Raw genomic sequence first — 72,089 nt, forward strand, 5'->3', positions numbered from 1 at the left:
ACTGTAGCTTGCACCTAGATAAGTAAAGAAAAATAGACAAAATGGCGTCCATTGGCGAAGTGGTGTACCATTCGGGTATTAGTTTCCTGCTTTTCAATGGGCATAACAGCGTCACTATCCGTTCTTAGTTGCTGAACGTAGGTGGTGACAACACAACACACTTCATCATATGACACATTGGTTATATTGCGGTTAGTAATAAATACGCAAAGCCTTTTATGAAAATTTGAGAGGAGGGAAGATTACAATAAACTTTCTAGTTTAATTAGCTTGTCATGCTGAGATGGCTCTAGTTCTTCTTCTCTAGCGGTCTGATTATTCAAGCTGAAATCCTCACATCAGGTCCTTACGGTTAGTTTCAACTAAATAAATCTCAATACTGTTGTTGCAGCATTATTTTACGTGTATATCTTCTGTCACATTTTAGTATATCATACAGTATTTTGATTTTTCGCATTGACAAAGCCCAAATTACCTTGTTTGCACAAAAACATAAAAATACGTCCGATCACAACTCAGGCTTGCTTATGACTCTCAAATTCTACATAAATAACAATAATGCAAAGGGTTTACAATTTTTCTTAACGAATTAATTTCTACTAGTTTCCATTACATTGTCTTTTATTGTTGCATAAATGAATCCAAAAATAAATATAGTAAACTGTACAGGTTTGCATAATTAATAATAGAATTTATAAGTGTTCTATTAATTCGTAACTTCAGACATTTCGAAAAAAAAAAATTACCTGTACATTCAGAACTAGGACTTATCGATTATAATATCGAAACAAAATATTTTATAAACTAATTCCTATTCATAAATTTTAGCTTGAAATATAACATTTTATATATAAAATTATATGAATGTTTTCAGAAAAGCAACTCATATAATACTGACTGTCCAAACTTCGGAAAATGGTACTGGTATCGTCAACTACTGTTGAGAAAAGGTTTTGCTAGAGGAGGGTGACCCGTTAAAACCTCCAGTGTGGTCAGACAAGTCTGTATGGCGAAGAACGCAGTGGCAGACCACCTTCCTGTAAAGAACCACCAATTCCAAGAGAAGTTGAAGCCTTGGTGTACAATACCGTAGTATCACAAACAAGGCGATGGTAGAACACGATTTGTACCTGAAAAGCGTCGCCAGCCCGCTGTGTTCTACGATTGCTCACATCCTGTTAGAAAGCCCACCGAATTGACCTGTGCACTCGTCACCTGTGCCAGTCATGTTGTAATGAAATGGCAGAGGCCACTGCATTAATCGTTAATCACTGTGATGACACATGGCGTTTTCTGTTTCGTTTTATATATCTGTCATTGTTCGTGATGCTATGCGAAAATAAACAGAGAAATCTATTAGTTAACTTGTTGATTATATAAGTAGCATCAATGCCCGACTGTTACAGGTGCCCATTCTCCAAGCTAACTACAAGTTTTCTCTCAGAACCATGATACATTAGTACTTAAATGTAGATCTTGAAAGAATGACGAGAAAGTAGTAGTGGGAGAAAATAATACTCGGATTTATCATTGACGTTAGCAATCGTCAAACCGTAAATAGATTACATGTTATATGACTTGCGGTCGTCTTTTTTCCACGCGTTATACACTGAGGTGGATATTAGGAGGTGTCTCACGTCACCTCAGTGACATGAGAAACCTCGTAAGATCTTATCGAACCAACTCTTTCCCTATCTATAGTTCAATTCTTTTATCTTGGCGGCTCGCGCATGCCCGCCCAGACGCGGGAGATTGCTGCGTTGCCAGTTGTACGCGCCAAGAGAAGCAGCGCCCTAGTATAGTTCGCAAGCTTACGTTTAGGGGGGAGCGCGCAGTTTCAAGAAGTAAAGCCACCACTGCCGCATTAACCCTTTCGCTGCTACAGAGACGTGCTCCCCGCATTCCGCGCTGTGCGCGATTTTGTCACGGCACTGCTCGCCTGTGCTGACACATGGTGTTCCAACTGCTTTGACACACTTATCATTCGATTCCACAAAAACTATTTGGCCCAAAAATTAGATTTTTACACATTTTCTTGATTGATACCTTCCCCCCATAAATGACTTAATTTTGTTTCGATATTCAACGCAGTTATTATGGAGCATTAAAAATAGTAAACCATTGCACGAAATTTTGAAGAGTTTCCAGAGGTAAAAGTCCATAGAGTATACTTTCCGTATGGTCGATTTTAGTTGTCACATTGTTGAGAATGAAATGTGGACAAGATACCTAAATTTCATATAAAATTTGATTGATTGACATTCTTTAAAATAAAGCCAAACGCGCCCGGTGTAAATAAAACTTTTATTACAGTCGCGAAAGACAGAATATTTCTCAATATTACATACGACACCTATGTGGTACTTAAATTAAATGAGATATAGTTATACAGTAAATTGTATATGAAATTTAGTTATCTTGTCCACATTTCATTCTCAACATTGTGGCAACTAAAATCGACCATACGGAAAGTATACGCTATGGACTTTAACCTCTGCAAACTCTTCAATGGTTTACTACATTTAATGCTGCACAATAACTGGGTTGAGCATCGAAACAAAATTAAGTCATTTATGGGGGGAAGGTATCAGTCAAGAAGGTGTGTAAAAATCTAATTTTTGGGCCAAATAGTTTTTGTGAAATCGAATAAGTATGTCAAAGCAGTGGGAACACCATGTGTCTGCACAGGCGAGCAGTGCAGTGATGACAAAATCGCGCACAGCGCGGAATGCGGGGAGCACGTGTCTGCAGCAGCGAAAGGGTTAATGATGAGACGAAGCACTAGAAATTTCAAAAAATTGCATTCAAACGAATAAAATTCGTGAGGTAAGACACTTCGATATTGTTTTCAAATAAAGAAAATATTAAGCCCCGCACAAGGTTTGAACTCTTCACCTTTCACTTCCTAATCCAACACATTAACCGTTACGCTACCGCAGCCCGTCCTACAATGCAGCTCCATGAGGAGTCTAAGACGTCACGCAAAATACTGACAAATACTGTTGGTATGACTATGAATTACTCACACCTTGTAGAAGTACAATAGGAAATAAACAATTATCGCTGTTCTTTATTGCGAAAAAGCGGTTCGTGAGATTGATACAAACACCTTTCCTTGCTATCGCCGGAATTAGGAGTCTTATTGCTTGTTTGGTTTAATTAATTAATAGAATATGAAGCAATTGGTATAATGAATGCTTTTTCCAAACTTTCTATAAAAGAAAGTCTGCTACCAAACACTGCTTTTGTTCTATTACTTTATTTATGACTGAACATTTCTAAAACTGAAGACACTCGTCTGTGCTCTGCTCTGCAGTCGAGATCTGGCAACGTCGTTCTCTGTTCATTGGCCGACTGTGTTTTGTGACGTCAGATGCGCAGAACGAACCTAAACTCGGCCGCCAACATAAATGACACGCACTTTAGTGCAGCAGCTCGATGGGGCGTGGACTCAACGACTCGTTGGAAGTCCTGTGCAGAAATAATGAGCCTTGCTGCATCTATAGCCGTCGATAGGTGTGAAAGTGTTGCCGGTGCAGTATTTTGTGCACGAACTAACATCTGAATACAAATTAGCGTACGGCATTGTGGGCAGGGAGTCCACCATCCGGGGTAGTTCGGCCGCCGAGGGCAAGTACTTATTTGCATTCGACGCCTCATTGGTCGACTTGCGCGGTGGGGATGGGCACGAAATGATGATGAGGACAACACAAAACCCAGTTCCTGAGCCGAGAAAATTGCCTGCATCAGCCGGAAATCGAACCTGGGCCCGTTAGCGTGGCATTCCGCTGCTCTAACCACTCAGCTAACGGAGGCGATCTGAATTATGTCTCCTAAATGATGTGATTCATGTCTAGAGATCTGGGTGGCCAATTTATTCGCTCGAATTGTCCATAATGTTCTTCAAACCAATTGCGATCAGTTGTAGCCCGAAGACATATTTTGGGACATGAAGTCTGTGGATAACTGCAAATGGTCTCCAAGTAGCCAAAAGTAACAATATACAGTCAATTATCGGTTCAGTTGGACCAGTCCCTTCCATGTAAACACAGACTACGCCGTTATGGAACGACCACTAGCTTGCGCAGTGCCTCGTTGACAACTTGGGTCCACGTCTACGTAGGGTCTTTACCACATTCGAACCCTAGCAACGGCTGTTAACAACTCAAATCAGGATTCACCTGACAAGGCCACGGTTTTACAGTTGTCTATGGTCCAACCGTTATAATCACGAACCCGGGAGAGGCGCTGCAGTCGATGTCGTGCTGCTGCCAAAAGAAACTTGGATCAGTCGTCTGCTTCTATAGCTCATCAACGTCAAGTCTTAACGGATACGTTCGTCGTACGTTCCACATTGATTTCTGCGATTATATCAAGCAGTGTTGCTTGTGCATTAACACCTACAGCGCTACGCAAACGACGCTGTACTCGGTCGTTAAGTGAAGGCCGTCACCCACTGCGATGTCCAAGGAGAGAACTGAGGCCTGAAATTTTGTATTTTCGGCATACTCTTGATATTGTGGATCTTGGAGTATTGCACTTACTATTTCCGAAGTGGAATGTCCTATGCGTCTAGCTGCAACTACGCTCACACGTTCAATGGATTTTAATCCACGTCGAGTGAAAATAAACATGTTCGAAATCATTTCACATGAATCACCCGTGTACAAATGAAAGCTCCGCCAATGCATTGCCCTTTTATATCTCGTATACGCCACACTACCGCCAACCGCATACGTGCGTATAACTATCCCATGACCCTTTCTTCTATTTCAGTTCAGTTTATAGCGACTGGTCAAGATACGGAATGTGGTCAGATATTCTTTATACTGAACTGGTACTCGTCGGGAAGACTACACTGTGCCACTCTTGTGTCCACTGTTGACGTTGACAGCAGCACTTGCAACGTGCATGTGTGTGTGTGTGTGTGTGTGTGTGTGTGTGTGTGTGTGTGTGGTCGCGTGGAGGGAAGCCTTAACAATTGTCATCACCATGCAGACATACAGTGGTGCTATAGATGGTGTCGCACTGTGCCTTTCTGTATTTCGTACTCCAATGAAGCGCCTCTCCTGACTGCAGGAACGTGACGTCTCTGCATGAACGGTCAAGTAATAGCTTACACTGGTGTAAGTATCTTTCGTATGATGACTCGCTGTCAACTAAGACAGCTGTATGGAACGTGAACTATACATAGGAAGAACTGCCACAGTATAGAACTGAAGGAAATGCGCAATGAGACGATGTGGAAAAGACACTTTTACTCAAAGATCATAATTATACTGAAGACACCTAGTATCTCGATAAACCTCTAGACATTACAAAAGGCGGGGCATGGTTCGTAGTACGACGTGTGACCACAACGGGCGGTAGATGAATTCTCTGCAACGTGCTCCAATGCTTGTCACAGGGTTTGCAAGCGAGCAATGCTAGAACACGGATTTAGGAAAGTGGAAAATGCTGAAGGTTTATTGGAGAGTTACTTTTAAAAATATTTGTTTGACATCAGTATCCCAAACAAGAATCAACCTTGCTGCACAGTTATACTGTGTTCTATCTATTACTCAGTTCTTAGTTAAAAGAATACTTCAGCAAATTTTGTGTACACAAACCAATTCGCTTTCACTTCTATGTAGAACACCAGTTAATGAAAATAACAACTTCATAAAATTAAAACATTATATGTCGTTAACCATTTTACTTGTCTTTTGCAAATCACTATGAGTGTCAAACAACTGCTCTCCAAACACACTAGTTTTACAATAAGGCGAATATTAATAAGGTTTTCTTGTCATTAGCGAGCGTATGCACCCATTTAAAACCCATACACACTGTACTCTCATTATATAACCTAAACCTGATAATTAAAAGCGATTCACTTCTTAAGCTGCCGGCCGGAGTGGCCTTGGGGTTCTATGCGCAACAGTCTGGAACCGAGCGACCGCTACGGTCGCAGGTTCGAATCCTGCCTCGGGCATGGATGTGTGTGATGTCCTTACGTTAGTTAGGTTTAATTAGTTCTAAGTTCTAGGCGACTGATGACCTCAGAAGTTAAGTCGCATAGTGCTCAGAGGCATTTAAACCATTTTCTGAAGCTCTAGCAACACCTTTGTGTGGACTGTTACTCGAAACTTCATATAACGTTACCGTTTCTCTCTGACTTGACGTGAACGAGACAGCAAAACTGAACATACTTTATCAAATTACCAGTCATCATCTTACACTACTGACCATTAAAACTGCTACACCACGAAGATGACGTGCTACAGACGCGAAATTTAACCGATGCTGTGACATGCAAATGATTAGCTTTTCAGAGCATTCACACAAGGCTGGCGCCGGTGGCGACACCTACAACGTGTTGACATTAGGAAAGTTTCCAACCGATTTCTTATACACAAACAGCAGTTGTCCGGCGTTGCCTGGTGAAACGTTGTTGTGATTCCTCGTGTAAGGAGGAGAAATGCATACCATCACGTTTCCGACTTTGATAAAGGTCAGATTCTAGCCTATCGCGATTGCGGTTTATCGTATCGCGACATTGCTGCTAGCCTTGGTCGAGATCCAATGACTGTTGGCAGAAAACGGAGTCGGCGGGTTCAGGAGGGTAATACGGAACGCCGTGCTGGATCCCAACAGCCTCGTATCACTAGCCGTCGAGATGACATGCATCTTATCCGCATGGCTGTAACGGATCGTGCAGCCACGTCTCGATCCCTGAGTCAACAGATGGGGACGTTTGCAAGGCAACAACCATCTGCACGAACAGTTCGACGTCTTTTGCAGCAGCATGGACTATCAGCTTGGAGACCATGGCTGCGGTTACCCTTGACGCTGCATCGCAGACAGGACCACCCGCGATGGTGTACTCAATGACGAACCAGGGTGCACGAATGGCAAAACGTCATTCACGTCATTTTATCGAATGAATCCAAGTTCTGTTTACAGCATCATGATGGTCGCATCCGTGTTTGGCGACATCGCGGTGAACGCACATTGGAAGCGTGTATTCGTCATCGCCATACTGGCGTATAACCCGGCGTGATGGTATGGGATGCCATTGGTTACACGTCTCGGTCACCTCTTGTTCGCATTGACGGCGCTTTAAACAGTGGACGTTGCATTTCAGATGTGTTACGACCCGTGGCTCTACACTTCATGCGATCCCTGCGAAAACCTACACTTCAGCAGGATAATGCACGACCGCATTATGTAGGTTCTGTACGGGTCTTTCTGGATACAGAAAATGTTCGACTGCTGCCCTAGCCAGCACATTCTCCAGATCTCTCACCAATTGAAAACGTGTGGTCAATGGTGACCGAGCAACTGGCTCGTCACAATACGCCAGTCACTACTCTTGATGAACTGTGGTATCGTGTTGAAGCTGCATGGATAGCTGTACCTGTACACGCCACTCAATGGTCAGGCGCATCAAGGCCGTTATTACCGCCAGAGGTGGTTGTTCTGGGTACTGATTTCTCAGGATCTATGCACCCAAATTGCGTGAAAATGTAATCACATGTCAGTTCTAGTATAATATATTTGTCCAATGAATACCCGTTTATCATATGCATTCCTTCTTGGTATAGCAATTTTAATGGCCAGTAGTGTATTTCCTAAGTGGAAAGTCCTATACGTGTAGCTGCCACTACCCTTACACGCTCAAAGTATTTTAATTCACGTCGAGTGGTAGTAAATACGTTCGAAATCATTTCACATGAATCACGTGAATACAAATGAAAGCTCCGCCAAGGCATTGCAACTTATATATCTTGTGTACGCGGTACTACCGCCAACCACATGTGTACGTATCAGTATCCCATGACCTTTTCTTTCTTTTTTTTTCACTTCAGGGACTGCTCAAGGTAAGGAACGCGGTCAGATATTCTCTTTACTGAACTGGTACTCGTCGGGAAAGACTACGCTGTGCCACTGCTGTGTCCAGTGTTGACGTTGACAGCACCACTTCCAAAGTGTGTGTGTGTGTGTGTGTGTGTGTGTGTGTGTGTGTGTGCTTGCATTTGTGTGTCTGTCTATTTGTGTGTTGTCGCGTCAAGGGAAGCGCTAACAATTATCACCATGCAGACATTCCGTGGTGCTATAGACAGTGTCGCTCTGTCCATTTCTATATTTGCTACTCCAAAGAAGCGCCTCTCCTGACTGCAGAAACGTGACGTCGCTGCATGACCGGTCAAGTAATAGCTTACACTGGTGTAAGTATCTTTCGTATGATGACTCACTGTCAACTAAGACACCTGTGTGGAACGTGAAGCAGTCATAGGGAGAACTGCCACAGTATAGTAGTGAAGTAAATGCGCACTGAGACGAAGTAAAATAACACTTTTACACAAAGATCATAATTATACTGAAGTCATCTAGATTCTCTTACAAAAGGCGGAGCATGGTTCGTAGTACGACGTGTGACCACCACGGGCGGTAGATGCATTCTCTGCAACGTGCTCCAATGCTTGCCACACGTTTGGCAAGTGAGCAATGACAGGACACGGATTTAGGAAAGTGGAAAGTGCTGGAGGTTTATTGAAGGCAAGAGTTACGTTCAAAAACATTTATTTGACATCAGTAGCCGAAACAAGAATCATACATTGCTGCACGGGTTATACCGTGTTCTATCGTATTACTCAGTTCTTAGGAAAAAGACTGCTTCAGGAAATTTTGTGTACACAAACCAATTCTCTTTTCACGTTTATGTAGAACACCAGTTGATTAAAATCACAACTTCATAAAATTAAAACTATATATGTCGTTAACCGTCTTACCTCGCTTTTACAATTCTCTATGAGTTTCGAACAACTACTCTCCAAACACACTAGTTTTACAATAAAGCAGAATATTTATAAGTCTTTTCTTGTCATTAGCGGGCGTATGTACCCATTTCAAAAACCACATACACTATACACTCAGTATTTAACTTAAACCTGATAATTAAAAGCAAGTTACTTCTTAAGCACTACCCACAGCTTTGAGTGGACTGTTACTCGAAACTTCACATAACGTTACTCTTTCTCTCTGACTTTACGTGAACGAGACAGCAAAACTGAACATAGTTTATAGAATTACCAGTCATCAGCTACTGTAGGGCAAGAATCCTACCTCCTTGACAGTCATTCTACCTTAACTGAATAGAACTCTAATACACTTTATGTTCACGAGCACAGCCACATGGCAGAAACTTCGCTTCACTGGTTATGAAATCTACCGATTCCCCAGATTCACTCACCATCTCTCTCAGCACGTAGTTAAGCATCAGCTGTTTCCTCCGCCCTGTCTGTTGCCTTGCCAATCCTCGCATGGTGATACGGGATAGTCATGCAGCAAGTAACGGATAAAACTCCCGTCCCCTCGCTGGCCGCCAGTTTGTGAGTCCACCACTCTCTTCGCTGCCCTTTGTCAGTGGCCAGCAATACCGTACGGCTCGGCTCTGCTGGTGGCCACAGTTTCTTGCAGACAGCCACGCCACGCTCGCACTCGCCACTCTGTCGGCATTTCAGCTCCCTCTGCTCCCCCACCCGTCCTTTGAACACTCAGATATCGATTTATAGACCAGTTGCTTAGCTAGTGTCTCCGAAAAACGATCTAAAATCTACGGCTCGATCCAATCCAGCAAGGTCGATATTTTGACACGAATCAGTAATGAGTTCTTGCATTCCTCCACCAGAGTGACTAGCAACTTGTGGATGATGACAGGGACATGTGGGCGTGCTGCAGTATGTCTTCCCAATGTATCCCTCACACCCTTGACAGGATATAATCGGGAGCAGGGGCAGCTCAGTCCAGTCACCTAATATCCTTTCGCTCCAACAAGAGCTCTTCCAAGGACGCTGATCGATGCTGTCGCGTACTGTCATCCATAGAAATGAAGTCAGGGCCGAATCCACCACTTACTCATGAAGAAGGATGTGACAATAACGTTGACCGGTGAGTGTACACTCATGCAATATAATGGCTCCCACTTACTAACTCTGGATCACCGAAACGATCATGGTCGACAGTGTTTATGTGGACATTAAATGCTCTCATCTCTCGCCATGTGAGGGTATGTCCAGCACTGTCTAATAGCATCGTTCTTGTGTCTAATTCTTGTCGGGTTTCCAGCCGGTTCAACTGTCATCTGAGCACAACATTTCAGCGGTCCACCTGGTCGCCATGATCAGGTGAGAAAAGCTACGCTGCTCTTGCCGATAACTGACTCGACTCGCAAGCGACTGCACCTTTATGTGCATCGGAGGTACAACAGCGCATGCGCTAGATGCAGTGCGCATGCGCTCAGTCGTTACTGCTGCCCACTGGCGCAAAGAGAGTTGCAGCGTCTCCATTGGTGAATACTGTTGAAAGCGATATATCGTTATAAATGATTATTCACAGCCAGCAGATTCAGATGCCTTTGTTTCTTCATGTCTCATAAAACAGGATTCCACGTTCTACTTAGCGGGTATCCATTATCGCGATTAATGATATTATCCGCTAGTCTGATTTCAACGGGTTCTTTTAAGGGGCTCCGGAACGCCCTATACTTGCAATGTTAAAATAACGCTTATAAATTACATCTTTCCTCACAAAGTATTTGAGGTAGGAAGTTGAACTTTTTACAGATTATTTATTGAAATATGGGCTACAACTTAACACAGGGATTTTACAAAATTTTAGTTCAGTTATTAAAGATGATTTTTTTTCAATTGTGATGAAAATTCACAACATTTTTTTGCAATTTTTTATTTATATATTCAAAAATATAGTTTTTTGGAAAACGGCTGTGTTAAATTATGCAGAAGGTACTGTGTAACATTTACTGAAAGTTTGAAACAAATATGTTTGGAAGATCCTTAGAAAACATGTAATTTGTATGAGAAAATAAAAGTTTTGGGAATCGAGCGACAAAGATTGGATTAACTTTTTAGTGCATTCCAGGTCCATAGGATGGATTATCTTCATCCTCTGCAAACTCCTCCTCCAGCTTCCTCTTGTTCCTCCTCCTGTTTACTCTTGCTTGTATCTCTAGACTCTTTACAGCCCTGTCTGCAGCCCGAAGGCGTTCCTTGTCTAAAGCAAGCATCGCTCGTACCATGTTACAACCTATCTTCATTCCCATATTTCTAAATACCTTGCACCTTACAATGTTGCCATCATTGAAAGTCGCAACAGCATCATACACACCAAAGTGAAGTGTTTCTATTCCAACAAATACAGTCTTGGGTATTCTCGACCATATAACACTATTTACACTTTCATTGGGGTTTTGAGTTTTTCCGTGAATACACTTTTTCAACAGTTCAGGTGCTGCTAAGTCTCTGAAAATAGGTTTTATCACCTCCATTATTGCATGAGGCAGACTATGCTTATGAGTGTACACTTCACCAGTCAGCAATCCTTTGTTATATTTACACCAACTGTCCTCTTCTTTGGGACACAAGCTATGTTGGGGATTTTCATCGTCTTTATTGTTTACAGTAATAACACATACCTTTGGCTTTCCAACATTTCTCCTTTTCTTAAAAGCCTTCAGAGGATTTCTAATAACTTTACTTTTACTCATTATTATACTTCAACAAAACAGAGACTCAAGAAACAGAATTAATTACGAATATTTTCGAGATAACGACAGAGTAAATAAACATGAAACAATCGACAATCACACCAGCGATATATATTGAACCATCACAGGTTAGCCACAACACATACTTCATCTAATATCACTAAAATGTACCTGATGAACACGGACGTTAATAATAACACCATTTGACAGCAGTTTAACAACGCCACAGTGGGTCACGCCCATGTAGAACACATTTCAAAAAAAATTTAAAAATAGTTGTAGTCTTCGGAATTGAATAAATTATATATCTATTAAAAGGTAATAGTCTGCAGATTCAGAAAACGCAAAAAAGTAAAAATTGAACTTTTCATGATTTTGAGCCTTTCCGGAGCCCCTTAAAACACAATCCCAGTACCGAGAAGCATTTGCAACTACTTGCGTCTCATTTTATAACATCCTGTGACCCTCTCTAAGGCAATGGTCAGCCACCGCAGATTTATCTGGTTGTAGTAATCGCGTATGGCGATGTTCAATACACCTGTCGTTGACGATACGAATAGTTTGGCCAAAATTTTCCCGCACTCACATGGTATTTTGTAAACGCCAGGCGTCCTCAAACCTAAATCACGTTTGATACAGACAATACAGACAAGAAGTGCTCGAATCTTAGCTGGCGGACGAAAAACACATCTGATCTCATATTTCTTCAAAAGTCTACCTCTCTCGGCGGACACACTCCCAGCATACGGAAGAAAAGCCACAGACCTAAAGGTGCCTTCAGAAGGTTCAGGTAGAGGTGGAAACTCAAAAGCACGTCGAATTTGTCGGTCCGTATAGCCGTTATTATTGAACACGTCCTTAAGATGTTGCAGCTCCTGCGGTAAATTTTCAGCTTCCGAGACAGACAGGTGGACCACTGAAATATTGTGCTCAGAAGACAGTTTGATCCGGCTGGAAACCCGACAAGAATTTGATATAGTAATACACCGGGAATGTCTACATAGTCAGCATCGTTTTTGTGTTCGAAGTGTTATGGGATGGAGAGGAGTAATGTTGAATGGGCGTGCTGACCTGCAAATTTTTTAACAAGATAAACTCAGCGATCAACGTTGTTGTTGTGACACAATCATCCCTCCCCATGTGCTTCTTTTCAGGATTAGATTCAGCCCTTACTTCATTTTTGTAAATGACAATGCCCTACAGCATCGAGCTGCACATGCGAAGAAGCTATTGGAACGAAAGGATGTTCGGCGAATGGAATGGCGTATTTGTTCCCCCGACTTAAATCGCATCGAGCATGTGTGAGATGTGTTTGGAGACTACTGCAGCACGTCCAAATGCACCAACGACCATCCAGCAATTGCCAACCGCATTGGAGAGGAACGGGACGCCCTACACGTGAACTCATTAGCAATCTTTTGCCCTGTATGGGATCACATTGTAGAACATGCTATGCCGTCTGTGGAGATCACACTACTAAGAACCATGTTCCGTCGTTTGTGAAATATACGGGAGGAACAAAAATCGCAGGGACTTCAGTGTATATATTGACTCTGAATAAAAATTTAATTTCCGTTCGTCTCATTGAGTACTTCTTTCAGTTACCTTCTGTTCTATTCTGTGGCAGCTCTCTCTACGTATGGTCGAAGTTCCATGACTATAACACGTCATGCGAAAGTTACTTTCGTCCTTAAGTTTTGTCCATCAGCGTACGTCTGTCCTCTCGAATGGTCGTCGCGCGGTGACATTGAAATCGTTCCTCCCCTTGAGTAAGTTCCTGCTGAACCGATCGATTCCATATTCATATGACAGTTGTGGAACTCCAACCACAGCAATTACTAACCGCTGAAAGTGAAACGTCCCCTTAGAAAAATTATTGAATTACTGTGCTGATAATCCTCTTACATTATTTGATTTTCAAACAGATCAGCAAAAGTGAACGTACTCAGACATTACACTCTTTACCTATTCTGATCAACACTAAACTGACACACAATATTTTAAGCGCAACGCAATCTTTCAATAATCCCTACAAAAGAATGGCCCTGACTAACATTGACCTATACGTTTCACAAATCACTTACCTCACAAAAATCTTCGTTACTCGAACTACTGCAATATAGCGAGCGCCACTACTGCCATCTAAATAAAAGATTCAAACTACTGAAGGCACTAACTACTGATAGGCATAGTTAGCAAATGAAACATTTTGTTAAGGAACAGACAATGTATTTATCTTATTAGTGTTCAAAAATAATATATATAGCAGTTCATGACATCCATTCTTACAAATGTACTGTTTTTGAGGGACACACGTCCAGATCATCCGCTCTCGAAAATCCGTCATCTCTCTCCTCACATCCACCACTGCTGGCGGCTCACCTCCAACTGCGCAATGCTACGCGCTGTTAACAGCCAACAGCCCAACTACAATAGCGAATGTTACTACAATGCCACCCAGCCACACACTGCACACAGCACAGCCATTGATTTTCATACAGAGCGCTACATGGCGTTACCAATATAAAAACCTAAACAGCCTACTTACATATCCCCCATGCTCCCCACAAAAAATTTTACAAATTGTTTTGGGCAGTGGCCAATACAGATTTGAAAAATTTTTTCCTAATTACAATAACAAAGAAATCAAATGCACACACTTATTGATACAATGTTGGTCAAAAGCTAAAATTTTCTCACATTCCATAAAGACAGCCCTGATCATCCATCATAGTAAAATTGCAGTTTTTTTCTCAAAGTCTGAGTAGTAAAAGAAAATGCACACGGAAGTAGTGGATTTCCATGCAGTCTTGAAGAAGTAGTGTAGTCCTTCCAACGGAAAGACAGTGCTGACTCTTGACATGCAGACAGGTAATGGGCCACAACAGAGAAAACCTACAGCAGAGTCAGTCGACGTTTTGAAGAATATTGGTAGGTAGGTCATCACAGAGCAGACCCACTGTTGTCCTGGTAGAGATTATGGTATTGGTGGATCATCAAAGATGTAGACTCACTTCAGTCCTTGTAGAGATGGCCAGCAGCCATCTGTTGTGACTGTTCGGGTGCACAATCGCCATTGAAGTGTCTTGCGGATAATATAGCAAGTCCATGAACCACCACTTGTGCAATCACAAAACTTTTTGGAATGTCCTTAGAACCAGCAATGCTCTTAACCAGTCTATTGCTGAACTATCAACACACTTGCAAGCACTAACAGTCCTTTTTTTCACATATTGTGCATATACTATGACCAACAGAAAAGTGTGCAGTGAAATGTAACTTAATTTGAAGAACTGGTGTCTATACAAATATAAATTTACAACGTAAGAATACAATTACAAGGTACAAAGTACATCATTAAAGAACATAATAGTACAGATAACATTTGTAGTAATACAGGCTTTACAAAAGAATCGAAATAACATATACATCAGTGTTACAGGAATTATGACATAAGTACATACATAAAAGATCAGAACAACTTTTGAAACATCAACTTCACATGTGAGCAACAAAACAGAACAGATAAATAATGTGTAAGTATCTTTACAAAGTAAATAACATAGTATTAGAAAAATTCTACAACATAACTCTCATCAGCTAAATACATAAAGACAGGAAAAACACACATACACAAGTGTGCACAAATACATAGCAGAATAACACAAGAGGAAAGGGCAGGGTTTGTTTTCAGTGTAACATTTGGGACTGCAGTCCAACCCAAAACTTCATTCCATAGATCTTTCGTCTTATTTCAAAATTTGTTTCCACCAAAAAAATCCTATCCAAGCATGCTTTCTGTATTTATATGTTCACATATATCTTACCTCATTATTTATTTTCCATTATCTTACCTCATCATTTATTTCCAAGAAAATCCTACCTAAACCTGTTGCCCCTAAACCCTACTTTTTTGTTCATATCCTCTTTCAAAATACTTTTTTGGCCAAACCATTTTCTTATAGCTTCTCAATGTATGTCTTCCAATTCATCGCAACTCGTTCTCTTGTGTAGCCTACCACATCTTAAGCTAAATTAAATCTACTGAGCTCAGATGCATAAACTAAGGGACGAGGCAGTGCAGCAGCACAAAACAATTAATACAAACAGCAATGACAAAAAAATGCAAATTGGCAAAGCAAGCAGCAGTATATCTAAATTAGCAGAGCAAATGCAACATTACAACTAATATGAGCCAATGTGCAGCAACAAGAAAAATAAATCAATAGTAAAACTGGCTTAACAGAGTAATTCAGAGTGAAATTCAGGAGCACTATGCCTGGCAAACAGCAGCAGCAAATGCAGTAACTTATATCTAAACATGACAAACCCACAAGCAGAAAAAATAGTACACTAAAGACAACAATGCAGATAAGGGAAATGTATATTCACATCTTAATGTCTATGTAATTAAAGTGGTGCACCACAAAAACTTATTCTACAAAAAATTACCAAGTACTTGAAAAGAAAATTGTGTATGCAGTTAATGTTAGTAGTCCCTTCTTATGGTTCTTTCCTTTCCAAGTGCTCCTTTTTCGAAGAATGTGGATCACAAAATTATTATTTACTAGATATGTTGACTGAAAGTTTTCACATTAGCAAATGCATTTAATTTTATTTTATAAAACCAATACTGTAACACACCTGGAAACCAGATATCAAATGAAATAAGCAACTATGTAAAGCAAAGCTTAAAAACATCATTCAATAGCCATGTGGCATTTCATAAGTCAGTAGAAAAAATCTCTCATCCAGAAAGACAGTAGTCATAATCAGGTGTGTAGACATAAACTATTTCTTGTCATTTCATTAGGCATTTCAGTAAATATCAGAAAGTACGATATATTTCCAAGTAATGAGCGTGTCGTATTTGCGATGCTTTCTACAAAGGAATGTCGATAGCGAGGTTAATGATCTCCTTTTTTCTCCACCTGTGCCTCTGAAAGGCACACACTAATGGCTTTTTTCCAGGCGACTATCGCGCAGCTGTGTGCTTATAGTGCATTACGTCAAGGTTACCTGGCTTTCTTACCGAAATATTTACATCAGTTTCCGCTACAGTGACAGTATGATACAAATAAAATTTCACAAGTCGAAATATTTGCGTTACAAATCTGTAGAAACAAAATCCTATAAATATAACAGTGTCCAAAAAATTTTCGCCGGCATTTACACACATTTCATAACTCTTAAAGTACGATTCTTGATTTCCAACATCCTTTTTCACAAGTCAGAGTCCCTAACCACTACTCATTATTCCTTACCTTATTACACATATACATATTCGTCGACACTTCTTCAATATTTCATCATAATAAATACATAGCATAATGAAATTCCTCATAGAGCATCAGCTTATTGATGATAAACATACCTCAACAGCATAATACACGTTGTCATCGTAATAATAACATCATAACACCTCAGTCAAATCTCAAAAACGTCGTAGCTTTCTGCAATAATGTCAAAACCTAAAAAAAAAATTCTCTGCTCATTTCAATAGTGTCATCTACCTCCAACGTACTTTAAAATCATGATCCCATACCAAATATATCATTCAAAGCTCTCATAGTATCACAATGGTTCCGAAAATAATGTGAACAGTTCACAAACTACAGACAAAATACAATTTCATAAGTGTGAAGTTATCCAACTGTGGAATTGCGTAAACATGTGTCACTGACGTAGTAAAAAAAAAGTTTTGTTTCTCTGTTAAATAATTAGATAGCTGTGTAATTTATGTCTTAGATAAACATGGTACCGATGTGTAAAGTTGTACAAGCAAATACCATATTAGCTAGGGCTCCTTGTGCTTGCCAAACACATGGTACACAAAGAAAGGGTGTGCCCCCCTGAGGATTAATGTAATTATACCCTCAGGTGTTACAGATTACAGCAATGGAATGAAATGTATCACAGAAAACTTTCTTTGTAATTCAAAAATCTTTAAAAATAAATGTTTTAAGTACATAATTAATTACTCAAATGCGTGTCCTGTAGCGCTAAATGTGCGTCTTGCTGTAAGACAATTCTGTGGAAGTGTCGTAGTTATCGTCCTCTGTAAGCAAAGTTCTGCTGAAGTCAATGTACTCACCTCATCATAAACAAAAGTGAAATGCTTTGCGTATAGATATTATGCTTATTGCCATGATGAAGAAAGTACTGTACTGTAACATATTGTTGTGCTATGGAGTAGGCTGTCTGATTGTAGCTCTAGCACAAAAGTTACTACTAAAACATGTTTTACTTTCCAGAATAATACATAAAAACTGTGCAGATATAAAACAGATACACCGCAAAAGGAACAATGTAAATTGTGTCACACATTAGTAGCGTCGTGATATAATCATGTAGCTGTCGAAGAAACCAAATACTAAGTCATCTTTAATCTCACAGAAAGTACTTCAAATAAAGAATGTCTTTTCAACTAAACCAAAATGTTGCATTAAAATCTAATTAGCAGTATATGTTCTTAATATGTAAGCCTTATAGTCGTTACGTAATCGTGCAATTAACAAGCAACAATATACACACACAATAACACTGTGTCCTCTGTTCACTATAACAATGCATTCGTAATTTCTGTTTAAATAAGTTCTCTTGGTTCTTGACTGGATATTTAACTTCAAACATTGTTGCATGTTAACAGATTCTAAGTCTGACAAAGCATACTAGTGATGTGAGGTGAAAAATTGTATAGCAAAGACTAAGTTAAAAAATCAGATTATCTCTCAATAAACGGTTTTACATGTGAAATATGGTGTAAACCTTTACTCTTCCTAGTACGCAGAGTTTCAACTTCAACGCAATTATCATGTGGTATACGTCGGTAAGGAGTGCTAAAATTTTTATCAAGGTTAGCGTCTATGTTATTTTTCTCTGACCCAGCTGGCGCACGTGGGTGCCTGCGGTGCGAGTCATTGTCTGTCTCTTTGTTGGCGCGCGTCGTTATTGGGATTAGGAGACCTAACTTCTACAAATTCACCTTAACGAGAAGGCCCTGCCCTGTTTGAATCTCGCCAGTTCTGATGCAATTCAGGTCTGTTGCTACGATTATATCGTCTGTCGTCATGTCGGTAATTTCTGTAATTAATTTCTTTTCGGTCACGTGGTGGAGAACTTCTCCCTGAGTCATAACTGCGCGGTGGACCGTTATGTCTGAAGTTATTATGTCTCCCTTGATAAATATTGTTTTGGTTCCCATATTGTCTGTTTCTACGGTTGTCTCTGTCACATTCATTACTACGGAAATGCGATCTTTCTCTGTAATTGTTATTACTCTGCCAATGGTTGTCATATGAGTGGTGTCTGTTTTGGTCACGATTTACGTTGTAAGAATAGCCTTGTTGTGTCCATATATTATTTCTGTCATCGCGGATGTGACCTGTAATTGCTGTGTTCCTGTTTTCGCGTCCTGCTACTGTCAGTGTCAATTTCCAATTGTTGTAAGAGTCCCTGAAAAGCTTCAATGTCGTCTTTGTAACGTCCTACCAAAATAATGTGTTGTAAATGTTCAGGCAATTTGATTAAGCAAATGCGGATGAGTTCTGAGGGGCTGTATGAGTTTGAAAGATACTGATTCTTATGTAACATGTCTTCGAAATAGTTGACAAGACTAGAAAATTCCGATTATTCGAAACGTTTCATGATTATGATGCTATGTTTTACTCGGTATTGTGTGGCTTGAAACCAATATGCTGAGAGGAAGGCATGGTAAAATTCTCCTTCACTGTGGCAATCGTGAATGACCGATCGCATGCTTACAGCTGGTTCATTCTCTAAGTAGCCACACATAAATTCTAATCTGTGCTCTAATGACCAGTTGGGAGGAAAACAATGAGAGAATTGATGGAGCCACGCTTGTGGATGAATGTCGTTGGCAGAATTCTTAAACGTTTTGAATTTACGTGTAGTAATGAACATCTTATAGTGAAAATCATCGTGTCGGCGGGTAGCATATCGGTCATTGTTACGTCGTGTCGGCGGTTCCATCTCAAAATTCGGTGTACCTTTCCAATTTCTTTCATAATTTCCTAAGTGCCCTGTGTTATTATTTAGTGGCTATTGGAGCCCGAGTGTCCTCTGAAATATTTAATTCTTGTATTACCTGTGTCAACTGATCTTCTATTTCCCGGATTTCTCTTTGGTGTTGCATATTAATTTGATTCTGATTTGGTTTGAATTTTCTAATTTGTTCATTCTCTTCTGTGTCAGTGAAGGCTACAGGTCTTGTGTCATTCAGATCATCATCCACCTTTGTGGATATCTTAGTGAATTGATCCGAAAGTTCGGCTACTTTTTCCGATAGTGAACTTATTTCCTCAGTGTGTTTTTCTGAACCAAGTTTCAGTGTCCATTTGTGTTGAAATTGTACCTACTGTGTCCTTTACGTTTTCCTGAGTTTTTGCAAGTTGCGTAACCGATTCGGTAGATGCAACTGAGTCAATCTTAGCTTGCAAGGCCTCATGATTTTCATGAACAATAGTTTGCAGTTCTTTTATGGCTGCTTCGTGAGTCTGTAATGTATTTTCGTGACGCGATAAAATAGATTGTAAATGCTCAAAAATTTGTGATTTTACGTCATTACAGACTTTTTGACATTTCGATTCGATTTTATGTAACTCAGTAGTTAAATCTTCACGTGTTTGTTGAAGCGTGGTGTCTAACCTTTGAAGATTTTGTTCCATTGTGTCTAACTTCCGAAGATTTTGTTCCATTATGTCTAACTTTTGAAGCTTTTGCTGTGTTTGTCCCATTTGCTGTATTAATTGTAATAACAATGCACTGGTGTCTGAAACATGTTCCTCAGTGCTTTTCGGCAGTGAATTTACACCGGCAACATTCACATTTTTACAAGCAGAAAATGTGTCTTGACTTATTTGAGAAAACGGTGTGGACCCAAAACCTGAATCTACAGTATTTGCGAGATTGTGTCCTGTCATTTCGGATTCCTAAGGCGAGCTGTTGCCGACCAATCGATCGATAATGCTTCCCTGTTCACTAATTGTTTCACTGTCTATGCCATTATTTGCCGCCCGCTCCAATTCCCTATGCACAATTACCAAATTACCACTTTGAATGTCTGTTAATTCATTACACAGTGGTGCTGATAAGCTATGCCCGTCGTCACTATTATTTCTCAGTTTACTTTGGAGCCTAGTGTTACGTTTTTCACACGCCATTATTGTCATAATATTTCACACGATAACACAGAAAAGCACAATTTGAAGAGCAAAATAAGATAACACATTAACATAGCACTGAAAATAATATTTAGTTAATTGCAAGCGCAGCTGTGAAATACTTGGTGGAAATCTACATGCATGCTACAACTGTTTTACTGTACAATGAAAAACTGCAACTACAAAGGAAATTCTCTGTATGATTACGCACTAGCAATAAACAATAGCTACACTAATTACACAAACTATAAGAAAAAAATGAGAAGATTCCAGTGAGGTATCCTGGCAGGGTCGCCATATGAAACGTCCCCTTAGAAAAATTATTGAAATGATAAACCTCTTACATTATTTGATTTTCAAACAGCTGAGCAAAACTGAACGTACTCAGACAATACTTTCTTTACCTATTCTGATCAACACTAAACTGACATACAATATTTTTAGCGCAACGCAATCTGACTTCCAATAATCCCTACAAAAGAATGGCCCTGGCTAACATTAACCTATACCTATCACAAATCACTTACCTCACAAAAATCTTCGTTACTCGAACTACTGCAATATAGCGAGCGCCACTACTGCCATCTAAATAAAAGATTCAAACTACTGAAGGCACTAACTACTGATAGGCATAGTTAGCAAATGAAAGATTTTGTTAGAGAACAAACACTGTATTTACCTTAATAGTGTTCAAAAGTTATAATATATATATAGCAGTTCATAACATCCATTCTTACAAATGTACTGTTTCTGATGGACACACGTCCAGATCAACCGCTCTAAAAAATCCGCCATCTCTCTCCTCACGTCCACCACTGCTGGCGGCTCACCTCCAACTGCGCAACGCTACGCGCTGTTAGCAGCCAACAGCCTAACACTACAATAGGTTCGCAGCCCGTGGTCGTGCGGTAGCGTTCTCGCTTCCCGCGCCCGGGTTCCCGCGTTCGATTCCCGTCGGGGTCAGGGATTTTCTCTGCCTCGTGATCACTGGGTGTTGTGTGATGTCCTTAGGTTAGTTAGGTTTAAGTAGTTCTAAGTTCTAGGGGACTGATGACCATAGATGTTAAGTCCCATAGTGCTCAGAGCCATTTTTTTTAACACTAGAGTAGCGAATGTTACAACAATGCTACCCAGCCACAGACTGCACCCAGCACAGCCAGTGATTTTCATATAGAGCGCTACATGGCGTTACCAATATAAAAACCTAAACAGCCTACTTACAAACGATACACTACTGTCTCGAAAGGAAACCATCCTGCCACTGTCGGATTCCGACACATGCCGGCAAACGACTCTCCTAACACGATCTTCTAACGAGCAACCAACATTCAAACGTGGTTTCTATCTCAGCAGTCCGCAGCGTTATCTTTACATTGACAATGTATATGCCATTACTACAACTTATTTCGTCTGGCGTTAAAACAGTAATAATTTGAGTTGATGAGAAAATGTTCTGTTTCGCTATGTCAGGTCATAGTTCTCTTGATACGTCTTCAATGTTCGACGTTTCGACCCATCAACCGGGACGTTCTTCAGGTTCCTGCTGGTGTCCCTGAACGGCTTGAAAGCTGACAAAATTTTATCACATATGGAAACGTCCATGAAATCATGCCTACTCACAATATTTTGAATGACCAAACAAATGGCACATTTCCCGCAAATTTAACGATTTCGTAATACCGCTATTCCGGTATTTCTGATTTTATAGTCAGCATGTAGATCAATCTATTCCAGAAAGGTAATAGGCAGTAGAGGTCCCAGGGAAGTGACCTATCCTGCAAGGCCTTTGACCTCAGCCCTCGTGATCCGATATCCGGGACTGCAGTTCACTTGCCTCCATAATGAGATCAAGTATAAGATGACGGCTTCTGTCGGGGAGGGGGGGAGGGGGGGGAGATTCGCGCGCTCCGTCACCAAGACGTTTCTGTGAACTCCGTCGCTTCTCTTGTGAGTCCCTCAGTCCCATCGTTTCCGTTTTGCATGAATACGGAGGAACGAATCGTCTCCAAATTGCCCTTATTGTAAATCTTCCGTGAAGCTCATTCGGGAATATTTTCCAGCAGTGTGACTCTATACATCCTTGGCGGATTTCTGAATTCAAGGGGCACATGCAGAGCAAGACCAAATATCGCCACGTCACCTTTCCTTTCTGACAGTTATTTCAACGGATTTGACTCAATCCGAAATAACTTATAATTAGCGCTAAATGCATATTCCATGAGCACGAATATGTTATAGTGTGTGACATGCAAAGCAAACATTCCCATTCTCATGCTTTCTAACTCCGTTATCTTTAATCGTATCGTATTCCCTCCTCTCTTACATTACATCTGGCTCGCATGCTTGTCTACCAACCAAGCATACTTGTCTTACAAGGCTGAATGAGATATTTCAGTAACAGAAATCGATGATATTAAACAAGGTGTTACAGTGACGATTGTTTTTTGTTCAAGTGACACAACGCACATCTACATTCATATTTCCTCTCATGTATACATTTTTTGGCTTCGTACATACTGATAGTCTCTACGACTAGAACGTTTCCATTCAAAAAATTAACAGTTTTTCCACAGGCTGTGTCTAGTCGAATGCCATCATTTTCTAAAGTAGCCAGTAATCGACTGTTTTAAGCCTGTTCTTAGAAACCCCCCCCCCCCCCCCACCGCGATCGGTTAAACCGACACCGTGACTGTAAGCCTAATTGATCTGATATATGGCAGTCCATTCCGATTAACAGACGAAAATTGATATGGCAATGTGTATGTACTCCCATATCTGCTGTCTCCTCTCTAGCTCAGCTTTAAATCAAACAACACGTGCCAGTGTTCATGAATTTTGGAGCAAGAAATAAAGGTAGGATACATTTCTTTGAATGAAATGATAACTAAATGAAGACCCGAAGCTGTCGACAGGGTTGATATACATCAACGGGGACAATTGAAAATGCGTGCCTCCACCGGGACTCAGCCCGGGATTCCTGCTTACATGGCAGACGCTCTATTCATCTGAGCCACCGAGGGCACAGCAGGGATTTATCCCTTGGACGCTCCCCGTGAGACCCACATTCCCAACTTAATGTCCACACACTTCATTCGTAGTGCCCCTGCCTATTACACTCATTACTCGCGGCAGACAATCTTACCGAGTCCCGCAAGAATTCAGGCAATGCGTGCGCATCCAGCACAGAAGAAGAAGGTCAGTGTCCGAAAGAGCAAAATGTGTTCAAATGTGTGTGAAATCTTATGGGACTTAACTGCTAAGGTCATCAGTCTGTAAGCTTACACACTACTTAACCTAGATTATCCTGCGGACAAACACACACACCCATGCCCGAGGGAGCACTCGAACCTCCGCCGGGACCAGCCGCACAGTCAATGACTGCAGTGCCCTAGACCGCTCGGCTAATCCCGCGTGCCCGAAAGAACAGATACCATCTTCATATAGTTAAGGGTAACCGGCCATTGACCTTCTTCTTCTATGTTGGATGCGCACGCATTGCCCGAACTTTTAAGGGGCTCGGTAAGATTGTCTGCCATGAGTAATGAGTGTATGGGCAGGGGCACTACGAATGTAGTGTGTGGATTGAGTTGGGAATGTGGGTCTCACGGCGAGCGTGCAAGGGATAATTCCCTGCAGTCGCACTTCCCTCTGTGCGCTTGGCGACTCAGATGGATAGAGCGTCCGCCATGTAAGCAGGAGATCCCGGGTTCGAGACCCAGTCGGAGCACCCATTTTCAATTGTCCCAGTTGATGTGCATCAACGCCTGTTGACAGCTTAGGGTCTGTCCGAAGGAACAAATACCATCTTCATACATTTCTTGAGGCTGAAACGGTAGAAGATTCTACTATTTCTGACAATAGTGGGATCGAAAGTAAACATTTCAAAATAATACGGCCACCAGTCCACTATGTACATTTCAACAGCATGGCTAATTAGTTACACCATCAATGGCTCTCTTAATTAATAAAGGCACGCGATCTTCCGATAATGTAAATGCACCACGTGTACAAGGCGAAAACAGCCATGTGCGATCAAGAAATAGGTTCATCTGATCAACAAAACACAGTTCACAGTAAAATTTGAAACTACTTTGTACTGAAATTACTGTGATTCAAAGAAGGCATACTCGAACATTCAAACTTATCACGAGACAGCAGCGCTTACCTGTTCCTGTTTTCTCTGCCTCAGCTGACCAAAACTATTGAGATAATTTTTCTAAACAATACATGGAGCAATTTTTCACCCAGAATGGTGGTTCAGCACCGAAATCCTACTGGCTCAGCTAGAAATATTCACACCTAAACGAAAAGTTAATATCACTTTGGAGCACGTAGGATTTTTTTTTTCCTCTGTTTCACTTCACGTCGTAGCAGGGTTAATTTTTATGATTTCTTCAATCGAGACAGATCCAGCTGATTAAGACATATGAAGGATAAAACCAAAAGCAACACGAAATATTTTATTATTCATTTTTATTTTTCATGAAGTTTACCGGAACTGCATCATCTACAAAATAGTGTCCAGTAGGCCTAATCTATTTTTAGCGCGTCCCAATTTATAATGTGAATGATGCCTCCATTAGTTTTGGTTTCGTTTTTCTCTATTATAAAACGCTTCCTTTTTAAGTCATTTTTCCTTTCAAGCAATAAAGGAAATCCACACAAGACTAAATGAGATGAGCTGGGTAAGTGCGAACCCAGTGTCTTTATGTTTGCCCAAAAACTGCCAAACACACAACGCTCTGTTCATGCAGCATTATGGTGATGGATGGGAAACCAGGCAGCCATCATGATAGACGTGGTTTTCTTGTGCAATGCGTCATGCTATCAATATATCATTTAAAATAGTAAACCTCTCATAACACATGATAAACGAAGGAAAGAAGACATAAAAAGCAGGTTAGCGCAGGCAAAGAAGGCATTCCTGGAAAAAGATGTCTACTACTACCAAAGGTAGCCTTTAATTTGAGCCATAACTTTCTGAGAATGTACATTTGGTGCACATCATTTTATGGCAGTGAATCATGAGCTATGGGTATGGCGGGAAATAACAAAATATAAGCTTTTGAGATGTGGTACAGAAGGATATTGAAAATTAAATTGTCAGAATGAGGGTGTTTTATACAGTATCGTCGATGAGAGGAACATGTTGAACACATTCACAAGAGGAAGGCGCAGGGTGACAGGACGTATGTAAAGACATCAAGGAATAACATCCGTAGTACCAGAGAGAGCTGTAGATGCTGAAAGCTGTAGGGGTAGTCAGATACTGAAAGGTATACAAAAAATGAGGACGTCAGTCATTTACCTGCTCAAATTTTGCTTCACTTCTCTAAATAGCAGTGCCCACGGAGCAGATTTTTCCAAACGGGAATATGAACTGAATCTTTATGCTTTGTACTATGTCAAAAATTGCAAAGTTGCGGAATATATAAAATATTTGTAAGATTTATGTGTTTATTGATTTAGCTTCTCAAACTCTTAGACGGATCGTCTACAGTTCTGAGACAATAATAAACATATTTAGAATTTTTCAACTAATAATAATAATAATAATAATAATAATAATAATAGAATCCAGTTAAATACACAAAATTAAAACATTAAAAATCATGAGGTTTCTTATCACTCAACTGCTTTATCTACTCCTTGATGTAGTTCTTTCAGGCGCCTGGTGAAAGCATGTAAGAGACAGTCCTTCATGGTGTGTAGGACCGGCTGCCCCACCTAGTTTTAGTTTCAACTTTGAGAGCCGCTTCCTCCCTACCTGTAGATAGTAGCAGCTGTTATAACAATATTTGTTTATGGGTCACCTAAATTTTATAATTTTTTTGCTTTAAAATATTTGAGTATTGGTAGTATATTTTCTGTATATGTAAAGTGTGCTATACTGGAAGTTGAAGTTCTCTGCAATGTACTTGAGTAATATATGTAAAATGCTATGTAAATTGTTTATTACGTTAAATAATTTTCTGATGACGTTTTGTATTTAAAACTGTTCATGTTGATCTAAATTTGACAATTGTGAGAAATGGTCACGCTTAGGAGCAATGTAAGAAATGGGTTTTATGTAGAAGCCAGTGTGCTTTTCTTTGAAAGGAAAGTGGTTTTGGGGAGTGGAAATGATGGCAAAGGGCGAATTGACGCGCTACCTAGAACAAGGACGGGAAGTAAGTCACACAGCCTGTAGCGATTGAGGCGACATCTTTGTAGAGCAAGAGGAGCTTTGCCTGCAAATTTGCACAAAATTGCCTCGGATGAAGACTGCAAACGGCATAGATGCTAGTTGTAGGGATACTGTATGTAAAACTGAAGAAAGCCAAGAAGAGAAATTGAGCCCATACAATGAGATACTGGCAGGCCGTACTGTGGGTTGTACAGCCGGTATAATTGTTGCCCACACCCAAGCCTACAGCCACCAGATAAGATATTTTGCTATTCTGCTTCTTACAGCGTTAACCATTAATTAAAAATGTTTTTTAAACATCATTCTTGAACTTTAAAGAAACTGGTTCACCCTGTTATTTCATCCTAATCATACACATATATAGGGTTCCATCATGGTGTTTGATTAATCCGAGTATCCTGTTTCACAGAGTTATGTAGTACCAAGTTAAAATAAAGAGGCAGCACTTGAATTTCTTTTGCACCACTTGAATTTCTTTTGTGTAAATAATGAGAAAGTTTTCTTAACTATTGCAAAGTGTTATAGTAAAAGTTTGCTTACGTAAAATTCAGTCAGAGTGAAGCAAAGGTACTAGAGTGTGTTAATTAACTATACAGAGTTAGAAGAATAACTTTTGAAAGTAAATTCCAGTAAGAAAGAAGTTTTCTAGAAGTGAAATGTTCAGTATAAAAAGTGTGTGCCGTAGTATATAAGTATATTAGTTTGTTTATTATCGAAAGTGCTTTCCTAAAGGTCCCCCTGGCCTAAATTTTTGGCTTCCTTGAAGTTATCTACTGGGCTTTTTCTCTTTTAAAAACGTAAAGTATACGGGTGTAGTAGTCAAAAACAAATTCCAGTGTCTGCGCCAACGTTGTTCACGTGGAGGAATATTTATTTGAAGAAGCAACTTAAACAGTAGCAAGAAAGTAGGCCAAATTCCTACTTCTGCATTTCCAATACTGCACCGTTTCATTGCCTGGATAGCCTGGCGACCGTCAGTACATGTTTTAAACCACTAAATGAAGTTGGAACTGAGTTGTTCTAGCTTCAATATAATACAATTCATACTGCATTTCTTTCTAACCGCTGTGTAACATCTTAGGAAAAGAATTGAATAGTCTGATTTACTTATCCATTAGGCACAACACACGGTCAAATTCTTAAAAAGGGTAACTCTATTAATTAGCTTTTCCTGTCAACAGGACTGCCCTTCCATACTGTGCTTTATTTGGAAACTAAACTAAATTTAGTAAGGGAGTTATACGTGACAACCTAGAGACAGGTTTTTCTGTTATTTAGGTAAAAGCATACTAAATTACAACAGTAGTTTGGGGTTATATCCCAGAAGTGGCTGAGTTGAGCTCCCATCAGGTGACGTGAAAAAGACTGAAATCCGGGATTTTGACAATCGGGCTCTCGACTCGCAAAAAGTCCTACTGGTATAAAGACGATCACCCAGATCTACAGGCAGTCACGGGATAGACAGAACTGGCTACCAAGCCGATGGTTGCCCTCCAGTTGTGTTGACGAGACTTCAGTCATCTTGTAGAACCTCGCTGAAAGGTATAGCGCACGGGAAGAGTGACTCCTCTGTGTCCTCGTCCGTTACCGAGCGACAGTTTGTTATCGTTTCACATGACTCTGCTTAGGACTGGAGCCAGTGATCAGGTGTGGGCTTGAAGCGTTCCAGATGCAAAGCGTATGGTTTGCCAGACCTTAAGGTTCGCTCAGTGAGTGAGGAAACTGTTGAGTCACACAGCAAATCTGGTGAACAAACTAAAAACAGTGCTGTTGGTGTCATGGTGTTTGCATCGGCTCCCCATGAGGTAAAGTACCAGTTAGCTTTTCCAACAAATTATTGTAGCTCTTTAAAAGGGATGCCTGGTTGTGTGAAATAGGATTTTTCTGCGATTCTTAATACATCAAAGCAGGAGGGAAAGGTTATGATTCCATGACGATAACTTTTCGTCACAAACGTTGATAGTCAGGATGACGGATGAGGAAGACTGCCTTCATAGAATGATGTGAAGGAATAAATGTATATTTACAAGCTTCAAAGAGCAAGCATCCTCTTCCACCACAGAAAATTGACTTTCATTTCGTGTCTATCAACGATTAGATGCTTCCTTTACTTGAAGGAATGATATTCAACTTGTCTTTCATACGTGGAATAGTCGGACTGGATCTTGGATAATAACGCCCTGACGTCTGAGTTTAATTCAGCACAACATTAGAATGGCAACAACGGCAGATCCGTGACGACCATACGAAAACCAAATTCTATTTTTATGAACTTATTTCTTCTCCTTACGGACTCCATGACAGGTTCTTTGTAATTTCATTCTTTTCATCTGCGATTTTGTTGAGGTTGTATGGCAATAAAAGAAGGAAATTCCAACATCAGTTTATTACAGCAAACCTCAGTATATTGATTAAAAACGGGACATGATTAGCCTACCACAATTTAACATTATATCTGCATGAACACATACTTAAGCAGTCAAGTCTCTCAATAAGTAATCGATTGAGAAAAGGGGGAAAGTGCCGCAGTCTCACCATTACAAAGATAAAATCATTTTAGTGCTTACAAAGAAATGGAGAGGATTAATGCACTGCCGACATTGAAGGTAGATAAACCGGGAGATAACTCACAGGGAAGGAAGAATGGTAAAGGATGGTCCCTCCCGCATGTTAGGTATATCATTGGAGCTGTCATCAGACGATCTGTAACTTACTACAGTGCACATGATGAGTTCCTCAGTCATGAATAATTATTGTTGTGTTAAGCAGTACTGAAACCAAACACTCGCCAAATGATTTTAAAATCATTAACAAAGCAACAAGATTGTGTCTTGCAAGAAAATTGACGATTACAAAAATATTTACATAACTCTCGGAATACCTGATCATTCAACTCACTAAAGGAGAAACAAATGTATGAAAAGCGGACGAATTTACTTTACGTGGTTAACAAATGCCTGTACATGCTTGAAATCTAACTAACATCAAATCTCGAGTGCCGAGTCCAAAACAACTTAACAACCAATGAAATACACACACAAAAGGAAAAAAATGGGGGTAATAACAGATAGGAGAATAAGAAAAGGCTGATGCTTGTTTACTGGGTTCCTGACTTAACACATGCATCGCGACTTAGTCAATATTGCGAGATCCACAGTGTCCACTGTTAACACATGCTTACCCATCTACGACAGGAACACAACGCCGCTACCGAAATCTGCATCTCTCTCTTGTTCAACGTAAAGACTCGACTTTCCGAAGGCGGAAAGTAGCGCTTGCCATTCTGGTCAATGACGATGCGCAAACCTACCGTGTGAACTACGTACCGTTCTGGCAAGTAGCACGAATGCAGCAAGATGACTCGAAATTCGCCAAAAAATAGGCAGGAGGATCTCTTTGCGTCATCAGATATGGAGGAAAGGCAAGGTTTCAACGCTTGGTACTGCTACTTGTGAGAATAAGTAAAGGGACTTCTTGGACACATACAAGGCATTCAAACGAACAAACCACGCTTTCAAGCTAAACAGTCTGTACAGGAAAAGGACTCCGTTATTGCTACTTGAGAGAAACTGAAGATTTTAAGAAAATAAAATAGAAAAACCTTTCTCCGATCATCTTTCACGATTTAGTGTGTTTTTGGGTGTAGATAACTAAGGAACAATAGGGCATGACATTGCTAGATGAAAAATAATAAAGATACCATTGCAGGAATCCGAAAAACGCGCATATTTCAACTTTTACAACTATCATCCGAAGATGATGTTGGTAGCTAAGCGGTTCATTCAACGAGACGACTAGTTACTTTGGATTCCTGTTGTCGTTTAATACATTGTCTCTTAGTGGACATTAGTTTGCGTATTTGCCGGCAATAAGGAATGCTGCAACCCCTGTCTTTAATGGTTTTAGTTTTGGTTTCTCGTTTCTAAAAATGACTCACTGATGGAGAAAGTAGATAAAATCCAAACAAAAGCAGCGCATTTCGTTCCGGTTTCTTTTAGTAAACACGAAAGCGTCACGGAGGTTATCAACAAAATTCATTGGCAGACACTGCAAGAGAGGCTTTCTCCTTCATGGCGTGGCTTACTGTGGAAGCCATGAGTGCGTGCATTCATAGAACAGTCACCAAATATACTGCTCCCTCCTACTTACATCTGATGAAAAGACCATGAACCTACACTGGACCTCTATGAGTGCGTGCATCCGTGAGTACCTGCACTTTAATTATAAAAACCCGGAACATCAAGCGGAAGTAAATGCAGATTAACCATCTAAAACAATAAAACAATCACAAATGAACACAACTGAGGCTGCTGGTGCAGAAAATCTGAGTCAAGTTTCGATCAAATGTCTAAGAGGAAAATTTCTGCGTGTAGTAAAGTAGAAGGGCCAAACGACGTAAACAAAGAGACTTCAGCAACTTTCAGTGGTGACCTAGGAGAAAGCGAGTCTGAAGATATACCATTGTCTTACTAGGAAGCGATGTCCCCCGCCGAACACCAATTGTCTGCGGACAGTCATAAGGGAGGAAATTAAGTACAGAAAAGGCAGATTGCAGTATCACGCAGAACCAAACAGAAAGTCAGGAGGAGTCGAGGGGAGGCTATTCCCAGTCAAAATTCCAGAAATCAAAAGCGGCAATTCACAAAAACAAAAGGCGCTAATAAACTATTAAAATTTTAAAATTTTACTTTAAATATCAACATAATTTCCTCCAAGCTAAAACTGACTGCCTCCAAGGATTCTTACGGCGGCTGAAATCGACTGATGTAAAATGGTACAATGAAGCAGAATTTCATTTTATTTTATTAATTTTTTTTTCTTGTAACAAGAAACACTTACTCCACATTATGTAGATCTCTAAGGGATTGGATTAGACAACATATCTGCAACCACATCTGCATTCTTTACAAAGAAACATAAATTTCAGTTCTAAAATAAAGAAAGACGTAAATTACTTCAGAAGGATAAATTCAAAAGTGACTGTACTATATTATTGCTCTTTTCAGTTCCATGGACTCCTTTTTTCCTTAACTTTTATTTTACGAGTGAAAAGAAATTTAATTTAAACAAGAAAGAAAAGTAGGTGATTCTTCAAACGGAATAGTAATCTCACTTAATTTCTTTCATAGTTCCGGAGAGGAAATGAAAAAAAATGAAAAGGATGAAGCTGTTGAAGTAGATGAGCGTAGACAAAGGTCGCGTCTTTGATCCTCGCTCCGTTTAAGAAATTGTATCTGTCACCAACCTTTCTTTCACCTGTGGCAATATTTGATTATGTGATAAGTTCCGAGGAGCACCGCGTATGGGAGTTAACATAAAACTATTGGTTCCCTAGGAACTGACTCCGTAAACCAAGTCACAGGGAGGAAATGGCATACTGCCCCTAACAGAATCATGCCCAGTAAATCCCTGTGTTTTAAAACCAGTCTTAGGATTGGTGAGAGGTTTACCGGAGCAGGTATCAGATAACAGACATTTCTTACAATGACTACGGTCGTCCTGATGCTCCACATTTGGTCAACTTATTCAAAAGAGGGTGCAGTTGTACATAGAGGGAGAGAAGGTTTCACTACCGCCACTTCATCAACAGAACAAGTAGCCCGCAGCTGTGGTAGCACATTTTGTAGCAAAAATCCCGCCAACAGTTGTGTTTCAACCAATTTTATTGTGGCACTACGGGGCCTGTGGCTTGCAGCCTCACCAACTGTATAGCTGAACTACAAGAGACAGACAGTCATAATGAGTGAACCCCTAGACATCAAATTAAATCAGAGCCATAAGCACCTACTTATGAGAGTAAATAAAACGCAAATGTATTTACGAACATTAAAACATGGGACGCAATCTGCTGCACATGCTGAAGTTCCAACCTTCGCAATTACAATCGTAACGTCCATAGGGCGGATAGTCATTGAATAAAAAGTTGGCTGAGGGAAACTTCTGCATATCTAAATGGCAAAAAGTAATCAATGGTAGTGGTTCACCCTTATACATTTAAGTAATACCAGGGCCAAAAACACATACTTATGAGGGTGGATAAAAATACAAATGTACCGACTTGAACGTCCCCTTAGAAAAATTTATGAATTACTGTGCTGATAAACCTCTTACGTTATTTGATTTTCAAACAGCTGAACAAAACTGAACGTACTCAGACATTTCGCTCTTTACTTATTCTTATCTACACTAAACAGACACACAATATTTTTAGCGCAACGCAGTCTGACTTTCAATAATCCCTACAAAAGGATGGCCCTGACTAACAATGACCTATACGTTTCATGAATCACTTACCTCACAAAAATCTTCGTTACTCGAACTACTGCAATACAGCGAGCGCCAATACAGCCAGCTAAATAAAAGATTCTCACTACGGAAGGCACTAACTACTGATCGGCATATTTAGCAAATGAAAGATTTTGATACTGAACAATCAATATAATTACCTTAACAGCGTTCAAAAGTTATAATATATATATCAGTTCATGATATCCAGTATTACAAATTTCCTTTTTCTGATGGACACACGTCCAGATCGTCCGCTCTTGAAATTTTGCCATTCTCTCCCCACATTCACCACTGCTGCCGGCTCTCCTCCGACTGCGCAACGCTACGCGCTATTCACATCCAACTGCCCAACACTACAATAGCGAATATTCCAACAACGCAAACTAGCCACAGACTTCACACAGCACAGTCACTGATTTTCATATAGAGCGCTACGTGACGTTACCGACATAAAAACCTAAACATCCTACTTACACTGCTTACAAACAGTAAAACAAGGTGGAGAATGTATCAGGCCCAAACCCTCACACTTCAAAAACATAATTTTCTTAGAGCGGATAGTCAATGTGAAAAAAATTTAAGAATTTTACGTAGCGAGAAGAAGATTCAGACCCTTAATATTTAAAAAGAGTTGGAGGTTATGCCTATCATGATACCGTATCCGCAACTAACGATGAACAATCAAATCAATCTAGGGCATGTGGGCTTCTTGTTTAACTTCGACAGTATTGCGGGAGCTTAGTGGTCCCTCATTCTGTTTTAATACAGTTTGTATGTCACATTTGTCTATTCCTAGACATTTTTTCCTTACTGCGTATCTAGTTGAGCCACCACTCTATGTGCAATGATGTTTGCTTTTGAGTCTGGGTCTAAGCTCCAGACTTTCCATAATGTGTACCTTGTTTTGTTATCCTTGATTTGCTAGAACTGATGCAACAAAGCAAATGCTTTGATAGTACGTTCAGAGGATGGGAAAGTAGTTTTGGTTTCTTCCGCCCCAGGAGAAGGCGACTCATGCTTGGGACACGTTCACCTCCTCGCCCCTCGCATGCAGTGCGACCGGTGGTTGCTTCGGCTCACGTGGGTGGCTCTGTGTTCTGCTGACCTGCTGGGAAGCCTTCTGCTTCTTGCGTCTACGATATGTTGCTTTTGTTCCAGCTTCTCTGTTTGGTTACATACAGGCGCGAACTTGTTACTTGGCAATGTATGTTTTCCGTCGGCCAACATTTTTCCACAGTGATTATTCGCTCAATGGACGTCATTAACTAAGAAGTTTGGCCCTTCTACATTCTTCATCATGATGTGTACCGTGTTTTAATGTTTTTAAGTACACTTGTGTTTTGTCTTTCCTCATAATTAGCTGCCTATGGCCCTGACATTATTTAGATACGTGGAGGGTCTACATCTACATCTACATTTATACTCCGCAAGCCACCCAACGGTGTGTGGCGGAGGGCACTTTACGTGCCACTGTCATTACCTCCCTTTCCTGTTCCAGTCGCGTATGGTTCGCGGGAAGAACGACTGTCTGAAAGCCTCCATGCGCGCTCTAATCTCTCTAATTTTACATTCGTGGTCTCCTCGGGAGGTATAAGTAGGGGGAAGCAATATATTCGATACCTCATCCAGAAACGCACCCTCTCGAAACCTGGCGAGCAAGCTACACCGCGATGCAGAGCGCCTCTCTTGCAGAGTCTGCCACTTGAGTTTATTAAACATCTCCGTAACGCTATCACGGTTACCAAATAACCCTGTGATGAAACGCGCCGCTCTTCTTGGATCTTCTCTATCTCCTCCGTCAACCCGATCTGGTACGGATCCCACACTGATGAGCAATACTCAAGTATAGGTCGAACGAGTGTTTTGTAAGCCACCTCCTTTGTTGATGGACTACATTTTCTAAGCACTCTCCCAGTGAATCTCAACCTGGTACCCGCCTTACCAACAATTAATTTTATATGATCATTCCACTTCAAATCGTTCCGCACGCATATTCCCAGATATTTTACAGAAGTAACTGCTACCAGTGTTTGTTCCGCTATCATATAATCATACAATAAAGGATACTTCTTTCTATGTATTCGCAATACATTACATTTGTCTATGTTAAGGGACAGTTGCCACTCCCTGCACCAAGTGCCTATCCGCTGCAGATCTTCCTGCACTTCGCTACAATTTTCTAATACTGCAACTTCTCTGTATACTACAGCATAATCCGCGAAAAGCCGCATGGAACTTCCGACACTATCTACTAGATCATTTATATATATTGTGAAAAGCGATGGTCCCATAACACTCCCCTGTGGCACGCCAGAGGTTATTTTAACGTCTGTAGACGTGTCTCCATTGATAACAACATGCTGTGTTCTGTTTGCTAAAAACTCTTCAATCCAGCCACACAGCTGGTCTGATATTCCGTAGGCTCTTACTTTATCAGGCGACAGTGCAGAACTGTATCGAACGCCTTCAGGAAGTCAAGAAAAATAGCATCTACCTGGGAGCCTGTATCTAATATTTTCTGGGTCTCATGAACAAATAAAGCGAGTTGGGTCTCACACAATCGCTGTTTCCGGAATCCATGTTGATTCCTACATAGTAGATACTGGGTTTCCAAAAACGACATGATACTCGAGCAAAAAACATGTTCTAAAATTCTACAACAGATCGAAGTCAGAGATATAGGTCTATAGTTTTGCGCATCAATCTCTGTCACTGGTATTTCTTGTTATTTAGATATGCAGGTGTTTTTACTCGCTCAAATTAGTACACGTTGACTATCTGACGCACGGACGTTATAGCTTTAACTAAGATGACGGGCCCTTCTAGATTCTTAACCATGTTGTGTATGATGTTTTATTGTTTGTAAGTACATTTGTGTTTTTATCTATTCTCATAGAGACTGTGGTATGAGGTGTAGGGGTTCAGTCATTATCGTTGTGTATGTTTTGTTCAGAAATGCATCTGAAGATGTGGCTACAAGCCACGAAAGCGCCAGTGCCTTAATGAAACTGGCTTAAATACAGCGGTCTGTGGAGTTTTTCCTACAAAAAGAATATGAAGTATCGCTACTTTCGTTTCCCTTACTCTTGTGTGTCTGATGATAAAGTCCCCTTTCTAGAAAACTAATAGAGGGGTAGCTTATTGGCATCTTGACACTTTACAGTATAGCGAGCATCTCTAGGGGATGTTTAGCAATTATGTCGGAGTCTCAGTGGTCCTGTCTGACAACGTTGCTGCTCGAAATTCGCTCTCAGAAACCGAATAGCGTTGCATAATTGAAGTGTGGGCACTCAGACACAGTTAGCAATAAGTAGGAACACGCCGTCGAAAACGTTAAATTGGCAGAGTGTGTACTCGGCCAATTATGGTGGGTGCTCTGCCTACCAGAGAGGCGCAGAACTTGAGAAGCCCACGGACGGCCTCCCTCTGCCCGCCCCCTTCCCCCCCCCCCCCCCTCTAGCTCTTGCTCTTGGTTTCACTCCGTCCCCGCCTCTGTGGCAAACGTAGCAGAACAACAAGTTGAGCTGGCGCTGAACTGCCGCCAAGTCGCCGTTGTTCGACCCGCGAGAAGCGTTTGCGCACCCCACCCCCTCTCACAGAAACCCCCCTCCCCCACCGCCAACCCCACCCACACCATTGCAAGACGTCGCTCTCTCTGCCTCCACTGCTGCGTCCAGAGAAAACCGAGAGACTCGTGAATACTTCAAGAGATGCCTCAAGATGATTGGAAAAATTTTTGGAGGCTTTTTTCCTTTATTTAGCTAAATGACTAAAAGTAATAAGTGTTATATTAGTGTCACTTAAGAGTCCCCATAAACATATTTTGATAAAAATATCTGTTTTATATGTTTATGTAATACTTTTTATAGAACTCTTTCAAAAAGTGGACGTACCTCGAAAGAGTTATGACAATGAATGGATGAACATGTACATACAAACAAATGATTATACTTTCAGAAAAATTCGATGATTTATTCAAGAGAAAGAGATACGTAACTGGGCAAGCCCACATCTGACCCTTAGGCAAGTAGTTTTACGGCTTAGCATTGATTGACAGAGTTGTTGGGTGTCCTCCTGAGAAATATAGTGCCAAATTCTGTCCCATTGGCGCGTCAGATCGTCAGAATCCCGAGATGGTTGGAGGGTCATGCCCGTAGAGCTTCAACGGCTGTCGTTTGGGGAGATATCCGGCAGTGTTTCTGGCCAAGGCAGAGTATGGCTAGCATGATGACAAGCAGTAGAAACTCGTCGTTTGCACACAGGCGTTATCTTGCTGAAATGTAAGCCCAAGATAGCTTGCGATGGAGAGCAACAAAACAAGGCGCAGAATATCGTCCACTTACCACTGTGCTGTAAGGATGCCGCGGTTGACAATCAGAGGGATCCTGCTGTGAAAAGCACACTAAGTCATCACTTCTGGCTGTCTAGCCGTGGATCGAATGGCTGGCGACATTCAGGTTGGTACCCAACCAATGTCCAGGACGTCTCCAGACATGTCTTCGCTGCTCATCGGGGCTTATTTGAAAGCATAATGAACCATGGACCTTGCCGTTGGTGGGGAGGCTTGCGTGCCTCAAGGATACAGATGGCCATACCATAGGTGCAACCACAACGGAGGGGTATCTGTTGAGAGGCCAGACAAACATGTGGTTCCTGAAGAGGGGCAGCAGCCTTTTCAGTAGTTGCAGGGGCAACAGTCTGGATGATTGACTGATCTGGCCTTGTAACATTAACCAAAACGGCCTTGCTGTGCTGGTACTGCGAACGGCTGAAAGCAAGGGGAAACTACAGCCGTAATTTTTCCCGAGGACATGCAGCTTTACTGTATGATTAAACGATGATGGCGTCCTCTTGGGTAAAATATTCCGGAGGTAAAATAGTCCCCCATTCGGATCTCCGGGCGGGGACTACTCAGAAGGACATCGTTATCAGGAGAAAGAAAACTGGCGTTCTACGGATCGGAGCGTGGAATGTAAGATCCCTTAATCGGGCAGGTAGGTTAGAAAATTTAAAAAGGGAAATGGATACGTTAGTTAGATATAGTGGAAATTAGTGAAGTTCGGTGGCAGGAGGTTCAAATGGTTCAAATGGCTCTGAGCACTATGGGACTCAACTTCTGAGGTCATTAGTCCCCTAGAACTTAGAACTACTTAAACCTAACTAACCTAAGGACATCACAAACATCCATGCCCGAGGCAGGATTCGAACCTGCGACCGTAGCAGTCTTGCGGTTCCAGACTGCAGCGCCTTTAACCGCACGGCCACTTCAGCCGGCGGTGGCAGGAGGAACAAGACTTTTGGTCAGGTGATTACAGGGTTATAAATACAAAATCAAATAGGGGTAATGCAGGAGTAGGTTTAATAATGCATAAAAAAATAGGAGTGCGGGTTAGCTACTACAAACAGCATAGTGAACGCATTATTGTGGCCAAGATGGACACAAAGCCCATGCCTACTACAGTAGTACAAGTTTATATGACAACTAGCTCTCCAGATGATGAAGAAATAGATGAAATGTATGACGAGATAAAAGAAATTATTCAGGTAGTGAAGGGAGACGAAAATTTAATAGTCATGGGTGACTGGAATTCGTCAGTAGGAAAAGGGAGAGAAGGAAACATAGTAGGTGAATATGGATTGGGAGGCAGAAGTGAAAGAGGAAGCCGCCTTGTAGAATTTTGCACAGAGCATAACTCAATCATAGCTAACACTTGGTTCAAGAATCATAAAAGAAGGTTGTATACCTAGAAGAATACTGGAGATACTAAAAGGTATCAGATAGATTATATAATGGTAAGACAGAGATTTAGGAACCAGGTTTTAAATTGTAAGACATTTCCAGTGGCAGATGTGGACTCTGACCACAATCTATTGGTTATGAACTGCAGATTGAAACTGAAGAAACTGCAAAAAGGTGGGAATTTAAGGCGATGGGACCTGGATAAACTGAAAGAACCAGAGGTTGTAGAGAGTTTCAGGGAGAGCATAATGGAACAATTAACAGGAATGGGGGAAAGAAATACAGTAGAAGAAGAATGGGTTTCTCTGAGGGATGAAGTAGTGCAGGCAGCAGACGATCAAGTAGGTAAAACGACGAGGGATAATAGAAATCCTTGGGTAACAGAAGAAATATTGAATTTAATTGATGAAAGGAGAAAATATAAAAATGCAGTAAATGAAGCAGGCAAAAAGGAATACAAACGTCTCAAAAATGAGATTGACAGGAAGTGCAAAATGGCTAAGCAGGGATGGCTAGAGGACAAATGTAAGGATATAGAGGCTTGTCTCACTAGGGGTAAGATAGATACTGCCTACAGGAAAATTAAAGAGACCTTTGGAGAGAAGAGAACCACTTGTATGAATATCAAGAGCTCAGATGGCAACCCAGTTCTAAGCAAAGAAGGGAAGGCAGAAAGGTGGAAGGAGTATATAGAGCCTTTATACAAGGGCGATGTACTTGAGGACAATGTTACGGAAATGGAAGAGGATGTAGATGAAGACGAAATGGGAGATATTATACTGCGTGAAGAGTTTGACAGAGCACTGAAAGACCTGAGTCGAAACAAGGTCCCGGGAGTAGACAACATTCCATTAGAACTACTGATGGCCTTGGGAGAGCCAGTCACGACAAAACTCTACCATCTGGTGAGCAAGATGTATGAGACAGGCGAAATACCCTCAGACTTCAAGAAGAATATAATAATTCCAGTCCCAAAGAAAGCAGGTGTTGACAGATGTGAAAATTACCGAACTATCAGTTTAATAAGTCACAGCTGCAAAATACTAACGCGAATTCTTTACAGACGAATGGAAAAACTGGTAGAATCGGACCTCGGGGAAGATCAGTTTGGATTCCGTAGAAATGTTGGAACACGTGAGGCAATACTAACCTTACGACTTATCTTAGAAGAAAGATTACGAAAAGGCAAACCTACGTTTCTAGCATTTGTAGACTTAGAGAAAGCTTTTGACAATGTTAACTGGAATACTCTCTTTCAAATTCTGAAGGTGGCAGGGGTAAAATACAGGGAGCAAAAGGCTATTTACAATTTATACAGAAACCAGATGGCAGTTATAAGAGTCGAGGGGCATGAAAGGGAAGCAGTGGTTGGGAAAGTAGTGAGACAGGGTTGTAGCCTCTCCCCGATGTTATTCAAACTGTATATTGAGCAAGCAGTGAAGGAAACAAAAGAAAAATTCGGAGTAGGTATTAAAATTCATGGAGAAGAAGTAAAAACTTTGAGGTTCGCCGATGACATTGTAATTCTGTCAGAGACAGCAAAGGACTTGGAAGAGCAGTTGAACGGAGTGGACAGTGTCTTGAAAGGAGGATATAAGATGAACATCAACAAAAGCAAAACGAGGATAATGGAATGTAGTCAAATTAAGTCGGGTGATGCTGAGGGAATTAGATTAGGAAATGAGACAAAGTAGTAAAGGAGTTTTGCTATTTGGGGAGCAAAATAACTGATGACGGTCGAAGTAGAGAAATTTGTTAACATCAAGTATAGATTTAAGTGTCAGGAAGTCGTTTGTATGGAGTGTAGCCATGTATGGAAGTGAAACATGGACGATAAATAGTTTGTATAAGAAGAGAATAGAAGCTTTCGAAATGTGGTGCTACAGAAGAATGCTGAAGATTAGATGGGTAGATCACATAACTAATGAGGAGGTATTGAATAGAATTGGGGAGAAGAGACCGATTGGTAGGACATGTTTTGAGGCATCAAGGGATCACAAATTTAGCATTGGAGGGCACCGTGGAGGGTAAAAATCGTAGAGGGAGACCAAGAGATGAATACACTAAGCAGATTCAGAAGGATGTAGGTTGCAGTAGGTACTGGGAGATGAAGAAGCTTGCACAGGATAGAGTAGCATGGAGAGCTGCATCAAACCAGTCTCAGGACTGAAGACCACAACAACAACAAGTCATAACTAAAGACAATTATACTCCAGTGAATGAGATGCTATGCCGAATGTGCTTGACACCATTGCAAACGGACTTGTTGTAGTCAGCGGTAGTCGGCGCTAGGGACGCTTTGAGCTTATCTCCCTCTCTGTAAGCCGCCTATGAATAGCACTTGTTGTCACTGAAGCTTCAGTTACACGTTGAATCGATGATAATGAATGCGTGGCTCTGAGTGCCTCTCTGACGTTTGCTCGGGCCTCTCGTTCTCTTTCTAGGTCAACTGCTTCCTTCTCGACGCTGTGTTCGAACAGGGTTAACCCATTCCTACCAGTATCGACGAATAGAGACGTCGCTTCTACTCAAACGTAGAGCCATTCGCCGATTACTTCTTTGAGCCAAACTACACATTCTGTCCCAAGTACTGACATATGCGTACCGTGTTCAAGCGACTGCCTACGAGGTATAGTTACCCTCCAGCTAAGTACACGGAAGGAAATTCGTAAAGACTTTATGCCCTAGTATCGACATATCCGCTGTTTGCTATCGTTGGCGGCTACGTGGTGAAACTACGTCACACATTCATCAAAAAATGGTTCAAATGGCTCTGAGCACTATGGGACTCAACTGCTGTGGTCATCAGTCCCCTAGAACTGAGAACTACTTAAACCTAACTAACCTAAGGACATCACACACAGCCATGGCCGAGGCAGGATTCGAACCTGCGACCGTAGCAGTCGCACGGTTCCGGACTGCGCGCCTAGAACCGCGAGACCATCGCGGCCGGCACACATTCATCATTTCGCTGCCATTCACAGTTATTCATTTTCCGTCGCTAACTGTTTGAAAATCAGTTTTTGAACAGTTTGCATAACTCTTTAATGGTACGTCGTTAATTTTGTCTTAGAGTGTTTTGTTAGAGTAGGAATTTAATGAATCAAATGTTGGCTTCTGAATTATTACAGTTTTGTATATCTGATCTATGAAAACAGATAACAATGTCATATTTTTGGCCTGCATATTTCTTATTCTTTGCGGAGGTCCCGAAAAAAGTTGCTTTTTCTCTCGATGCTCCAATCAATATTACACTTAAGACAGATAATTGATGGACTTCCCTGTATCTGCCTCTCTTCTCACGCCCATCTGTCCAATGAAAAAACAAATAGAAAAAAAGGAAAAAAAAAACGTTTCATATAGTTCTTCCCACTTCAAAGTTGTGTTCAATCTCATGCTTTCGACGACTTCCTCCGTCGTCACTGTCAGGAGATTTCTGTAGGACCTCACTTTATTTATTTGGCTGTACAATGCCACGTAGACGTCACGAAGCTACGGCACTGTCATATGCTATCAGAGTTTATGACTGGAGAACATTGGCAGGGATGGTGATTTCGTTAGATGATGGATAACTCAGCTGAATTCTTTGTTACCTTTAAGCATTGAGAGCCTGTTTCCATATATAATCAAGAAAATTAAAGAGACTCTGCACCTAATAACAGACAGCCTTCGTCTCGGTGTGTCTGGAATTTATAAAACAGCTTGTAAGTCACATTAAATATCGCGATTTCGACAAATATGCTGTTGCCGAACGAACCTACAATTATGTTTGAAGAAATGGGATAATTATACCCGAGCGTCTGCCCACTAGGATTCCGCCGTGAAAGATGCTGTTGAGATCATATGTAACAATATCTTTAACCGAGACAGTAGCTACACCCTTAGTGGTGCATGTAAACGGACGTTTGATGCTGAAAGACAACAGAGAAATCAACTGAATTATCGACCACCTTACGAAATCAGTATAGCTTAATTTCTCCATTGTATTTTTTTCTGTATGACAGTTAGCTCAAATTTATCCCCAACTATATAAAAGTATACGTATTACCAAAACTAAGTATTCTCAAACTGTTATTCAACTGACACTCGTATGCTAACCTCCGACTAAACAGAACCTAATTTGAACTGAACTGTAATTGATCTGAATGCAGCTTGTCTTTTCTATTAAATGCGCAACGGAAGTAAAACAATTATCTGGCCCTAATCAAAATATTCATTTGCCTCGCCTCTTGACAACATCATTGCAGAATTCTCGAAAGCACAACAACAACCAGCAAACAGGCAGCGGTTAGGCCAGTTTTCTAAATACATAATCAAACTGTTCCATGTGGTAATGCGTAGTGATAAACAGTGGTGTGGGGAGAGTACCTATTGCTATGAAATGATATTCCAAGAAAACGATTTTAGAATGAAATATATATTAAAAAAGACAGAGTAGTACTTCGCGTGATCTTTACACATAACATTCGTCTGAACAGTACTATACTTACGAAAGTGAGCAATGATTTTAGAGTACAAGGTTAACACAGATTTTCTATGAAAGTCAAACATCTTAATCAATTAATATGTTACTCCATGATTCAGGAAAGTGTGTGTGTGTGTGGGGGGGGGGGGGGGGGGGGTGTCGTTCTCTCAGCTCTGAGTGAGTTAACTGGCTAACAATAACCATTCAGACAAATAAGGTCTGCATTGCTGCGGTATTACCTCAAACTTCTTCTCTCCAAAAACGGTTACATTATTTCAGATTTATATTACTTTCGCGTTTCATTGTATACATCATATTCATCCATGCTATCCTTTCTTCATTTAACACATACCTACACAAGTCAACACTGTACTGCTGAACAGTCCAGTACCTACCACACTTCAACTAAGAATGTACCAGAATGCGCAGAGGGGAAGACTGTGCCACGACGAGACCAAAGGTTATTTAACACTAACATGCTTGCTCTCTTTGACGTGCACATCGATGTCATATCAAAATAACATGACCATCTTACATAGCTACCAATGCTCTTCGTTCATAGACATCGATACTCATGTGTTGTAATATATGGAAGTTAGGTGACTTAGTGATTCCGTAACTTAGTGACGTCTGCATAACATAATTTGGTCATCTATATTCATGCTCATAAATTAAGGATAACTGCAGAACGCGGTGCCACACAACGTTGCACTACACAAAACTGGTGCTAATAGCATAGGCACATAAGGAACACACGACACAGATCTGAAGGTCCACGGTATTGGTGATAAGTTGAGAAAACCGTCCCAAAAGACATGTGCTACAAAACGCCACTGTTTCCTGCGTATGTACCTCGACATCACTATGGGACACAATCACCATGCACACATACACAGGCCGCACAACGGGTTGGCATACTCTGGATCAGGTGGTGGAGCAGCTCCTGGGGTATAGCGTCCCATTCTTGCACCAGTGCCTGTCGGAGCTCCTGAAGTGTGGTAGGGGTTTTAAGACGAGCAGCGATACGTCGACTGAGAGGATCCCAGACGTGCTCCATGGAGAACAGGCAGACCACTCCATTCACCTGATATCTTCTGTTTCAAGGTACTTCTCCACAGTGGCAGCTCGGGGGTGGGGGGGGGGGGGCGTGCGTTATCATCCATCAGAGACCCACTGCACCCCCGAAAAGGCGGACATACTGGTGCAAAATAACGTCCCGATACACCTGACCTGTTACAGTTCCTCTGTCAAAGACATGCAGGGGTTTACGTGCACCGATCGTAATCCAACCCCACACCATAAAACCACGACCTCCATACAGGTCCCTTTCAAGGACATTGAGGGGTTGATATCTGGTTCCTGGTTCACGCCAGATGAAAACCCGGTGAGAATCACTATTCAGACTATACCTGGACTCATCCGTGAACATAAGCTGGGACCACTGTTCCAATGATCATGTACTGTGTTCTTGACACCAGGCTTTACCGGCTCTCCTGTGACCAGGGGTCAGTGTAATGCACCTTGCAGGTCTCCAGGCGAATAATCCATGTCTGTTCGGTCGCCTGTAGACTGTGTGACTGGAGACAACTGTTCCAGTAGCTGCGGTAACGTCCCGAGCAAGGCTACCTGCAGTACTCGGTGGCCGTCTGCGGGCACTGATGGTGAGATATCGGTCTTCTTGTGGTGTTGTACAATGTGGACGTCCCGTACTGTACCGCCTGGATACGTTTCCTGTCTGCTGGAATCGTTGCCATAATCTTGAGATCACACTTTGTGGCACACGCAGGGCCCGTGCTACGACCTGCTGTGTTTGACCATCCTCCAGTCGCCCTAGTATTCTAAGCCTTATAACGTCATCAATATGTGTTCTTTGAGATACCCCGAGGTGATTTAAGCCCGCAAACCGCCAACCAGAGTGATCTTTCACCATGTATCAGCATTATCCTTAATTTATGAGCACGAGTGTAAATAAAGTAGCTAAAGGTCTACTGAAATATCCTGAAGATGACGACGGTTGAAGTCGAAAGCTTGAGACAAAATCCAAAACTGGCGCGTCAACAACTGCTTGAAGCATTTATTCAAGAATGCCACAGCGAAGAATTACTTTGGCAAGGTTGTTCAACAGCGTCCTGTAAACAACTGAAAGTTACGGAAAAAGTCTAAGCCCAGGTGTCTTTTGACAACTACTAATGCGGAAACAATTTTAAGTAACACTGTAATACAAACCCAGAATATAAGCTATAACATATCCGTCTTCACAAGTGGTTGATGTAACATCCTTATTTGTTGGCATAACATCAGCGTCATCGGAGGAGGACTCATGCAACTATCATCACATCCTCCACCCTCTCCGTCTGTCGCACTATCTCATACGCTATTTACAAAAATTCCTGCAGAATTAATTTTGTATAGGAAGGACAGTTTCCTTCTGAAAAAACCTGTAACATTTAAAAACAATAAGTTACATATGTTTGGAGTAATGTCTGCCGTCATAATTTTATACAGATACATCTGAAAGCTATCTATGTGACATAACGTTTTTTAAAAGATCGGTGATCACAAGAATCAACAGTTCAAGCAAACACCTCTACGCTATACAGAACCCCCAACAGCATACTGCTCAAGTATTTCTTGCAGTTTTTTTTTTCTTTTTTACATACGGATCTGTAACCTTGACGTAATCACTTACCAGTGCAAATATTTCACATGATATTGTGGTTCGCATGGTACTTTCCGAAATTAATTGCCAAGTTTAAACTATAGGAACTGGACAAAAATATGGCAACAACGCGAGATATCTACGCTTGTAAATATACGCACATGCTACACAAGCCCGCAGGTGGCGCTGTCGTATTTGTTGAAGAACGGCAACACGTTGCAAGTGTTAGTAATGGTCAGAACACGGTTCTGTGTATTTGTGAGTGCGTTATGTCAGAGCTAAGTGAGTTCGAATGTCAGCAAATTGTTGATGTTCGTATGACAAGTGCTTCCTTAACCAGGAGAGACGAACCCAGGAAAGCAGAACTGTTTAATGTTTGAAGTGTTACCTAATAAAGGGAAAGATGAAAGACGTCATCTGCTGAGTCACAACGCGGAAGAAATCGTATGTCGACTGAGACTGACAGACGGATGCAGACATACGGTCATTCAAAAAGACTGTGATTCAAATTAACAAGGAGGTAGCTGCAAAACTCACTGTAGAACTGAATGTCACACTCGCGAACCTGGTCCGTCCAAAACGACACGTAGTGATCTCCGTAAGCAAGGGATTCCAAGGAGAGCTGAAATGCCAAACCTACGCATGAGTGATGCAAATGCCTGTAACATGAAAACATGGTGCCGAACCCATAAACCCTTGGCTTATTCACTGGGCTGTATGAGTCTTTTTTCACACAGTTCCCATCTTCTGGCCGCGTTAACGTACCAAGAGTGAAGTACGTGGGCTGGGGGACGATTTTGGTAGTCAAATAGTGGCATTCCATGGTCCCCATGTTTACCCTGCAAGGTCGCATTACTGACAAATAATACATGACTGTTTTGGCCGATCGTGTCCATTCTCTCGTATAATGTTCGTTCCACAAATGTGATGCTTTGTTCCAAGACGACAAGCCCCGTTCACGTAGCTCCTATCATCTAGCACTTGTTTTGTGGGCACGAAAATGAATTGTCGCATCCCCCCTGGCCTCAGAAATCGTTGGATCTCAACGTTATTGGCCTTTGTGGTTTACTCTGGAGAAAAGGGTGCGTCTTTGCTCTACTCTGGAGAGAAGGGTGCGTTACTACAGCTTGCCACTATTTTGCTGAAGAGGTGGCATTGAGAACCAAGAGGGCCTGTAATTGTCTTTTCTGAGAAGACTGGCAGCTCATTTGAATGCTAAGGTGTTTCTTCCTTTGCATTAGGTAAGGTAACGTGTTTTATGTTGTCCATCCCTCATATGTCGGTTGTAAATGTGAAAAGGATTTTAAAAGCAAATTACTCATGTTCCATCAAACTTGCGGTGCCCAATGACTAAAATCGGAGAAGAGACGCAAATGAAATGGTACAAAGTGGAGAGACTACTTTTCTCTAGGGATCTGAAAAATGGAAGTTGACAGGTGATAAAAAGAAGATACAGGTTTCCGAAACGAGATTATGAAGAACAGCAAGAGAGTTTAACCTTTCAGATCAAACCGCGAACGAAAAATTAAGGAAAGAATTAGGAATCATTTATTTGCAAGAGATAAGTGTAAACTACTGATATGACTGAAGACAGCTTGTTGATAGAGTTCCAAAGGAGAGGATCATAAGTAATGCGTTGTACTGTAAGCCTAAAGGAAGAAAATATCCGAAATACCAAGAAAACTACAGTGAGCTATTTTTTGAATGATGCTGCCACCATTTGACTATAATAACTTTTATTTTATTGTTATAGGATCCAGTGTTCGGCCATAGGCCATTTTCAACTACCACCTTCCGTGCTGACCAGCTATGTGTGTGTTTTTATAATCATAGTATGTGCACTGAATTGCAGTAATATTATACAGCGTTTTTACCAGGATTCCCATGTTCATACATGCTTATACGTAAGCAGTGCAAATAATGAACTTTATGTTGTTATCTCCTGTCCCAGTTTCCCCCTCATTTAGCAACTATGGAATCGAACCACAGTCACAGTTCTGCAGTAGAATACTGCAAGTAAGATCGATCACATGCCGTTTGATGCAGGGCATTTCTGTTTCGATTAATTTATGCGGTTGCTCTCACGAGGGAATCGTAGACCTACGTTAATCTGCCGACAGCATTTTGTGGAATTATTTCAGCTATGCCAGTATGGACAGCTGCTATAATTATTTAAGTGACCTCACGTGCAGGGGTACTAAGACAAAGTGGTTTAATATGCTGGCTCACCCGTTTTCCATCGCTGTAGGCAATTCCTACAGTTCAGCCTATGACAATATTTCATTGTTTAAGAATGGCCTACCACTACGATAAAAAGAGGTCCTTCTGCAATACAATCCATTAGCTGTTTGTCAGCAGGTGGCTTAGTATACATCTTTGAGTCCTACCGCAGTTTCTTGGTATCAGGTGCACACTTCTCCACGTTCCTCAGATACACATCCAGCTCACATCAATTTGTGTTAACGAGAGTTCCGAGAGGAGATTTAAGACTTTAACACGGTGTCATCAGAGTAATGATTATCTGAAGGTGCTGGCACCTTGTAAGAGAAATAACTTGGAGCTGTTTATGTGTACAGTACTAATAGTTTTAATTTTAGTATACTTACCAAACGCACTCGCCTCTGAAGTTTTTCAGCTACTTCGTACAAGAAGTAACGATGTTAAAAAGCTTTAAAACAAGAATGCAACAGGAAACCCGCAAGAAAGTTTTCTTCCGAAACATTTTTAAACAGGGAGAGACGAGTCTTACGAGCGAGTTTATAAGAGTATGAATAAATTAGAAACTTTAACTTTCGGCTAATGAATAAACATCAAAAGAAACCATGTACAGTAGTGGAAATGAGAACAGCGCAGTAGACAACAGCCGTCCATGAAGTGGGGAAGAGAGATGGAAGCAACTAAGGTCTGTAAATAGGCGTCGCCAGAAGAGGAGGACGACAATCAGGAGGACATTTCAGTTTGCGTCCACAGACATGCACCGACGGATACAGCTCTTCTTGAATGTTAATAGCCGGGACTAAGGCGGTCTGCCTGTAAGGAGGAGAATGTTAAAATGTCTTTAGGTTAACGACCCAACTTAACTACTTCCTAATCATGGATTTGAAGGAGGTAGTAAAGTTCGATCCAGAAGCGATTACCACTAAAAGGGGGCTAAAATATATCACCAGTAAAAACGTAGTGTTCAGTTAAGGTGTTGAACCTGATTAAAACTATCATCTGAATGAGTAACACTGATTAACTTTCGTCAATGCGCACGATCAGTACAAATGTTAATTGTCACAGAAGTTCTGTATATCTCAGTTAAAATTTAAATACATTTCCTATCAAGCAATAACCTTGGCCTGACGCATCAGCCGTTCACTAACACAATCCAAAAATTGAATGTAGGCCTACACTATCTAATTTCTTCATGGTTTTCAATCTGTAACCATGGCGTACGCAGTTTCTTTGAGGACCTGCGTGGTATCTGGACTGTCGCTTCTCACTCAGTTGGGTGCCATGTAATACGCCTTTCCCACACCCTCCGAATTACTGCATGGCTCATCATAAAAAATTGCTTCTGAAACATATTTCCACAAATAGTAGTACAAATACGTCCTCCAACTTGTAGTTAGCTCGCTCGTTCAGCAGTACTGGTCATTAAAATTTTCCTATTTTGATTATATGAAAGTACTGCAAGTACTGAAAGTATTGACGGTCGCCCTAGACGCATCATAGTAAGACGCTATATCAGAGTTACCTGCAACAAATTTATTTTAGTTTCTAGTTCCACTTGTTAGCAGTCTTTCTGTCTTCTGGTTTTCTGCCTCTTTAATGATCCTTACTTCGATATGTTCCGATATCAGCTCCCCGTTTAGTATCATCGCCTGAAAGTCTCTGTCTCCCACAATTTTTTTTTTTTTTTTTTTTTTTTTTTTTTTTTTTCATCAGTCTACTGACTGGTTTGATGCGGCCCGCCACGAATTCCTTTCCTGTGCTAACCTCTTCATCTCAGAGTAGCACTTGCAACCTACGTCCTCAATTATTTGCTTGACGTATTCCAATCTCTGTCTTCCTCTACAGTTTTTCCCCTTTACAGCTCCCTCTAGTACAATGGAAGTCATTCCCTCATGTCTTAGCAGCTGTCCTATCATCCTATCCCTTCTCCTTATTAGTGTTTTCCACATATTCCTTTCCTCTCCGATTCTGCATAGAACCTCCTCATTTCTTACCTTATCAGTCCAACTAATTTTCAACATTCGTCTATAGCACCACATCTCAAATGCTTCGATTCTCTTCTGTTCCGGTTTTCCCACAGTCCATGTTTCACTACCATACAATGCTGTACTCCAGACGTACATACTCAGAAATTTCTTCCTCAAATTAAGTCCGGTATTTGATATTAGTAGACTTCTCTTGGCCAGAAATGCCTTTTTTGCCATAGCGAGTCTGCTTTTGATGTCCTCCTTGCTCCGTCCGTCATTGGTTATTTTACTGCCTAGGTAGCAGAATTCCTTAACTTCATTGACTTCGTGACCATCAATCCTGATGTTAAGTTTCTCGCTGTTCTCATTTCTACTACTTCTCATTACCTTCGTCTTTCTCCGATTTACTCTCAAACCATACTGTGTACTCATTAGACTGTTCATTCCGTTCAGCAGATCATTTAATTCTTCTTCACTTTCACTCAGGATAGCAATGTCATCAGCGAATCGTATCATTAATATCCTTTCACCTTGTATTTTAATTCCACTCCTGAACTTTTCTTTTTTATTTCCATCATTGCTTCCTCGATGTACATATTGAAGAGTAGGGGCGATAGCCTACAGCCCTGTCTTACACCCTTCTTAATACGAGCACTTCGTTCTTGATTGTCCACTCTTATTATTCCCTCTTGTTTGTTGTACATATTGTATATGACCCGTCTCTCCCTATAGCTTACCCCTACTTTTTTCAGAATCTCGAACAGCTTGCACCATTTTATATTGTCGAACGCTTTTTCCAGGTCGACAAATCCTATGAAAGTCTCTTGATTTTTCTTTAGCCTTGCTTCCATTATTAGGCGTAACGTCAGAATTGTTTACTTTTCCTAAAGCCAAACTGATCGTCACCTAGCGCATTCTCAATTTTCTTTTCCATTCTTCTGTATATTATTCTTGTAAGCAGCTTCGATGCATGAGCTGTTAAGCTGATTGTGCAATAATTCTCGCACTTGTCATCTCTTGCCGTCTTCGGAATTGTGTGGATGATGCTTTTCCGAAAGTCAGATGGTATATCGCCAGACTCATATATTCTACACACCAACGTGAATAGTCGTTTTGTTGCCACTTCCCCCAATGATTTTAGAAATTCTGATGGAATATTATCTATCTCACAAATATCTGGGAAAAAATCTTTATTTTCTAACTGTTGTGATGTAGCTATCTGACCAGTGGCACGTTACATCAATATGACTACACCAGTGTAGTATCAGGAACAACTACGCAAGAATGAGTCCAAGCTAAGACCTATTTATTAGAATACTCTACCTCGTAAAAAAGGGATCAAAAGAACTAGGACTTCCTAGCAAACGCCACCGAAGATCCTCGGCTGTGACGGTCGCAAGAACTTCGACTGCAGGCTCACTGAAGACTGCCACGCAGGCCTGGTGGGGCAGGTTACGATAACACACTTGATCCACGTGACTGATAATGTCGTTTGGTTTGATAGGGGCGCACAACTGCGCGGTCATCAACGCCTGTACAAAGTGCCAATTTTTACACAGTCCATTTTCTTTCACAATCCAATCTAGTCATTCTCACAAATGATGATGATGATGATTATGATTAATTGATGAGAACAACACGAACACATCGTCCCCGGGCAAAGAAAATCCCCAGCCGACCGGGAATCGAACCTGAGACCTCGTGATCCAGAGGCGACAACCCACGTCATTGACTGCTGCAGGTCGCGATGGTGAACTCGCAGCTAGTTGGCTCGTCGGATGAGTCAATGTCATCAGACTTTTGATTAGCTTTTGAGGGAGGGCTTGACAAAGTGGTTCCCCGTCTGGCGTGTCCTCTGGAGGAGCGAACTCGATGTCTACCTTGGGGGATGTCCGTGCCTGCGAGACAGAGTGCTGGTGATGCAGTCATGTACGGGGGGATGTCTAGCCGCTAGGTGCCGGGGATCGTAACAGAAACAAAAGAAATTTTACCGTGTGGTATACAGTTTCAAATGTACAAGCCGATCTTAAATCGTCAATTTAATATACTGACATAAATTAGTTCCTGATCTTTATCTAAATACAATGAACTTATTTCGTGCAAAAGCTTCCGAACACTAATTTGGTGGTTATTAGTTATGCAGTGATACTGAGACGAGCTGCAGGATTGTCCTAGTATTATGCCCAACGGGTTTTCTCTTATGCGTCCGTCTCGAATCCGGTGGAATCGAACAAAAACTAACTTATCTCAAGTACTAGTACGTGCGATGAACGTGGCTTGGTGACTTACAAGAGCGTAAGATTATAACTACGGGAAGGATAATGCAGGAATTGCGGAAGTGTGTGAAAGTGCCTAGAACACTTCAATGAAGAGGTCTGATGCTTATGGTGAAACGTAGATCGCATTGCTACGCTGTTCATCTGCTCATAACGTATCCCTTTGCAAAAAAATAAATAAAAATAAAAATAAAAAAATGGTCAATATTACAGCCTTTGGTGGAGTCACACGCACTGTACTTCAGCCGAAGAAATCTGTAAAGAACTAGCTGCACTACATATGCCAAAAGCGGACAAAGATTCATTTAATTCTCTTACAAAATATAATTTCCTTGGGTTAGGCTGTAAATACTAAATGAAGAAAAATTTATCCTTAAAGTGTCTCTTCTGTATCCTCACTTTGAGTACACAAATTTGGCTATCAAGTCTGTCTTAGCTAAAGAAGGTAGAGAGCTAATAGGTAGAGCACTTCCGGCCGATACACAGCTGTTGGCCAACCACCACTGACGTCATCAGGCAGACAGTTACAATGTCTTCTGTTCCCCTTTGCACAAAGCTGTGAGCGTAATGTTCCTTGGTGTGTTTCTCGCACCGGTCAGATGCATTTATATCATTGCTCTCTGCTACATTTAAAAACAACTACTGTTTTTAATTAGTCAAGCTGAATGTGAGGTAAAAATGAAATCTATTTATCGTATGAACATAGTTCAGTGATAGAGTTGTTCGCATCAGAATCGACAGCAAACCAATACCTACGACGATAGATCAGGTATACATGCCATCAGAAGCTGAAGTTAAAAGGGTAGAGTAAGTACATGAGGATATTGAACGGGTAACTGAGGTCATAAAGGAGTTGTATAGTGGAAGGAGCTGAAGAAAGGGTCGCGGGAGAAAATGGGCTTGGTACTAGGAATGAGAGAAAAGAAAGACTAATTGAGTTCTGCAACAGATTTCAACGGGTAATAAGGGTAATAACGGATACTCTGTTCACAAATCATAAGAAAACGAGGTATACTTGGAAAAGACCAGGAGATTACATCATGGTCTGGCAGAGATTCCGAAGTCAGATTCTGGAATATAAGGCGTACCCAGGAGCAGATATAGACTCAGAACACAATGCAATAGTGTTGAAAAGTAGACTGAAGTTTAAGAGATTTGTCAGGAAGAATTAGTACGCAAATAATGAGGAGATACTCTTGAAGTTCTCTAAGGATATAGGTACCACGATAACGAATAGCTCAGTAGGCAGTACAGTTGACGAGGAATGGACATCTCCAAAAAGGACAGTCACAGAAGTTGGAAAGGAAAACGGAGGTACAAAGGAGGTAACTGCGAGGAAACCATGGGTGACAGAAAAAATACTCCTTTTTATCAGTAAAAGATGGAAGTAAACAAAGGTTCAGGGAAATTCAGGAATATAGAAATACAAGTCGATGAAGAGTGAAACAATATGAAGTGCAGGGAAGCTAAGACGAAATCGCTGCATGAAAAATCTGAAGAAATCTAAAAAGCAATGATTGTTGGAAGGACTGTCTCAGCGTACAGAAGTCAAAACAACCTTCGGGGAAATTAAAAGCACGGGTGATAATACTAAGAGTGTATCGGGAATTCCACTGTTAAATGTTGAGGGCAGAGCGGATAGGTGGAAACAGTACTCTGAAGGCCTCTATCCCGGGGAAGATTTGTCTGAAATAACAGGAGAAAAAACAGGAGCCGATATGGAAGAGAGAGTGAATCCATTATTACAGTCAGAACTGAAAAGAGCTTTGCAAGACTTACGATCAAATAAGATAGAAGGGATAGATAGCATTCCATCAGAATTTCTAAAGTCACTAGTGGAAGTAGCAACAAACCGACAATACACTTTGATGTGCAGACTGTATGAGTCGGGCGATCTGACTTTGGGAGAAAACATCATCCTCACAACTACGAAGACTGCAAGAGTCAACAAGTGCGAGAACTATCGCACCATCAGCTTAAATGCTCATGCATAGAAGTTCCTGGCAAGAATGGAAAAGGAAATGAAGGATGTCGTACATGAAGATCAGTTTGGCATTAAAAAAAGCTAAATGCATTACAGTGGCATTTCTGACGCTGCAGTTGATAATGGAAACGAGACTAAAGAAAAATGGTGCAAGATGTTCGCAATTCTGAGGAAGATAGGGATAAGTTGTAGGTAGAGGTGGGTAATATACGACATGCACAAGAGCCAAGTGGGAATGATAAAAGTGGAAGACAATGAAGCACTCGAAATTTAGGGTGTAACACAAGGATGTGATCTTTCGCCCTACTGTTCAGTCTATACGCCGAAGAAGTGATGATGGAAATAAAAGAAAGCTTCGATAGTTAAATTAAAATTCAAGGCGAAAGGATCTCAATGAAACGATTTGCTGATGACATTGCTATCCTCAGTGAAAATGAAGAAAAATTAAATCATCTGCTGAATGAAATGAACGGTGTGATGAGTACAAAATATAGATTGAGAGTAAATTAGAGAAAGACGAAAGTAATAAGAAGCAACAGAAATATGATCACCGAGAAACTGAACATCAGGATTGACGGTCACGAAGTCGCTGAAGTTAAGGAATTCTACTTTTTAGGCAGCAAAGGAACCAATGACGAAAGGAACAAGGACGACATCAAAGGCAGACTAGCACTCCCAAATACGGAACGGCATTCTTGACCAAGAGAAGTGTACTAGAATCAAACATGGGCCTTAATTTAAGGAAGAAATTTCTGAGAACGTACGTCTGGAGCACAGCAATCTGTGATAGTGAAACATCGACTATGGGAAAACCGGAACAAAAGAGAATCGAAGCATTTTAGATGTGGTGCTACAGAAGAATGTTGAAAATTAGTTGGACTGATTAAGTAAGGAGCGTGGAGGTTCTCTGCAGAATCGGCGAGGAAAGGAATACATGGAAAATACTTACTAGAAGAAGGGAAAGGGTGATAGGACATCCGCTAAGATGTCAGGAAATAACTTTCATGGCACTAGACACTACTGCAGAGAGCAAAAACTGTAGAGGAAGACGGAGACTGGAATACATCCAGCAAATAACTGAGGACGTAGATTGCAAGTGCTACTCTGAGGTGAAGACTCTGGCACAGGAGAGGAATTCGTGCCGGGCCGCATGAAACCGGTAAGAAGACTGATGACCGAAGTAAATAAATAAATAGAAATGGATATACAAATACAACGTATACTATTTAGAGCAAATACATAGACAATAAAGTACAAAACGAATATGAAAGACATCTGTTCTCAGCCGACTTGCAGAGTGATTTCAGGAGAGTCTATTCCGTTGTTGGTATTCCGCTGTTGGTATTCCGTTGTTGGTGGAGAGACATTGATGATATCCTTCCCATCTCTCGGGATATTCCTCTACAATCTGGTCAATGATATGCTCTGAAGGTTTTCTGTCACACAATGAGACTCCGAGTGTCCCCATTTGTACCGGGTGATCAAAAAGTCGGTATAAATTTGAAAACTGAATAAATCACGGAATAATGTAGATAGAGGGGTACAAATTGATACACATGCTTGGAATCACATGGGATTTTATTAGAACCAAAAAATAGAGAAGTTCAAAAAATAGCCGACAGATGGCGCTTCATCTGATGAGAATAGCAATAATTAGCATAACAAAGTAAGACAAAGGAAATATGATGTTCTTTACAGGAAATGCTCAATATGTCCACCATCATACCTCAACTATAGCTGTAGTCCAGGAATAATGTTGTGAACAGCACAATAAAACATGTCCGGAGTTATGGTGAGGCATTGGCGTCTAATGTTGTCTTTCGACGTTCCTAGAGATGTCGGTCGATCACGATACACTTGCGACTTCAGGTAACCCCAAAGCCAATAATCGCACGGCCTGAGGTCTGGGGACCGGGGAGGCCAAGCATGACGAAAGTGGCGGCTGAGCACACGATCATCACTAAATGACGCGCGCAAGTGATCTTTCACGCGTTTAGCAATATGGGGTGGAGCGCCATCCTGCAAAAACATCGTACGTTCCAGCAGGTGTTTATCAGCCAGGCTTGGGATGATGCGATTCTGTAACACATCGGCGTACCTCTCATCTGTCACGGCAGAAGTTACAAAACCAGCATCATGCATTTCCTCGAAGAAAAAAGCACGATAACGGTAGATGTGGTAAATACAACCCATACCCTGACTTTCTAGCCGTGCAATGGACTTTCCACGACAGTTCTAGGATTTTCGGTAGCCCAAATTCTGCAGTTATGGGCGTTGACAGGCCCTCGTAGTGTGAAATGAGCTTCGTCGGTCCACAACACGTTACTCAACCAATCCTCATCTTCCGCTATATTTTGAAACGCCCACACCGCAAATGCCCTCCGCTTCACTAAATCGCCAGGTAACAGTTCATGATGCCGATGGATTTTGTACGGATAGCATCGGAGGGTACGCCTAAGTGCGAACCAAACAATAGTGTATGGAATGCCGGTGCGACGTGCGACTGCACGAGCGCTGACTTCCCCGTGCATAGACGAACCCGCTACAGTCTCCTTTTCTTTCTGAACTGTCTCAGCAACATTACGCCTTGTGCTCTGTCGGCCACTACGGGGTCTATCGTCTAAACAACCCGTGGCTTCGAACTTCGAAATCATTCTCGACACTGCTGCATTTGTCAACGGACCTTTACCCGTTCTAATCCTCTTCCTATGGCGATAGGATCGTAACGCTGAACTAGCACATTCCCACTCTAATAATACAGCTTCACTAAAAGCGCCTTTTCAGGTAACGTCAACATGCTGCGACAGCTGGCGCATCTGATTCTCTCTCTCATTACAGCTCCATTTATACACGGTTGTCATGCGCGGTCACTGACGTTTTTCTGTCCAGCGCCATCGGTCGGACATTTTGTGAGCTTTGTTTTCTTTTCGGTTCTAAAAAAACCCCATGTTATTCCAAGCATGTTTGCCAATTTTTACCTCTCTATCTACATTATTCCGTGGTTTATTAAGTTTTCAAATTTATACTGACTTTTTGATCACCCGGTACTTGAAGGACTTAGTTGTACCTTCTCCAAATTGGTTTCTGTTCAGTTGACACCAGGTTCTTCCAGAAAGATGCAGGCCTGATATAAGTGTCTTCGAGGCCATGAAGACGTATGCTGGTGTTGTTTTTCTTTGTCTCCATCCACACATTTTCAATATTCAGCGATTGGATCTCACGAGCTGTCCAGAATGGTTTCCTTGATTTGAGACACGTGCTGGTTGGCCTGATCACTCTATGTTATTAATCTTTTCTCATTCGCTTGTCACTGCTTGTTGCCTCAAATGTGGTGGAGCAATGTAACTGAAAGCAGACTGCCAAGGTAAAGGAGTTGATCTCAAAATGCCCATTACGATTCGCATGATATCGTTCAAACGAACATTCACCTTACTGACAAGCACACTCTCGTACAATACTGGAGCGCAATATTCAGCCACAGAATATACAAGAGAAAAGACCGCCCGCTGTACGGAGATTGTCGCCTTCAGCCCCCCTTCCCCCCCTCCCCCCCTCCCCCCCACCGCAAGAGAAGTTCCTACTAATTTCCGCATAATGTTTTTTCTTGTCTTAAACTTTTCTGCAAGTAACGTGAGGTGTGACCTGAGTGACAGTGAACGATCCAGTTTGATTCCATGGTACTTAGGGCGATGGCTGTTGTTAACCGTTTTGTCACGGATTACTTTTAGCGGGTGGTTTGGTGTGCGGCTTTTGTGGCGGAATGATGTCACTTCATGTGTCTTTTATGAAATGATCGTATGACATTATTGGCCGGGAGACCCTATATAAGGTAGTTCTACCACCTAGTGCACTTCGGTACCTCGTGCGTCGATGATGATGACATGATGACGAGAACAGCACAACATCCAGACGCTGAGCAGCTAAAACGGGATAATAACAGGAGAAATAAAGGAAGGACATTGCTCAAAGTAGCCGAACTTCGTACAGCCGGCTTTATCGCCTCTCGCGGATGTGTATTTTTATTGTTCGCGGAGTTCATTAGTTCGACGTGATTTAGGAACCACCTCCACCCCATCTCAAACTAGGATATTTGGCTGAAAAGAACAACGTTCTACAACAGTCCACACAATTCTCAGAGGAGGCTTTGCTAAGCAAGTTAATAAATAAAAATGATTTTACTCTTAAGGGCGTTTGCGAAAATGTGCTCGGATTCTACTGATACAGCCAGCCACTCCAGGGACGGAAACGTGAGACCACCTGTAGAAACCACAACAATCCAGTTACGATCTGCGATACCTTTCGTAGCAGGCTGACAATCTGTTGCCTACCAGTGAACCTTCATTGTGCTTCTATCTGAAGGCAATATATCTTGCCAGGCACTTTTATGTGCTGGATTCCACATCTCCACTGGAACAGGCTGGACAATTAAAAGCGATCCTTAGAAGCAAGCTGTCTTCTCTGTTTCCCATTATCATAACTTCGCTTAGCGGTGAAATTGGCGCCCAGTATAACGCCTTTACTAACTAGAAAGACGTTTTTCGTAATCTGCGTTCGTTTCTCCAAATGCAACTTGTTTTCAGTATAATGACTGACAGACAAACATTGTTAATGTGATACTTCAGTTGATAGTGGCTCGAAACTCATGTGACACTATAAATTGTCGGTGGTTGTTATGCGAAAGACTGAGGTGGGGGCTTTCATTGAATCTATAGTTGAAAATTTTAATATGACCGGGTGTATCCGACACCAGTAAATAATCACTTACCAAAACTAGGATAAAGGAATTCATCTGAGTACGAAATTAGATAAGAATCTCAATTAACTCAGTTCATTACACGTAAAACCGAAAGAAAAGTGTTAATAATCATTGAAAATCACTAGGTAGTGCTTTGGCAAACCTGTAATAGGTATCTGCAGCGTGACTCAAATGAACGCATATCTGGATAAACCATTTACATTCGTGGAACTTTTACGGTGATTGTCGAAGATAAGTTCAAAGAAAATACTACAGGGGGATGTACGTGTACATATACCGTCTGTGTTGAAAGCATGTTCATCCTGTAACTGCAAAAAAGTCTCCATAGTGAAAACTGAAATTACTGAACATCTTTAAAAATGACTCGACTTTCTCTACTGTTCGCATCTTTTTCAGTTGGCTCTCACCATACTCATTATCTGCAGATGGGAGCAGAAGTGGCTGCAAAATCAGTCATTAGCTTTGTACCAACAACTGAAGTTCAACTCGGTTGTATGAGAGCCTCTGATCCAGGATGAGCGAGGAGGAGTCATCTAGAAGTGAAAACAGCCCATAAACACGTCGAGGTAAGAAGTGAATTTCTGCAGTTCACTTCCGACAAGAATCACTCCGCATTTCTCTGGCACAGCGTAATTTTGACTGCCTGCATGACAAATACTGTGAATAACTAGATACAAAATGCGTTAGACCAAAGAGTATATAACACAGCCCTCTAGATGTATCCTGTACAAGTCTTGAAGGAATTTTAGGAATATTCCTCATCTTTTATTGTAGGAAGAAAGGAAAATCTCCCAGCATTGTAGAAAGCAATTTCGACATCCGTGAATTCACTTGTTGGTCTCTTTAGCGATGTAAGAAACATGGGAGAATCTTACATGCCCGTATTAAGTGCTAGATTGAACCAATGCTTAGAAGGGAATTATCTTCCTAGAGTTGGCGATCTTGTAGCTCTTAACAGCGTTCAAAGAAGGAAATTTATTTCCTGATGGTGTTGTAATTGCTGAGAATAGGAGTCAGCCATCTACTTTCAGATACCAAGATTGTGAGTCCTCAGCCTGAGGACGGGCTGCCCTTCTCATATTATTTCGTAATGGCTGTATTGTTGTTTGACAAGTAACTGACTCCTGCTTTGATTGAAATGACTTCCTCGATCGAGTTAGTCACGTGATCCTTCCGCAGTTTCACTTCATTCCCTCTTTCGAATTCCGTTTCTATCAAGTGCTTATAGTGCATGTCTTTAGTAACGTCAACTACATGCTACGTCCGAGGTCGCTGTGTGACCTAAGGTAACGAGTGGAAAGATGAAGTCGGCCTACGTTTCCGTGGAAGCTGCGTTGAAGGGAGATTTCAATCACCCTGAGACTCGAGGCCTGGACACGATAAATACTTGGTGGCTGGCGCATTACCTGGCACCACAGCGAACACTATCGGTAACGCCCTTACAGTATACTAGAACTGCGTCTCGCCAGAAACGCAGAGGAAAACAATTAATGCGTTCCGCTCGTCCAGCTCATGCTTTTCAGAAATCAAATTCCGGCTGTACACGTACGCAGGCTGTTATGTGCTAAGAGGGCGCGCTCCTTTAGTGCTGGTTGTAACGGATCTGTTTAGTTTACACCCTTCTGCTTTGCATGGGAAACGTTTGGACGACGCCTTGCTTTTTGCCTTAAGGGGGCTGAAGGCGGTGCTTGGGAAAATTATTCAGTGTGTATGTCTTGGGCGCTAGAGTATTGCCGATTGATTTATTCTAAAAGAAATACCGTACGGGGCAACTGCCACGTTGCCATTTATCTTTCATTGGACTGAAGCTGTGGAGAGAGCGCTATGTTTAGCAGAGGAAGATTTGTAATACTGAACTCTGTGAAGGAGGAGATAGGGGAATTGGGTTGACTTGGCGTTAAGAAGTCGTCTTGAGTTGGCTTTCATTTAGGACCTTACGTGCACACTTTGGGCGTAGAAAATCTAGCCCTGATGAACGGCACAGTCAGACGGACGTTGGAGACGAGGTGTATCTGGCCATCTAGCAACTGAAGTTTGTGTGCCTCTACTGGGGCCGGTAATGTGCATCATGTAGTTGCAGACCGGCACGACTGGAAATTTGCATATGCAGCACGGTGTCTTCGAGACTTTGGAGAAGTTTAGGCGCGATCGGAACATGTGTTATATTGAGTCGGTATATTCAGTCATATTTATGAAGTATAATATGTAGATCGAAGGGAGGGATGAAAATTTGAAACAAGATTGGGATTCGAACTCAGGTCTCCTGCTCACTAGGCGGTGTCCTAACCACTACGCAAGCCTGGCACAGTGGCTTTGGACAACTGCAGTACCGACTACCCCAGCCCACCTCCCTCTTCAATCCTAATTCCCGTTCACTCCTCAGCGCACTCGGTATCCCCCTTAAACTTAAACAGCACTGCAGAGGTTCTTCAGCTTCTTTGGAATAGCAACTCAGCATCGAAAGAAATGGAAGGTCCTGCTTGAAACCCAGGCATAGGTTCTTTAACCAAATGAAACTATATGGCGTTTCGTTAGCGCATCTGCCTAGTGAACTAGAGACCTGATTCAAATCCCCATCTTCGTACAAATTCTCATCGTTGCTTCAGTCTGCGTATATTCATGATAGATGTTTGAGAGCTGAAAAGGTCTACAGAACCATATAGTTTCGTTTGGTTGAAGCATTTATGCCTTTGTATCAGGCAGGATCACCAGTTTTTTTAGATACTGAGGAGCTATTCCAATACGGTTGGAGAGTCTCTGCAATGCTATTTGAATTTAGAAGGAATACGTTGGTTGAGGCTTGGATGGGAATTTGGATTGAGGAGGGTCCATGCTAGGACGGTCTGTGCTGTGCTATAAAGCGACTGCGCCAGGTTGATGTGGTGGTTAGGTCCAATGCGTAAGTGAGCGGTAGACCTGGACTCTAATCCCGGGCTTGGTACAAATTTTCATTCGTCGCTTCAGTCTGCGTAGGTACATCATAGATGCTTGAGACTTGGGAAGATCTGTAGAACCATATAGTTTCATTTTATTTTACCTGTTGGGATAAACATGGCTTCAAGACTCTGGTATAGCATCACGGCCAGAATCGCTTAACCAAACACGCAGCTTCGCTCAGACTGTAATTTTCATTCATATCCAGTGTGTTTCCATCTACTTATTAGCCTCCTTCTGGTGTGGTCTTGCATTGTTTTTTGTCGCAGGGAAACGTCACCATGCAATTGTTTTATACTGATAGTATCGAATTGTTGCACCTAGCTGCCCTCTTGTGAATTTCAATAATAAACGCCGTGTTTAAGCTAGACCTCGAATTCAATTTTAGTCCTTAGAAATTTTATTCGACATCACGTTAGGCACTTAGCAACTGATCTCCATTATAGTCATTAGCATTTCCATTCTATAACACAGCTGAAGGTGGAGGGAGTATATAGAGGGTCCATACAAGGGCGACGTACTTGAGGACAATATTCTGGAAATGGAAGAGAATGTAGATGAAGACGAACTGGGAGATACAATACTGCGTGAAGAGTTTGACAGAGCACTGAAAGACCTGAGTCGAAACAAGGCCCCGGGAGTACACAACATTCCTTTAGAACTACTGACGGCCTTGGGAGAACCAGTCCTGACAAAACTCTACCATCCGGTGAGCAAGATGTATGAGACAGGCGAAATACCCTCAAACTTCAAGAAGAATATAATAATTCCAATCCCAAAGAAAGCAGGTGTTGACAGATGAGAAAATTACCGAACAATCAGTTTAATAAGCCACAGCTGCAAAATACTAACGCGAATTCTGTACAGACGAATGGAAAAACTAGCAGAAGCCAACCTTGGGGAAGATCAGTTTGGATTCCGTAGAAATATTGGAACACGTGAGGCAATACTGACCCTACGACTTATCTTAGAAACTAGATTAAGGAAAGGCAAACCTACGTTTCTAGCATTTGTAGACTAAGAGAAAGCTTTAGACAATGTTGACTGGAATACTCTCTTTCAAGTTCTGAAGGTGGCAGGGGTAAAATACAGGGAGCGAACGGCTATTTACAATTTGTACAGAAACCAGATGGCAGTTATAAGAGTCGAGGGGCATGAAAGGGCAGCAGTGGTTGGGAAACGAGTGAGACAGGGTTGTAGCCTATCCCCGATGTTATTCAATCTGTGTATTGTGCAAGCAGTGAAGGCAACTAAAGGAAAATTCGGAGTAGGTATTAAAATCCATGGAAAAGAAATAAAAACTTTGAGGTTCACCGATGACATTGTAATTCTGTCAGAGACAGCAAAAGACTTGGAAAAGCAGTTGAACGGTATGGACAGTGTATGAAAGGAGGATATAAGATGAACATCAGCAAAAGCAAAACGAGGTTAATGGAATGTAGTCGAATTAAGTCGGGTGATGCTGAGAGGAATTAGATTAGGAAATGAGACAAAGTAGTAAAGGAGTTTTGCTATTTGGGGAGAAAAATAACTGATGACGGTCGAAGTAGAGAAATTTGTTAACATCAAGTATAGATTTCAGTGTCAGGAAGTCGTTTGTATGGAGTGTAGCCATGTATGGAAGTGAAACATGGACGATAAATAGTTTGTACAAGAAGAGAATAGAAGCTTTCGAAATGTGGTGCTACAGAAGAATGCTGAAGATTAGATGGGTAGATCACATAACTAATGAGGAGGTATTGAATAGAATTGGGGAGAAGAGGAGTTTGTGGCACAACTTGACAAGAAGAAGGGACCGATTGGTAGGACATGTTCTGAGGCATCAAGGGATCACAAATTTAGCATTGGAGGGCAGCGTGGAGGGTAAAAATGGTAGAGGGAGACCAAGAGATGAATACATTAAGCAGATTCAGAAGGATGTAGGTTGCAGTAAGTACTGGGAGATGAAGAAGCTTGCACAGGATAGAGTAGCATGGAGAGCTGCATCAGACCAGTCTCAGGACTGAAGACCACTACAACAACAACAACACATTTGATAGATATTTGGGTTCATGGGAGTTGTCTGGCTCAAACAGGTCCAAGTGAATTCATTTCATCGGACTTTGGGCTGTAGCTCGGTTGGAACCTTTCAAGGTTACGTTTTATCAAATGTGTCCTCTTGTGGTGCACTGTGGCAAAAATGACTGTTCATATTTACCAACTGTCTTTTGTTTCATTTTATACATTTGTGTGACTTTATGTGCCCACTAGCATTACCTATATTGTTTGCAGTTGTTTCCTGAGGTTAACAGTTTGTCTGTTACTGATGTTTGTGTGCTTGACTCCCGAATACGTACAGTATTTTCGGAAAAGATGAAACGTAACGTCACTTGTTTTATGGGTCTTCTTGTTGGAATGAGTGACAGCACTATCATGCCTGTCTCATGTGATTCACTGGCAATTTAATTTTCAATAGGAAAAATAGCGATGACAAAAACAAGGCACTTCCACCACCCAGAAACTGCAGCTAGCGATGAAGACCAGCCTGCTGCCATGTGTCCCCAGTGACGTCGCAGCAAGCGGACCTGGCTGACCAAGTTTTTTTTTTTTTTTTTTGCGAGAAGCCAGAATATATCCCCTTCCATCCCAGTTCGCAAATGCGGAAATGAAAGTGCAAGTTTCTACAGATCCATTCGCATTAGCAGCACAACACGCACAGTCTCTCTAGTAAACAAGTTTAAGATTTGAGCTCACGACTTATCACTGAAAGAACCGCACTTTCCCTCAGTTAATCAGCAGTTTGTAACGCAGTGCTTAATGATTTTCTATGTTAACTTAAATATCGTGTTTTCCATTACGTTTAGCACTTTGAAAATTTACCATTACGACTGCACATGTGCTATGTGGAATATGCTACCTTTCGAATGAACTCATAACTTTCGTAGACGTCATCCATGAATAATTTTCGTAGACGTCATCCATGACTGATCATAAAATTTAACCGATTACTCCATTTCTTCAAAAAACAAATATGGCACCATTTTAGGATCAAGTATCTACATCAACATCTACATCGTAGTCTGCAATCCACTTAATGGTGTATGGCGGAAGGCACTTCTGGTACAACTAACGCATGCCCCCTATCCTGTTCCACTTGCAAGTGGCGCGTAGAAAGACAGAATGTTTGTAAGTCTCTGTATTTGGTCTAATTTCTCGAATTTCCCCGTCTTGGTCACTACGCAAGGTGTATGTGGAGGAAGTAATACGTTGTCCGACTCTTCACGGAAAGTGCTCTTCGAAAATTCAATAGTGAACCTCTCCGTGATGCACAATGCCTCTGTGCCTCTCTTGTAACGTCTGCCAATAGAGTTCGCTGAAGATCTCGGTAACGTTCTCGCGCCAACTAAACGATTCCTTAACGATATATGCAGCTCTTCTTTGGATCTTTTCTGTCACTTCTACCAGTTCTATCTGGCAAGGATCCAACACTGATGAATAATACTCAAGAACTGGTCGAACAAGTACCTAACAGCCGACTTCAATCGTGGTAAGTTACATTTTATTAAGATTCTTCCGATGAAACTCAGGCTGGCATTTGCTTTTCCTGCTGTTTGTTTTATGTGAACATTCCACTTAAGGTCACTCTCGATAGTTACACCTCGACACTTCATGATAGATAGTTTCCAGTAGTCTGTCAACAATAGTCTAGTTGTACGGTACTGTTTTTCATTTCCTACGTATGCGGAAAATGTTACACTTATTCAGGTTCGGGTTCAACTGCCAGCGCCTGCATCATTCACAAATCCTCCGCAGGTCATTCTACAAGGCGATAGCGCCTTCTGGCGTTACTGCTTCGTTATTGATAACTGCTTCATGCGTAACTGTCTTAAAGAGCAGCCAACGATTTCTACTAGATCATTTGTATACCTTGTAAACAGTAACGGTCCTGTCACAATTCTTTGTGGTACTCCGGAAATTACCTTTAAATCTGTCGATTTTGTTCCGTTACGACGGACGTGTTATGTTCTATTTGCAAGAAGTCTTGGACGCAGTCGCAGATGCGGTCAGATACACGATAAGCTCGTTTTTTTGGTTTTGTTTTTGTACTGTTTTTATCACTCAACGGCTGTTCGAGACGGTTTCAAATGCCTTTCTGGTCAAGGAACACAATATCTGTAAGATCTCTCTGAAGCGCTCTTGCAGTTTTTCATAGTAAAAAAAAAAAAAAAAATGGTTCACATGGCTCTGAGCACTACGGGACTTAACTTCTGAGGTCATCAGTCCCCTAGAACTTAGAACTGCTTGAACCTAATTAACCTACGGACATCACACACAAGCATTCCCGAGGCAGGATTCGAAGCTGCGACCGTAGCGGTCGCGCGGTTCCAGACTGTAGCGCCTAGGACCGCTCGGCCACCCCGGCCGGCTTTTCATAGTCCATCATGCCCATTATCACATAGGAATTGCCCTTGTCTGCTTAAATTTAAATGACAAGAAGGTCGCGATTGCTTCTTAGTACTGAGTTTATATCTCATTCTTCCTGTGACACATTTGGTTAGGTGGCTTACTTCGTGTCCGCGTTATCTTTGTCTCGCTTGGATGTGGGGGGAAGGGGGGAGGGGGAGGAGAGGGAAGAATAGGAGGGAGTGTGGCAAATATATCGAAACTTTCACGAACCATGGACTCAACATTGTCTTTCAGGAAGAGGCAAAATTCTCCGCCTATTCGATATCAAGCCAATTTCCCGAAGCAGCAACAAAATAAAAGTTGTTATTGCCTCTACGAAACCTGGGATCGACAAGCTACATACAACTGGAGTCAATGAAATCGGTTGCGAGTGTTGCTAGTTTATGTAGGTGAGACAAGGTGAGCTATTAGCTCATCTATATCTGAGTATGAAAGATACTTTGTCTGAGATAGCACACCAAGCCAGCGGTGGCGAAACACCAGGACGAGTGCCACACTCCGATGATATTTTGAGAAGCCCGCGTACTGGTAAAGTAGGCACTTACTTACCTTGAAGAAAAAGATTAGAGAGGCGATAGAAACTGCTAAGCGACCGGCCAGGATGAACAGAGGAGACCTATATAGACTTCCAGCGTCTTGGCTGCCAATAGTAACAGCGCTACATGACGCCGGCGACATTCTTCGCTAAGCAACCCACACAAGCGCGCCGGAGACCACAGCAGTCATAGATACTGCCCATCCGGCTCCAGTCAGCAAGTAAACAGCATTATCTCACTTGTGCCGTCTGCATCTTATTCAAATAGTTCCATCAATGCCAAGAAGTAAAGCAAAACCAATAAAGGACGTCTATTTCCATCATTGACATGAAATTAAGCAAACACCAATAAAAGATGTATACTATCCATACTCGGTACCCTATCAGTCTATGCGAACCTTCCTCTAGTACCTAAGAACTGAAGTTTTTTTTTACTCAGCAGTAAGCAGAACAACTTGAGGATGGCCATTTGGTAAGTGGCGGAAACGATGAAGGAATTTATGTATTCACATTAGCAGTCACATACTTAGAAGCTTACTATTACAGTTATTTTGAACCGTTTTCTATGCAGCTGGTATGATAGTTACGAAGAATACTGTTTAACTCGGCAGATAACAAAATTTCCCAGACCAAAAACAGATAAGTAGTGTCACCGATGCGCGAAATGGCACACCTGCTAGCGTTTCCCCCTAATACAACACGCCATCTTCTGGTGAGCAGCTTGTGCAACGCGGCTGTGAGGGTAGGCCCGCTGCATGTCCGCGCCGGTGGCGCTAAATGCTCGCGATTAAATTAGGGTAACGAGAAACCGATGCGGCAGCACACGTGGGCTGTAGCAGCTGCAGCACCGTTCTCCAATGCTAGCGCACCAGTTGCTCAAGAGATGGCGGAGTCGACCCAACTTCACATTCAAACACAACACTTCCTTCACCCTGTATGTAACGTGTGAAACTCCTACGTCAGTTGATCATGGGAACCTCACCTACCAACCAGCCGAACATTATGACTGCAACCCTCCACTGCACTGTTCTGTCTTATGTTAATACACTGTTGCCTTGATATCCACTCACCCCAAGTTCTATGAACCCTCACATATCCTTGAGCACCATGCTCTCCGTGTTGCTTTTCGAATCGCTTAACTTCCCCTATCTCCGCAGTTTCATCAAATTCCAATCCCTCATTCCCCACATTGATCACCTCCCCATATCCTACACTATCCGCAAACTACACTCCAGTAACGTTATTATTTTCCCTCTGATCTCGTCCTGGTATGCTGCCACGCCTATATCAATTCACCCCATCGTCCCTACACTCCACACTCTCCATACCCCACCCGAAAGCAACTTCAACACTGTCTCTTCGAGAAAATGAAATTCACCCCCGTATTTATTCGTTCCAGTGACGGTAGTTGTTCTCCGTCTGTCCCAATCCACATCGTGGCTTCCTGTTCCATCTTCCCTCATCAACTCTCCCTGTCCATTTTCTTCTTCATACTGCGGACCTGCCTACTCACAAAACTCCTCTTCCTACTAACCATCTCAACGCCTGCTTTAATCTCCATAGATTTTACTCAAGGGACTCCTATATTTATACCAATACCCGTCAGCGCTACAGAACATCTAACTTTTCTATATAGGAAACAAGTCCTCCCTCAGCATAGGTTGTTCAAGTGTTTAGTGAAAGTACAGTGATGCTTTTTAAAGAACGTAACCGAATCCGCAACATTTCCTAAATATATTTTTTGTTCTAATGTTTCCCTTTTTAGTCTTCCGATTTTAATTTAAAAAACAAGGATAATCAGTTTAATGCTACATAAATACGATCAAAATGCATTCTGTTAACAATTTTAAAAGCAATGGTGTAACTTTTTACCTTTTAATCATATTTATTTCCTCTCTATGTATATGTTAAAGCTTTTCGATGGACATCGGCATCAGCGCCGCTGGCAGGACACACTGCATCCATGTGCGGCGAGAAGGTTGAAATAACACTATAGAAAAAATATATGTTAAAATATGCAACACAAATAACTGACCCGATGACAGTGATTTGATTATATTGGTACGAGGGTTCACCAGTTTATGTTAGACACCAAAATCATCTTTCTGAAGGGCTGCCGCAAACTACTATCGAAAATGAAAAGTTACTGGTTTGTCACGAATGGATAGGTTCTTAAACTACGAAAAATCAAGCATTCACCAACGTAAAATGGTGCAGCATCTTTGAAATCCTCAGGAAAGACGCTTAATATAAAATAAGTGCAAGATACAAGAGAAAACTATAAAAATCCAAGAGCCAGTTAGTCGAATTAAACACGGCCTGAGAGAAGGATGCAGTCTTTCTCAAACACAGCTCAACTGCCACGTTATAGAAGCAAATACGAAAATAAAGGAATGTTTAAGAATGGGATCAAAACTGATGGGGAAATGGTATCAGCGCTATTATATGCTTGTGACTCTGCTCGCCTGCATGAGAAGACGATTTGCAGGACCTGTCGAATGCAATAAACATTCTAATGAGAATTACCACGACGTAGCGAAGAAAGCTTGAGTACCTTCGAGAGATGCATCAAATCAGTTTGAAGACCACAGCATTAACAGGGAAGGAATTCTGTTACGTCGGAAGCCACGTAGGATGGACGAAGCAAGGAGGAAATGAGAAGCACAGGGTGATTGTAGTTAAACTTCCAAAACGCTGTAGAAAGAACACCACTAGCCAGAGAGACGTCAAATTGCAACGGAATGTTGCCGGGGAAGGGGGAAAACATATGGCAGAAGAAAAAAAATAGTGTTAAAATTGATCAATAGATGGCGCTGTACGTGTCAGAATACGTAAATGAAAATAACACCTGTCGCGCGCACGACCCATTGAAGTTGGTATAGACACGCCGGGTACAGGGCTTATCCTCCTTTCGCGGCTGCGACGTTCGCCATGTCTCAGTGCAGACGTCGCTCTTCAGAAGTTCAGGACACTGAAGAGTTTGACAAAAGCCGTTCGTCCGATGACTGCCGTGGGTCTGGAGAAAATGATTCGGAAATTCGAAAATACGGGTTCTGTTGCTGTGCAATCTGGTAGAGGGAAGAAACTAATTGATTCGACGTCAGTGGAAGCAGTGGCCACAGCAATGCAGGATGAAATGAGTGGTGGTGAGCAAACGTGTAGTGCACGGGAATTGCCCGAACATTCGACATACCAAGGAGCAGCGTGCGTAAAATCCTACGAAACATCCTTCTTTGCGAACCATTCATAATTACTCATGTGCACCAGTTGTTTTCTGTTGACCTACCAGCAAGAGAGACCTTTGCTTTTGAATTTTTTGCTCGCATGGAAGTGGACAATGATTGGCCGTGGACGATCCTGAGGACAGACGAAGCCCACTTCCATCTGACAGGATATGTCAATGAGCAGAATTGTCGAATATGGCAATCCTCACGCATATCAACCAGTACCACTTCATCCTGGAATGATGATGTGGGTTTACGGCATCATTTATCATATGGACTTATTTTTTCGAAGACACAACTGCTTCCGGTCCTTTTACCTGTGCTGTCACTGGTAAGCGCTATAAGTGTCTTTTGCGCAACCACGTCATTCCAGCTCTCCAACAGCGTGGATGTGTAGATAGGATCATTTTTATGCAAGATGGCGCATCTACGCACATTGCAAATCGAGTTAAGCAGCTGCTGAACCACCATTTCTGAAATGCTGGAATTATCAGCGGCCATTTCCCTACGACGTGGCCGTCCCTTCACCTGATCTTAATCAGTGTGACTTCTGGCTGTTGGGCGTATCTAAAAGATGTTGTGTTCAGTGTTCCGATTGCAAACTTAGCTGCATTGAAGGCAGAATGTGTTGTGCATCATATTCTGAACGTGACCCCGGAAACACTTCGATCAGTTGTGTAACATGCTCTTTCTCGATCTCAACATGTTACCGAAAACGGTGGATAGCATATTGAACATGTTTTGCGCCAGTCACACGGAAATTAATAATCCGATTTGGTTTTGATTGATGCTTTTTATGCGGTTTTTGGCCTCAGGTCGATTAAAACCGATTTTTCCCATCCGATATATGAGCTTGCCATGGTGGATGGGTGTATGTAAATATGGTTGATATGGCTCTGAGCATTATGGGACTTAACATCTGAGGTCATCAGTCCCCTAGAACTTAGAACTACTTAAACCTAACTAACCTAAGGACATCACACACATCCATGCCCGAGCAAGATTCGAACGTGCGACCGTAGCGGTCGCGCGGTTGCAGACTGAAGTGCCTAGACCGCTCGGCCACACCAGCTGGCCATACGTAACTAACAGTATCAATCCTGCACACCCATGCACACTCAGTAGTACAGTTTGTTTAATGTCAAACGTACACTTAGGCTTGTTGTATGATTCAGTTGTCATTTGTAGTCGACCACCATTAAATTACTTTTACAGCGCCATCTATTGCTACATTTTGTAACTACTTATTTTCTTCTGCCATACGTTTTCTCCCCCTCTCCGATAATATTCCGTTGCTATTTGACGTCTTCGTGGCCAGTGGTGTTATTTCTATAGCGGTTTGAAAGTTTAACTTCAATTATAATCACCCTGTAGAAAACAGTAGAAAAATGGTTCAAATGGCTCTGAGCACTATACGACTTAACTTCTGAGGTCATCAGTCGCCTAGAACTTAGAACTAATTAAACCTAACTAACCTAAAGACATCACACACATCCATGCCCGGGGCAGGATTCGAACCTGCGACCGTAGTGGTCGCTCGGCTTCAGACTGTAGCGCCTAGAACCGCACGGCCACTTCGGCCGGCAAAACAGTAGAAGAGAGGGAAGAGTGAATTGCTAACTAAAAAAGTTTACTTGTATCAAGCATACGTCTTTATTTGATGTTCTTTGAGGTTGCATAA

The sequence above is a fragment of the Schistocerca nitens genome, chromosome 2 (genome assembly GCF_023898315.1).
Source record: "Schistocerca nitens isolate TAMUIC-IGC-003100 chromosome 2, iqSchNite1.1, whole genome shotgun sequence".
Lineage (NCBI taxonomy): Eukaryota > Metazoa > Arthropoda > Insecta > Orthoptera > Acrididae > Schistocerca > Schistocerca nitens.